Source organism: Cryptomeria japonica, chromosome 2 (genome assembly GCF_030272615.1).
Source record: "Cryptomeria japonica chromosome 2, Sugi_1.0, whole genome shotgun sequence".
Lineage (NCBI taxonomy): Eukaryota > Viridiplantae > Streptophyta > Pinopsida > Cupressales > Cupressaceae > Cryptomeria > Cryptomeria japonica.
The window spans coordinates 30,113,540-30,185,628 of record NC_081406.1 but is presented as its reverse complement, the minus strand read 5'-3'; positions in this window follow the sequence as shown (position 1 = coordinate 30,185,628).

The window sequence follows — 72,089 nt, the reverse complement described above, 5'->3', positions numbered from 1 at the left end:
GGCTTTTGCCATGAGAATAAAGAAGAAAAGGGAAATTCGTTCCCCTTGGTGAATACCTCTAGAGTTATAAAATAATCTCAAGGGGGATCCATTGAGAATAAAAAACAATCTAGGGGTCATAATAAGTTGAGAGACCTACTTGATAAATTTGCCACCAAAAGCAAAAGTTGAGAGGACTTGCAGAAGAAAATTCTACTTAACTCAATCACAAGCCTTGAGGAGATCCAATTTAAGCAAACAGACAACTTTCTTACTGACCAAAAGGGAATGGATATTTTCATGCACATTCAAGACAGAATGTATGACTTGATGACCAGGGAAAAACCCATTCTGTTGTATAGAAACTAGAGCAAGAAGGAATGACTTCAGATGGAGAACAAGGATTTTAGAAAATATATTGTAGATGGAGTTACATTAGCTAATCAAAGAAAAGTCCTAAAAAGAGTTAGACATAGCCTTCTTCGGGATGAGAATAGTAAAAGTGAAATTCAATTCTTTCAACAAGATCTTGGATCCGAAGAACTCACGGGCAGCCCAATAACATCCTTGTCAATAATGTCCCAATAAGAGTTTATCTAGTGAGGAGGAGCTATAGTTGCATCTTAATGGTTTTGAGGAACATGCTTCCACATTGGAAGCCAAAGTTTTGAAGAAGGTAGAGAAGAATTTATAAGACAAGAGATTAGAGGAGTTAGTAGATAGATGTGTAGTAGTGTATATCAATCTACGATGGTATAAAATTTTTTTAAAGAGTTTAAAGGATGTAGCGGCGGGCTTGAATCTACTAAAGACATTAAGGGATATACATTATAGAATCACATATTCTATACTTATCTGGTACTGTAAACTTGAAGAAGGATGTTGATGGTAATCGAAGGCTTTAGATTGAGAATTTATACATTTTGTTAAATCTAATTACTGATTAGAAAGATAAGATAATGATATAGTTTGGTCATACAAGATGCTATATTGTGCATCTACAAATGTTTTGGAGCTTCACACCACATTTTGGTTATTTTTAACGTGGGTGCACTATTGTCTCTATCCTCTAGAGTTGACTTGAGTGGTTTTGGTTTGTGCATGGTAGTGTGCAAAGTTGAAAGAAAATATTTAGGATTGTTAGGAAGGTGTGCTGACATGGTGTGATACTTCAAACATATTTTTTCCATTTCAAATTACTTTGAAGAATATGTTTTGGGCCAATCATTTATATTCCACACATTACATATAATTAAGTTGACCTTATTGATGTATTTTATTTGAGTGGATGATATATATAGGAAGATATCTGTTGGAGGAAGAGATATTTTGGAGGACGAGATGTGAAGTGTATGAGCTAAATGATAAGTTTTGTATGGTGTGTCAAGTAAATGTGAAGGTGCACAAGTTCAAATGAGCAGTGATGAAGTCAGTTTTAGATGTTTAGAATAGTGAACTATAATCAACGTATTAAACAATGCACATCTACCCAGCTCAAGAACTTTACTCTTTGTAATCAACTCTATTGTATCTTGACTTGAAAAAATGATCTACATTATTTTTTAAGTCCTTTGTATCTTTTATTAAGGTTGGATGCCTTTTCCTGCAAGTCCACATCAAGAGTAGTGAGCTTCCTTGACCTAGAGCCTAAAACTTTGTAACCATTTTTCAAATAGTGAGATAGTTCTCATCGTGGTTCTTTCCTCATTGGATTTTCCATGTAAAATCTTGGTGTCATTGTATGATTGATATTTTTTCTTTCTATTGTGTACTTCTTCACATATGATAGTTGAAATGACTGGTCATATTTTAATACATGCTAGTTCACCCCCATCTCAATATTCGGAAGTGTTCAACATTCCCTACTCATATATTCAAAGAATCCTCTGGTATTCTTGAATTTGCATCCTCCTGCTTATTTGCATCCTAAAGAGACCTAGCCTCCACATTTTGTCTTGATTGATTTGGATCCTTACCCACCACAAGTTGGTTAAGAACTTAGCATTCTTTTGAATAATTTGATATTTCCTTATGGTTTTTTCTATTCTAAATTTCCTAAAAAATATTTTCCTCATAATCCTTACCAAATATCTCTTTAGAATCTAAAGATGCATTCTTTTCTTTACTTTTATCTTCCTACCCGTTACTATTCTTAGTCTCACACCATTCTCGAAGATCTTGGAAGGAGACTCTAAAATATCAATCCCCTTTTTTCTATAATTTTGTGTTCTCCTACATCTCTCACTTAGATGTCCATAATGATTTCTATTATAAAACGAAGCCCCTAACATTCTTATAAGCTATGGGCTGGACCCATCTTCTGTATCTTGATTTAAGGGTTGTATGAATAGGAAAAACAATATCCATAGAAATGTTCATGCACATTCTAGCAAAAACGTACCTAGACTTCTCTTGTGTATCCTTGTCAACAACCAACAAATGTCCAAACGAAATTTCTATACTTCAAACTTTTGTAGTCCCAATTCTCCATAGTTAACCTTGACAACCTAATCCAGTTAGGGACAATAGATCCTAGATCTAAAGAAGGGTCGGAACTCGGTTTCCACTTGCATATAAACATACAATTTCTATAGATCTTATCAAAATTCCAAGAGCCACCTATTAGAATCTTAATGAGATCCTAGAACCTTAATTATATTTCAGCATTATCATTATATTAGAATACTTATTTTGATATTTAAACATAAAATAAAACAATATGATTGATGTAGTGGCTTCAATCTCTTATGTTATAGATTACTATAGTATTATGATGACAAAAGTAATAAATCCAAGCATAGTTTATATGTCTACCATAATAGAAACATGTTGAGTACCGTCAATAATTAATCTTACTTTTTTATTAAATAAAAAATACATAGCAAATATATTGATTAAATATATTTTTTATTTTGATTGATAATTACAATTATAAGGGCTATGAATGTTCTATAATATCTAGTTCAAAAATTGTAAAAACAAATAGTACTTAGAGGTAAAACTAAAAGAATTATAATTCTTCTTTTCCTAAAATATTTGAACTTAAAAGTTAAAACACAAACCAAAATATCTTGGAAAGATAAAGATTATTGAAGGAATATTAATATCCATCCTATAAAAATAGGAAATCATAGATCTCTCCATTGTAAAATTTTGCAGCAAATCTTGCAAAATAGAGAAAAGATCTAGCTAGAAAATAAAAACAAAACTTGGAGAGAAAATCAGAACAAATAACTCGTCAACCATTGTATTGATTATAATAAGCCAAAGCATTATTTTATACAAAGAATAAACCTTAACATAGATCATGCAGAAATTATTGGAGTGGCTGGAATAGGCAGAGTGAGTTAAACTCTAGTTCTCCATTGTTAGCTTAAATACAAAACATTGAACGTCTATTTGATTGCGGTGCAAACTTGTGATCTCACCGTAAAATATGGAGCAAACAGAAGTTATGCGCTAACATCCATGACTTATTATGAACATGATTACTTTTGTTGCTCTACCTTTTATTTGGTTTAGCCATCTTTTGCTTACCTTCAAACTAGATAGGTGGCAATTATTAAGATTATTGCAAAAGAATATGAATGTGCCATGTGACTAGGAAATGTTCTAGAAAAATATGATTTCGCTAATGAGATCATTATTATATTATAGAATATTGTTTCTTTAACATACTTTTTTTTATATTCACTATCGTGGAATCTGGAGGTGTCCTCGCTGAAGCGAGACTAACCCCCAATGTGGACGACCCGCTCACAAGGTAGCAACACACACAGAGTTAACACAACTAGGGACTCAAACTCAAGACCATAGAGAGCATACCCACACCTTAAGTTGCGATCCATGATCGAACGAACTAGAGCCAAAGCCCTTTCTTTAACATACCTCCATTGACATTGAACGTATTAATGTCATTCACGAAATCACGATCCAAAAAGAGAGCTACTTCAAGATTGGAAATTTGGAATACTTAATTTAGCTTGCACTTATGAGCAACTTCCTACATTTTCGTCAAACCAAATAACAATCACAAAACTCAAAAAAAAAAAAACAAACCGAATTTGCATGGCTGACCTCAAGATAAAACTCAAAGTTGACCTTCTCTCCTCCGTATCATCAATTTCACTATAATTTCCCCAAAGAAATTAACGCGGACACGCAGGCATGCATACAGTTTTAGTCTTCACGGCGAGGGTTTCTTTCTACACTATAACCCACCTCTTTCTTGCAATGAATAAATCCTCATAAATTTAATAAATCTGGAATAAAATTAAGCAAGATGAGAAAGTCAAGTAAATGTAGATCATGGAGCTCTACAGCTTTCCTGATTATTTCATGTCTACCACAAGGAAGGATATCATTAAAAAAATTATATAAATTATATGTAAAATTATATAAATTATATGTAAAAATTTGTGAGAAGCTTAAAGAATATATTTATAGTTCTATTGTTCACTACAAAAATGTGTTAAAACTGAAATTAAAATCAAAATTATTCTTAATGTCAATAAATAACCACAAATGTTATTTGTAATGAGGATACATGGAAGGCCTTCATATAATTAAAAAAACTAGACATATTTATTGCAAGGCATTTGAATCTATTCTTAATTATAGTGCTTGTCATTTTATAACTTGTATCAAGATTGAAAAATACAGTGTGCTAAATGCTTCAAATTTGGACAACACATAACATGTTAACAAATCTATACTAAATTATTGAATAAAATTTAATATATTTCAACAAAGGATTTAATTGTTTTCACCACTAATATCTTGTGGCTATAAAGTTGGGGAACAATTACGATTTTATTTTTTTGATTTTGATTGTCATTGTTTGGAATATTATGAATTATACTAAGCTCAAATGTAATGCAAAGGACATGATTACCTGACTAAATGACAAAAGACAAGAGAATAACAAAGGGGGGTGAGATAATGATGGTTGATATGGTACTATGGTTAAGTGCAAATATATCTCTATAGATTTTATGTTTGTTCACTTTGGGAATGAGTAGGATGACACCATGACAAAGACCCACCATAATTAATACAACATCAAGGGAAGTGAAGAAGTAAGGTGCTCACACCTTTATACTCCATATTCAAGGTATTTAGTTTCCACCACAAGATGCTCATAAATATCTAAAAGAACTTTAGAAATGCACATTTCACATTATTGCATCACCAATATATTGTAGTATCAAACTTTAAAATAAATAAAGGTTTGCTAAAATAATAATACAATACCAATGATTATCCATTTCCCCATAGCTATAAATGGTTACCACATGCCAAAAAAACAAGTCATATAAATGCCTCTCTCCTTTTCTTTGACATGTTTGTAATCCAAATATTATTTCTCCATTTGATGAAATTTATTTATGCAGCCTTCTTTGGGTTTTAGAAACAAAGATAAACAATTCTTACACCCAACACATGCTCTTTATTTTTGCACCTTGCAAATTCTTCATGCCATGGAGATAGTTATCATTTTAATCACTAGAGATGTTTAGATGTCTTAGAGATTTATGAGATAAATTAAGCTGAACAAAGAGATAAGTCTCTTCTACAACATCTACTCAAACCCTATATCCAAGAATTGGCTATGTAACTAAATTCAAAATAATGGCCAATCACTAAAACTTGAGTGTTGTCCACAACCCATAGACATCATTCACTGCACAATGCTCAAAGGGAAACAAACCACACAATAAATCCAATAGTCTGACACACCTTACTAACAAGCACATGATTATCAATGGTTATGATACCATATGACAATGCAAAAGAGAAAAGCTTGATATTCAATAGATTCAAACTAGATTATCATTACATTGTTGCATACTAGCATATAAAGCCATTTATTTTCCCATAACTACCCTAAGAGAAAATATTCCCATCAACTAACTTTTAACAACTAACTATTTATTTAATTTATAGACTATCCTAAATTGTCAACTCATGTGATGCTCCAAGACTTGTGCATGTAAACTTTAATTTGCATATAAGAGGAGAAAAAAGGTGTTTGGGTGTTGTATAAGGGTTGAGATAGAATTAGTTTGCACATTTAGGTGAAGTTTCCATTCATCCTTGACTTCAAAGGGGGAGAGAGTTACTATTGGATATTTTAGTGATGATTTTGTGGTTTCACAAGTGTTTCCATCAATGAAAAAGATGGAGATTGTTGGGAATATGGTTATGTGTTGTCATCGATGTCAAAATTATTGTCCTTGATGTCAACCAAGGTCTAGAGGTTGGTTTGAAAGTATGTGATCATTATAAGTGTTAGTCTCCATGTTGTTTTGCAAAGATACCCACATTCTTTTTGATGGTCATCCTTATTGGTTGAACCTTGGCAAATAGGAAGCTTGTGTTAGGATTGTCGAGTTCCATTTTCACCCAATGTCACGACATCAAAGGAAGAGCCTATGTTTATCGGGGGAGAAAAATAATCCCACTTCAACCTCATTTCCTTTTTCCTCCTGATGCCCGACATTCTCTTGTACACCGATGTCACCAATGTCGGAGTAGTAGAAGATTCAAATCTTTCATTTGCCATGGTTCGAGCTCATCTTACTATCGTGCAAAGCTCATTTTCCAAGAAATAAATCAAGAAAATATTTGCAAGTACCATTATTAATGACAAATTAAATGATCGAAGGCACGTAAAGGTGGTGGCGTAAGCCGTTAATTTTGATATTATCATCTTTTTGTATGAAATTTAATGCACCACCCTTATGAGCTGGTCAAAATAACACATGCCATCATAAGATTTCCTTTCCCAAATGGTTCTCCCTCATTATGGTCAGCTACCACTTGATAATCTAGACCTAAATTGGCTAGCAACTGAGCAAGGGAGTATTATCCTAGAATTGAGGTCTCTTGCATGGAAACAACAAACTGATTTCACTAGATATGGAAGGGCTATCATTCCATGAGAAAAGATTGCAAAACAAGCTAGAAATCATGAACAACATCTGGAAAAATAGATTGTTGCAAGAAGAGGTCCTCATAATTAGTTCCTCAAACATGGTGCTTAAGGGAAAAGGTCCTATGATACAACCAAATGTAGAGAACATGCTCGATGATATTCTCTTCGACCTAACCGACCTTGCTTGGGAGCTCATAGAAGATGAAGAAATTTTTTCAGAAATTCTCTAGGTGCTTATCAAAGAGGAAATGAAGGTAGAAATGATCGACAATCAAAATGTTGGTCACAATCCAGTGTTTGAGGAAGAAGTATAAATTTTATAACCATCTGTAGTTCTAATGATGAACCTTCTGGTAATTTATTCTCTTGTGTGGGCATAGAGTCATATTGTTATATTTTTTAGAGGAACAAAATCTATCAACCACCAAATTTTTGGCGACTCTATTGTGGAAGATAGAAAAATGGGACATTGCCTTTCCTTAAGACCTTTAAGAGTGTCTCCCTCAAAGGAAGACTAGCAACTTTGATTATCTGAAAGGACCTTGGAATAATGATTCAAGGATAAACCCAAACCGTGAATCAATCCAAAAGAGGATCTATATCAACAATTGAGGATATAATTGTCGAAGATGATCAAGAACTTCAATCCCTTTGGAATGCTTTCAAAGAGAGTATTTATGAAGATGAGAAGAAAAATATAGACCCATCCGAAGATCACAAATATGGTTTGTTGTTGAGGAATGTGCATCACATATATTGTCAACTCAATATTATCAAGCTAGGAGCGCGTCGGTTACATGTTGCAGTAGAAAGAGTACAAGAGAAATTAAAGAGTCAAGGGTTGATATCTTATAATTTTTCCATTCTATGAGAATGGGACATTCCAACATCAGTGAAAAAGATGACCTCTTGGGATCAAAATCAGCAACAACAAAGAAACCTTCATTATAAGAAATGCATATTGAGTGAACCATTTGAAAAAGAGATCTAGCCTAAAGAACACAAGCCTTCTTTTATCCCAATTTGGACTTTGAAAGGCTTAGACAATGACTTTCAATATGGAATGGTGGGCAAAGACAGTTGTATTACTGAAGTAGATGCAGGAAAATTTTCTCCTAATTTGGGAGATATTAAAAAAAGGTATGAATTCATCCTTGCTAGAACAATCTATGAATTTAGAGGATAAGGTTTACTTGATTTCCCCTCCACCCTTCTACAAGAAACTCCCTATGCTATATTTTATGACTCCATGGCTCAATGGATAAGGCACTAGTCTTTATTCAAATTTCTGGATTCTTTTCATCCCTAGGTCCTCCTCCCTAATTAGAGCTAATTGTTAGCCTCCATGTTGTTTTGCAAAGATACCTGCTTTTTTTTATTGCGGTCATCCTTATCGGTCCCTTCTTATTGGTTAAAACCTTATCAGTCAAACCTTGGCATATCGAAAGCCTGTGTTAGGATTGTCGAGTTCCATTTTCACCCAATGTCATGACATCAAAGGAAGAGCCTATGTTTATTAGAGGAGGGCAAGAAGCCGACTTCAACCTCATTTTCTTTTTCTTCTCGATGCCTGACATTCTCTTGTACATTGATGTCAAAGCATTGGAAGATTCAAATATTTATTCACCACGGTTCTAGTTAAGCTTACTATCGTGCAATTCGCACTTTCCAAGAAACAAATCAAGAAAATATTTTCACGTACCATTATTAATGACAGATTGAATGGTTGAAGGCATGTAAAGGAGGTGGCGTGAGCCATGAATTTTGATATTATCTTCTTTTTGTAGGAAATTTAATGCACCACCCTTAAGAGCTTGTCAGAATAATGCATGCCATCATAAGCTTTCCTTTCCTAGATGGTTCTCCCTCATCATGGTCAACTACCATTTCATAATCCAGACCTAAATTGGCCAGCATCCGAGAAAGGAAATATTATCCTAGAATTGCGGTCTCTTGCTTCAAAACAACAAATTGACTTCATCAGAGATAAAAGGGATATCATTCTAATAGAAAAGATTGCAAAAAAAGCCAAAAATCATGAACAACATTTGGAAGAAGAAATTTTTACAAAAATAGGCCTTGATAATTTGTTTCTCAAACATGGTGCTTAAGGAAAAAGGTCCTATGATATAGGTAGATGTATAGCACATGCAAGATGATATCCTCTTCGACTTGGCTGACATTTCTTGAGAGCTCATAGAAGATGAAGATGAATTTTTAGAAGTTCTCTGGGTGCTTATCGAAGAGGAAACGAAAGTGAAAATGATTGATAGTCAAAATGTTGGTCAAAATCTGGTGCCTGAGGAAGAAGAAGTATAAAGTTGATAACCATCCTTAGTGCTAATGATGAAACCTTCTAGTTTTATTTTATGTTTATGTAGAATCATTTTTAGAAACGGTCATTTTCAAGACCATTGCTCTAAAAGAAACCGTTCCTGAAAAATGGAAAAAGGGGTTTTTAGGTATAAATAGATTGAATATAGAAAGAAAAGGGTGGGGGGGGGGGGGTTTAAAAAGACAAATTTTGTTGTTTTCTAAGACAAATATGATGTTGTTTATGTTTTGGTTTTACTGAATAGTTTATCTAATACATATGACTTTGTGCTACTTTGGATAAGTTGCATTTTTCTTATGTGAATGCTCCCTATTCAGTTCCCGTATTTTTAAATACTTAATATTTGTTCTTCCTCTATTGTTCATTATCCTATAATGTTTATCTTTGAATGATATTATGCAACATGAACTTAGTTAGTGTATGACTAGACAAGTACTTTGTCATTTTTATTTTATCTTTTGTTCTACAAGGTTATAGGTTAGGAATCTTCCCTTTCTACTTTTTGGTTAAAAGCATACCTTGAGAAACATCAAATCATATCATAAGAGGGAGTTATACCTCTAAAATTTAGAGAAAAGTTACAAAAATATTCTCAACTTATCCAACAGTTGATTGATAATTTATTCTCTTATGTGGCCATAGAGGCATATTGTTATGTTTTTGAAGGGAACAAAATCTATCAACCAATAATAAGTATGATTGTCATTGCACCAAAAGATTGACCTATTAATGATTGATACAACTAGTAGATTTATAGGATCCACAGAGGTGGTTAACCCATGTCACAAACCCAAGTGGTACGTTGCATAGCACAAGGAGACCAAGGGTACACACCTTGTAACAATTCCCCCCAGTGTAAGTGAGGGGGTTTGAACTTATAATCTAGGATCTAAACCAATTGTTAGAAGTATGATTGTTGTTACACCAAAAGATCGAATTATTAATGCCTGATATAACCACTAGACTTATAAAATCCAGAGGAGGTGGTTAAACCATGTCACAAACTCAAGCACTGCATTGTACAACACAGGGAGACCAGGGGTGTACACCTTGCGAAAGTGATCATTGGTGTGATATCAGGTGACTACTCATGGGTTCATATTGATGTATGGATATTAGTAGGGATTAGTGTAGATGATATACATGGTTGTCTTATGACTATTCCAAAGCATTGAAGATGTATTTGGATGTCCATAGTAGATTTTGGTTAAGTGTGACTGTTCTAGTGAACAATCTATCAAATAAAGTTCAACTTTATATTTCGCATTGTGCTACATCGATTCATCTTTGATTATGGTTTTAATATAATTTTGGTGGATGAAAAAGTGTTATATCAAAGGTTTTAGCTCTCAATTGATCTACAACTAATTTGTTGTTAGTCTAATTTTTCTCTTGTAGTGACAGTTTTATATTTGAAAGAATGCTTTGTATTCCTCAACTTTCTAGTTGTTTTAAGGTTGTAATTCTCTAATGTTCTATCATTGGTTCAAGTGATGCCATTTTGTGAATTTTCACGTTTTGTGGAGGTTTACACCACATTTTGGGTATGTTTAACTTGGTTGCACTATTGGTTCTATCCTCTAGAGCCTACTTGAGTACTTTTGGTTCATGTGGTAGCATGTGGAGTTGAAGGCAAATATTTATGATTGTTAGGAAGGTGTACCAACATGGTATAATCCTCCACACATCTTGTTTTCCTCCTACATTTCTAAGGGCCACCTATTAGAATCTGAATGAGCTCCTATAACCTTAATTATATTTCAATATTATCATTATATTAGAATACTTGTTTTAATATTTAAGTAGAAAAAGATAAACAATATGATGTTGTATTGACTTCAATCTCTTATTTTATAGATTACAACAGTATTATGACTACAAAAGTAATAAATCCAAGTGTAGTTTATAATGCTAGCATATTGAACATGTGTTGACTACACACAAAAATTATTCTTGTTTTTTATTAAATAAAAAAAACATAGCAAATATATTGATTATATAATTTTTTTGTTTTGATTAATAATTGTAAATATAAGGGTTATGCACATTGAAGATGGTAAAAAGCAACAAGGTGAATTTAGGTGGTTAGTATGCAAACAAAGCACTAAAACATATTAAAAATATGGAACATAAATCAAACCACATGAAAACATAAAGACAATGCTTATACCTTGCAAACTTATACCTTCTCCCTCGAATAGAGCTTCATGAAGTGAAGGCACCCCTTGATGATGCTCCACTAGATATGATCTTTTGAGTGATTTGGATGTAGTTGGTATTGCTATTTACTAAGTTGTCATTAGTTTTATGCCCAAAGTCATCCTATATACACTAGTCGGTTAATACTACTGAATAGTCCAGTCGATAAATACCAAGGCTACTAGTGTCGGTTACTGAAGAGAGACAAGTCACCGAGATGATATACACCGAGCTATGAACTGAGATGAATACAGAATGTCTACCGAGTAAGGTTCATATGTCTACCGAGCAACAAAGAAGGAATACCGAGTTAATCTGAACTGAGTGGAAACGTGTTACCAAATTCAATGAACCTGGACACACATGTGAAACGTGTTACAAGATTCGAGAAAGATGAAACCGTTATTACATTGGAAATTGCATTTAAAGATTTTGTATGATTTTGAGGAAGTATATCCAATGCAATAATTTCTATGTTTATTCATTCAATAAAACATGTTTGTATGATCGAAGCATGAACAGATCACCGTCTCAGAGATCTATATAAACAAAACGATTTGAGTATTTGAAATATGACATGAAAATCAAGAGAGAAGATATAAAGTGAAGATTGATAGAGATATTCAGAGGTTACCGAGAAGATTTCAAAGAACAGTTTAAGGGACAGAGTATACATAAGTGGTTACTGAGTTTATTTATCAATTACCGAGGAATGCTATGAGCAAGGTAATTTTATATTGAGCGCATAGAGTCTGCTATAACATTTCAGATGTGAAGTTGAAGATATTTTGTAAAGATTTTTATTCAATTATTAAGTTGTGTTAGAAACCTTTAACAGGGTAAAAGACTCTAATAAAGTCTATAAATTGTAAAGCCTTTAACCAGGTACAACATTTTGTAGAAGTGTTTGTAAAATCCTTTAGCAAGGTAGATCTAAAGATCTTTATACTCCTAACAGGGTAAGCTATCAAAAATAACTAAACATGTAGCTCTAATCAAGCAATCTTGATTACTACAGTAGTGAAGTTGTGGGTGCCATCCCCACCACATTTTTTCTCTCTAACCAAGAGTTTCTGCGTGACCAAAAATTTTTGTGTTATGGAGTGAAATGTTGATGGATGTTATTTCTATGATTGTGTTTCAGTATTATATATTTATGAGATCAGCAATACTTAGTTTGTGTTTATCAGTAAAATTATTTTTCAAGAAAAGTTTTGAGGTACTTATTCACCCCTCCCCTCTTAATACATTAGCTTTCCAAGTCAGACCTAACAGTTGGCTCTCCAATATTGTGCATAAATGGATGTGATGGATTAAGGATTGAAGGATGAAGTGGCTAACTATGTATGAGTGCTAATTTTGGCATGGTAAGGATGCAAGGATGGTTTCTTGGGCACAAAATAGCAGTATGGATTTACTAAAATTGGAGATGAGATATGAGAGGATGGAGTCCTCAATTTATAGGAAGAGAGGAGGAGAAATGGAGGGCTAGGATTGACCCAAGATGGAGGGTCAGGATTCCTTGTAAGCCCGCACAAGGCCCAAGAGGAGGTGTGGAGACCAAGAGATATGCCTTAAAGGCATCTCTTTTCTCCACGCTCCTCAAGGTTCATTAGGAAGAATTCTCAATGTGCCTTGGGAAGAACAAGGCATAGGATATTCCTTGAGGGATAGAAATGAAGAATTAAAAAATTCTTCAAAAGGGATGCTCATGGGGATTGGACGAATAAAGAGGAATCAAAAATTCCTTGGAGGATGGGATGCTTAGAGGAATGTGAGATTTTGAAAATCTCACATTCACCTAGGAAAATAGAATTTAAGGAGAGTGGTTGGATGGAAGGGACAAGGAGTTGACTTTGTGGCTAATCATGATGATTAGCCACTAGCAACACATTAGGAGAGGGATTAGAAGAAAGATTAGGTGGGATTAGGGTAGATAAGATTTGTAGGAGAATTGGAATAGGAGAGAGAATGAGTGGGGGCAATTAAAAATTAGAAGAATAATGCTAAGTGAGTTTAGGGAGTTTCTAGAAGAATTTATTAGGTCAATGATCGATTAGGAAAAAGGTGATTTGTAGTAATCACTTAGGTTAACTAATTAATTGAAATTAATTAGTTAAGAGGAGGAATTTGAGGAGATTTAATATTGAGGATTTTTAGAGGAATAAAAGGGGATTTATTTATTAAATAAATTGATCAACAGACTATAGTGACAATATTAACTATAATTAATTAATATTGAGAAGGAATTAAAATTGTCATAATTAATAAATTAATTATGTCAGGAACATAAAATAATTAAAATAATTATTTTTAAGTGTCTACATTTTGCCCCTGTTTTATGCAGCAGTAAATTTGGTGGTGGGTAAATGATAGAAGAAAAAGAAATAGATGCCCCAATGTAAAGCATGGGAGGTGTATGCCCCCTCAAGAATTTTGTAGAAAGAAAAATTGACAAAAAATTCTCGAAATAAAGAAGAAAGAATTTGAGTGGAGGAGATAAGTGAAAGAGAAGGAGGGAGCAGATGTAGAAAAACTAGAATAGAATATAGAAGAAGAGAGACCAAGGGGGGAATGGGCCCTCGAGGGGGCCCATATAAGCCACAAAGGGCCCAATGAGTAGCCTAGAAGAGAGAAGGAGAGATGGATCGCATTCCCACATGTGATCATCACATGGAAAGGATTCGATGGTATGACAAACCCATCATCTATGGACCACAGGTATGTAGGACTATCCCCCCTTTTGATTTTTTAGGCTAAGGGTAGAATTAGGGTTTAGATTAGGGCCAAGATTTGGTGAGGTGCACATGTCGATAACCCTTTCAGCATGTGCACCTATGGGGTAGCGTGAGCGCTAGCAAATAGCACAACATCTCATAGGGAATAGGTAGGTAGAACTAGATTTGGGGGAGGGGGAGGTGGTGTCTAGTGTGGATGCTCGTGCATCTGCATAGGCACTCAAGGTGTTAAGCAGGTGCTCGCGTTGTTGCACGAGCGTTCATGTTCAAGGAGGTTGTAGGTAGGGGGAAGGAAGGGCTAGGGTATCTACTAGTGAGTGTGCCTGGAGAATGGCATGTGCACCATGGCTTTGGCACGAGCGTAGAGTAAATCAGTGCGTTTGCTCAAGAGGGGAGAGATTAGAGGTAGGCTTAGAATTTTTGGGAAAAGTTGATGGTATGGCTAGACCCGGAGGGTAGAATAGGACTTGAGGACTCGGAAATAATGAATTGATTTTTGCTGGATGCAGGCTAAGTTGGGGTCATTGACCTCAAGGGACAATTGGCCCGCTACCATGAGTTTATATCGAGAGTTACAACATGATGAGTTGGAGGTGTTAGCTACTTTAGGGTTGCATTATGTGGGTGGGTGGCCAAGGATACATTCTCATACTGTGATGATGACAACATTAGTTGAGAGGTGGGATAGTAGGTATAACACCTTCTATCTTCCTACTGGCGAGGCAACAGTGACTCTTTTGGATGTATGGATGATCTTGAAGATCCCCATTCACGGTGTGATCCTAGAGTATCATTTGGATGTAGCAGATTTTTACCTTCGGGAGGCTTGCGAGTATGAGACCCCACCGATGCTAAACAGGAGTATGATGCACTTGGGTAGGGAAATTGGTATTCGGCGTATTCCTTGTGTGGTACTAGTAATTTGTGGATTCTTGAGCGGACGGATTATACCTAATCTAGGAGGGCATGGATTTCTTGTTGTATAGAGAAAGTGCCTTTATTTCATGGTTCATGATGGTGTACAGTATGCCTGGGGAGCCACAATTTTGGCTTAGTTATATCATGATATGCATCTGGTGGTGTATAGGGAGTATGCTTCTCCATATCTAGGCTTGGGAGCATATTGCGGTTACTCGGCCACTAGGTGTATAGGACAGACAGGACCATGAGCCATATGTGGATAGGTACAGGGGTCTGCTACATTATACTCAGATAGGGTCCATATGGTTTTGGCACTAGATTCTTGATGAGCTTATGCAGTTCACATGGTGGCCATTTTTGGGGTGTGAGAGATGGAGGGGGGATTGGTAGCTACACTGAGCTGGGGTGGAGATATGGATATTCGGTAGATCAATGTACATTATGGAGTATTATGCACCCTACAGAGTGGTGAGACAGCTTGGGCAGGTTCAGGACATAGTGGGGGATATCCCATTATATCCTCGAATTACATGGGAGGTGAGATTTTGGGGCCTGACAATGAGTTCATTGGAGGGCAGGACCAGTTTTCAGACAGTGTCTCATTTGGTCTGGGATGAGCAGATGGGGGCAGGTGAGGATTGAGGGAAGACAAGGGGATACAGGAGTTGGTGGGAGGGGCACTTGCCAGTACATCTTACCATTCCTGTGGTTTCGGAGGATGATGAGCTACAACCGACCATAGATTAGGTAGTCAGCGGGGAGGATGGTGAGCCAGGTTAGAGAGTTGTGGTTGGTGCAGGGCGTGGTGCTAGTGAACAATAGAGGAGGGTTAGGGTTGTATGGTTGAGGGATCCAAAGGAGGGAGAGGGAGAGGGAGAGGGAGTACCAGCAAGAGAGGCCGTAGAGGCAGTGGCTGGCGGGGGAGAGGATGTTGTACCTATCAATGTTCCTGAGGCACAGGTGAAGGGGAGGGTATGAGTATCGCAGGCTAACCTAGATAGAGTGTAGGAGGAGAGGGATATGACCCTAGCAAGGCTCCATTCGCTTGAGGATGAGATATAGATAAAGAGAGCTAGGAGGGAGAGTTTGGAGGTAGAGGTGGAGTGACTATAGTGGGAGATAGCAAATTTGATGGAGAACCTCCATACAATGAGGACATAGGTGGATTCCCTGAGGCAGGAGAGGGAGGAGTCTGAGCAGATGCTAGAGGAGGCACGGATAGGGATGGCTATGCAAGCCCTTTAAGATGTTATCTGTCAGTAGGATGATGAGCTAGAGGGGCTACGGGCAAGAGTGCAAAGGGTAGAAGCAAATGTGATACGACTACGGGGGGAGAGGGATGTAGCCCGTTAGATATTGGTTCCTACAGGGCTTGGGCAGATGCACTCTGATATGATGCAGTAATGAGATAGGGTGAAGAGGGCAGTTCAGGAGGTAGGGTACTACAGGGGACTATATCACAGAGCAGTACCTACGGCATAGCGAGCAACTTCATACACTAAGAGTGTGTGATCTTATAGGACATAGAGTCAGCGGCCAACATAGAGCCAACAAACACATGGATTGGTGGGTTTTAGGCCACCAAGAGGAGGGAGAGTAGGAGGATCAGGTGGAGGAGGTATAGAGGAGGGGGTGGAGAGATAGGAGGGGAGAGCTAGCTCCATTTTGGCTTGTGTATCATATTTTGACCCTTCAGGGTGATCATTGTAGCATTATAGACATATTCATCTCTTTTGAGCTTATATAAATATGATTTGTGGTGATGGATGATGTGTGTACTTTATTATGATGGATTCTATTTATTTTCTTGTGATGTTATGTATGGATGGTAATTATGGATATGTTGTGCTGACCTATTTGTGATGCAGTGTGGATGCTTATACATGTATGCCTATGATATGATGCTGACATGTTTATGGATGTAGGATGAGTGATCATGCTTTTTGATGTGTATATATGTTGTATATGTAAATGTAAATGATTTATGATGAATGAATAATTAGCGTAGATGCAATCTATATGAGAAATGAATTTAATGTCATTTATACATATATTGCAATGTAAGTCACAAATGGTATGCAAATGATGTGATCTAAATGAATGAGTGATGAAATGTAATGTACGTGAATTAATTTGATGTCCTCTATTATAAATGGACAAATTATGTATTCAATTAAATCTAAGTGCAACCTTATGTGTTAAATGTTTGTGACAAAAAGACAATCTAAATGAATATTGTAATGAGATGAATAAGTAATGCAACCTAAATAAAATCTATATGAATAATGCCACCTATATGGCTAAAGTGAATGAATAATGCAAAGACAAAATATGCCGATAGTAATACAATGATCTGAGATGAAAAATAGAAGAATATGGGGGGGGGTTAATTGAGGAATCTATGGATTATTAGATTGGTACTTTATGGAATGATGGTAAGAGTTGTGCACAAAAATTGTGGAGAGCCAACCTAGTTTGATATTGCACTGGGTAACTGCACCACTGATTATAGGAATCAGGATGCCATGAGAAACCCAAGGCATGGACTGACTCACAGTCAAATGGGAATTCCTTACACACAACAATGCAAGTGTTGAGAAACACTAATACAAAGTTGTGGGTATGTGCAAGGAAACCCTCAAACACACCGATACCTCTTGTACATGAGAGGGTAAGTGTTGATAAACACTAGTACCAGGTCACCGATTTATACAAGAGAGATCCAAAACATGCCATGCTATGAAAATATGCCCTAGTATGCACCTATTGTAAACATACCTGGATATGGAAAATCCGGGCAATCGTCGATAGGTGCACTCGTAAGGCAAAAGATGCAAGTCTAAATGAAAAATCCAAGAAATCAAACAAGTCATTCATTCATGACCAATTGACTCCTCTTGCGAAGAATAGGATTAGGGTGGAGGATTAAGTTACCAAGCAAGGGAAGGATTCATCCCTAGGGAAAAGGAGAGAGCAGGTGGACTTTTGGATTAGGCAAGTGATCATATGGCTTTGGAGATTAACTTGTGGACTTAGGACTGTTCTCAAGACTTCGTGAAGCTCACACAGAGGCATAGAAGCTCAGTTTTGATGGGACATTCCTTATTCATGATTTAGGTGAAGACTCATCATGCATGATTTATTTAGAGATGGAATGGAAAGGATGTCGCGATGGGCAGATTGGATGGGGAGGGTGATGGAGCATTGACTTGATAAACAATGGATCCAGTTTATTTACCTTGGCACTTGCATGGAGGTTTTCACCAAGGTACTTGTCCATAGTGCCACAAAGTTATTTTCACTAATGGACGAATTGATTTATTTACTTATCTATTTTTTTTAAAAAAAATTTGGGTGTCACAGGGTGCCTGTTTGCCTGGTTTTCACTAGAGTGAATGGTTTTTTCAAGATCTTTTTCTCATTTTTATGTATTTTTCATGATTTTTTATTTTTTATTTTATTTTTTGACAATTAATGACTTTCCCAGGATTAGGAATATAATATTTTTTAGGTGCATGATATTCATTGGATCATCCAGAGGATCTCCTTTAGAAGTAGCCAGCTGATAGGCCCCTGATCCATATTTTTTATGTGATTACATATGCTCCAAGCCAATTAGGCTTGAACTTGCCTTTCTTTTCTCTTTCTTGAAGGTTTTTCTGATTCTCCATGAGGATAAGGTCACCAATTTCAAATTCCTGGGTTCTGACTTTCTTGTGGTAACTCATGCATAGATGATTCTGATATACCTGGAGATGGTTCAAGGCCTTGAGGTGCCTTTCATCTAACAATTCTAGCTCTTATAGGTGGGCAATTTTGTATTCTTCATCTGGTAGGATATTTTGTAGTGATACTCTTAAAGAGGGGATCTCGATCTAAAGGGGGAGGATGGTTTCAAAGCCAAAGACAAGGGAATATGGGGTGGCACTTGTGGGTGTGCGGATGGAAGTACAGTAGGCCCACAAGGTAGGATGGAGTTGGAGGTGCCAATCATGGCCAGCTTCATTGATTGTGTTTTTGAGGATTTTGATTAAGGTTTTATTAGAAGCCTCAGCTTGACCATTACCTTCAGGGTAATATGGGGTGGAGAAGCGATGTTGGATGTCAAATTTCTAGCAGAGTTCTTTGACATCCTAGTTTTTAAATTTTCTGCCATTATCTGTAATGATACATTTTGGAATGCCATATCGACAGATCAAGTAGTTGAGGATGAATTTGGATATCTGCTTACCAATGGTAAAAGTAAGAGGGATAGCCTCTACCCACATAGTGAAATAATCGGTGGCAGTGATTATAAATTTATGTTCGTTGGAGGAAGAAGGGTGGATTTTACCAATGAGATCAAGCCCCCACTATGAGAAGGGCAAGGGTGTAATGAACGACTGCAATTATTGTGATGGCGCATGGATCTTGTCGCCATGTTGCTAGCAAGGGATACATTTATTCACATAGTTATATGCATATACTTCAATTTTATGCAAATAATATCCTATTCTTAAAATCTTTTTAGGCAAAGTGAGCCCACTTGAGTGTGCCCCACAGATGCCTTCATGTACTTCACGTAATGCCCATTCTGCCTCTTGTTTATCTAAACACCTTAGGAGGGAACCATCAAAATGCCTTCTGAATAGGGTGTCTCCAAGGATGGTGTAATGAGCACATCGGTGAATGAAGGTTGTTGTTGGGTTTTTGCAAGGTGTGGGGGAATGGTGTTGTCTTTTAGGAAAGTAAAGGTTTCTTGGTACCAGGGGGACTCGAGACCAATGAGTATACACACCATTTCGGACTCTGGTAGATCGTATGCTGAAATGAATAGTTGCTCAACCAAGAACTCACACTTCTGACTATGTGTTGGCATCTGAAGGAGGGAGCCAATGGTGGCCATTGCATCTATGGCCCTATTGTTTGTTTGTGGGACTTGATCCAACTTGATCATTGTGAAGTACTTCTTAAGATCTTCAACCATGCTACTATAGGGGAGAAGTTTGTCATCTCTTTTTTGGTATTCGTCATTGACTTGTTTTATGACAAGTTGGGAATCACCATAGACTTGTAATTCCTTTATCTTTCACTGGATAGCCAAGCATAATCCTGTAATGAGTACCTCATATTGTGCGATGTTGTTGGTGTGAGAGTTGAGAAATACAACACCACAGGAGCCCAAATGATCTCTACAAGCTGAATAAACCTATTACAAGGAGAAGAAAGGAAGCAATAACAAAAAAACAAATACACAGAAAATATGCTCAAAAAGATGAGAGCCCAATATTCACAAAATGTGTAATGTGATAATCTATCAATACAAGGACAAGGTCACCAATTTCAAATTCCTGGGTTTTGACTTTCTTGTGGTAACTCATGTGTAGATGATTCTGATATACCTGGAGATGGTTCAAGGCCTTGAGGTGCCTTTTAGCTAACAATTCTAGCTCTTGTAGGCGGGCAATTTTGTATTCTTCATCTAGTAGGATATTTTGTATTTATACTCTTAAAGAGGGGATCTAGATCTAAAGGGGGAGGATGGCTTCAGAGCCAAAGACAAGGGAATAGGGAGTGGCGCTTGTGGGTGTGCGGATGGAAGTGTGGTAGGCCCACAAGGCAGGATGGAGTTGGACGTGCCAATCATGGCCAATGTCATTGATTGTCTTTTTGAGGATTTTGATTAGGGTTTTATTAGAAGCCTCAGCTTGACCATTACCTGTGGGGTAATATGGGGTGGAGAAGCGATGTTGGATGTCAAATTTCTAGCAGAGTTCTTTGACATCCTGGTTTTTAAATTTTCTGCCATTATCTATAATGATAAATTTTGGAATGCCATATCGACAGATCAAGTAGTTGAGGATGAATTTAGATATCTGCTTACCAGTGGTAAAAGTAAGAGGGATAGCCTCTTTCCACATAGTGAAATACTCAGTGGCAGTGATTATAAATTTATGTTCGTTGGAGGAAGAAGGGTGGATTTTACCAATGAGATCAAGCCCCCACTGTGAGAAGGGCCAGGGTGTAATGAACAACTGCAATTCTTGTGATGGTGCATGGATCTTCTCACAATGTTGCTAGCAAGGGATACATTTATTCACATAGTTATATGTATATACTTCCATTTTAGGCCAATAATATCTTGTTCTTAAAATCTTTGTAACCAAAGTGAGCCCACTTGAGTGTGCCCCATAGATGCCTTCGTGTACTTCACATAATGCCCATTCCACCTCTTGTTTGTCTAAACACCCTAGGAGGGAACCATCAAAATGCCTTCTGAATAGGGTGTCTCCAAGGATGGTGTAATGAGCACATCGGTGAATGAAGGTTTGTTGTTGGGATTTTGCAAGGTGTGGGGGAATGGTGTTGTCTTTTAGGAAAGTAAAGGTTTCTTGGTAGTAGGGAGACTCGAGACCAACAAGTATACACACCATTTCAGACTCTGGTAGATCGTATGCCGAAATGAATAGTTGCTCGACCAAGAACTCACACTTCTGACTATGTGCTAGCATTTGAAGGAGGGAGCCAATGGTGGCCATTGCATCTGCAACCCTATTATTTGTTTGCGGGACTTGATCCAACTTGATCATTGTGAAGTGTTTCTTATGATCTTCAACCATGTTACTATAGGGGAGAAGTTTGTTATCTTTTGTTTGGTATTCATCATTGACTTGTTTTATGACAAGTTGGGAATCGCCATAGACTTGTAATTCCCTTATCTTTCACTGGATAGCCAAGCATAATCCTGTAATGAGTGCCTCATATTTTGTGAGGTTGTTGGTGTGAGAGTTGAGAAATACAACACCACAGGAACCCAAATGATCTTTGCAAGTTGAATAAACCTATTACAAGGAGAAGCAAGGAAGCAATAACAGAAAAACAAATACACATAAAATATGCTCAAAAACACAAGAGCTCAATATTCACAAAATGTGTAATGTGCTAATATATCAATACAATGAAAAGAATTAACCTCTAATAGGTCAAGAAACCCTAAAAAGGAAAACCTAGGCTTGCACATAATAATAAATAAAAGAATTAATTATTATGCACCTAAAGTTTGCTTAAGTGTAAAAGAGATAAAGGGAACTTAAATAATTAAACAAATGTTGTTTAATTAATTAAGTAAAGACCTAATTACTCTAACACCCCCCCTTAAGCTAGACTTAGGGAGAAGCTAAAACCTAAAATAACTACTAAAAGCAGGAAAAATGGGTCTCGACAACAAGGCTTGATCAGCTACCCAAATACAACCAAATCTCTATGAATCAGAAAAATGTAGAAAACCACGTGGGAAAAAAACTCTATCCAAACAGAGATGGAAAAGTAAGTGAAGGACTAAAAAAGCCTCCAAACAAGAATGTTTCCAAAAAGATAGGAACAAGAGAAGACCAGAAGAATCACTGAAGCATGAAGAACCTACAAACACTGTCAAAGAATTATTGCTGATCAAAAGAACCTCTACTGAAATAGAACATGACTAGGTAGAGAAGACTATAATCTATATGACTACCCTCAAATGACACTACTCGAATTAGATGGCAAACAAAGGCAAACAATTGAACTCAAAGATACAGATGGCATGAGAAACCAAAACTTGAAGCACTGATCAATCGAGCCACGAAAGCATTAGAACCAATAGGAAAAACCTCCCCATAATGTTGAAAAGGGAGAGGGACAGGTACACTAAAGAGAACGACCAACAATAACTTCACAACGAAGAACCAAGAACATCGAAGGTGCAGAGAAAGTACATAGTGTCATGGAAGGAACACTCACTTGACACACATCATGAGGTGAATGTCATGGAAGGAACACTCACTGAACAAAGGTAGATGGCAAACAAAAGGCAATCATCAACCCCCCCATGGCACTTTATAATGTAGTGCATGTATAATAAGGAACAAGATGTGCAAGATCCCAAGTAAACAATGTATGATGGAACTTTATCTTAATGTGTTTGTATAAATGAAATCCTACAATGATAATAAGACTAGAAATGGAAAGAAGAACCAAAACTGAGACATCCTACTCAGAGAAGAGATCCTAGGATATGAAACAACCAAGATATTTACTAGAGTACTAAAAAAGAAAAAAACTGAATAAAATATTCCTGGAGAAGAATGTGGAAAGAAAACCCATATGGCTGGAAATTAAATAGAACAAGCTTTCCAATGATATAAATTTTTAGAAAAACAGATTTTGGATGCTCATTCTATGGCCCCAGAAGTGCAAAAAAGAGACCCCACATTGACTAGAAAAAAGTACAATCAAACAACAAAATTGGAAAAAAAATCTAAAACCACGAGGTCCAGTTGGGAAGCAAGTTTTTGATGCATATTCGTTTTCAAAAAGCCAACTCCATTTGCCCAAGTTATGACAAAAACACCAACCCCCCTAAAAGAGGCAAGGGCCGGTGGCACAGTAATGGCTGGGTGGTGGTTTCTCACAGGCACGACGAAGGGCGGCAGCAGGGAGAGCACCGACAGCAGCAGTGAGGCCGCTAGCGGGGCTGTTGTGGCGACTAGCGGCGGGGCTGCTATGGCAGCCGGAGAGCAGGAACTGATGGGGGCGGCATGGGCCGATAGGGGTAGCAGGGACTAGTGGCTGGCAGGGGGCCCACACGGACAACAAAGACCTACGGCAGCCAAGTGGGCCCACTGTACCCTTTGTACCGTGGAGAAAACCCCCAAAAAAACTTTGATTTTTGATGTGTAAAAAAACGTTTGCTATTAGATTTTTTTTTTTGGAATTCTTTTTTCAAACAAAAAATCATTCGACTTGCATACCATAAAAATGCATTTTTTTTTTTCAAAATTTTTTATTTTTCTCAAACTGTGTGCAAGGGTCATACGACCTGGTGCTAGAGAAAAAATACTCCCAAAGGCTCAAAAGCCAAAAATGGTCAAGTTTTATATGACCATAGGGGTTTTTGGGCCTTCTGAGCATGATTGTGATGTTCGTTTAGGCCCAAATTGCTTATAAAAAAGGCCTATCTCTAGGTGCATAAAAAAACTTTTGAAAAAACCCAAATTTGCTTCCAATGCAAAAATCTCAAAACAAGAACAGATAGATGCAGATCTGAAGCTCTGATACCATGTGAGAGTTGAGAAATACAACACCCCATGAGCCCAAATGATCTCTACAAGCTGAATAAATTTGTTACAAGGAGAAGTAAGGAAGCAATAACAAAAAAACAAATACACAAAATATATGCTCAAAAAGATGAGAGCTCAATATTCACAAAATGTGTAATGTGATAATCTATCAATACAATGAAATTAATTAATCTCTATGAGGTCAAGAAACTGTAAAAAGGAAAACCTAGGCTTGCACATAATAATTAATAAAAGAATTAATTATTATGCACCTAAAGTTAGCATAAGTGTAAAAGAGATAAAGTGAACTTAGATAATTAAACAAATGTTGTTTAATTAATCAAGACCCAATTACTCTAATAGTTGGTACATGCAAAAGCTATCTTGTATGAGTTTTGGATGCAATATCCTTGAGGTGTGATCAGTAGTATTCCTGCCCCCGATCCATTTTGTGTGCAAGAGCCATCAAAGTATAACTACGATGTGGAGGATGTGGTGACAGGCATAATTATTTCATCTGGTAGTTTTGTAAGAATAGGATGGTCACTTGGAAGTGGAGCGTCAGTGAGCTAGTCTGCAATGACTTGTCCCTTGATTGTTTTTCTGTCTACATATTCAATGTCAAACTTGCTTAACAACATGACCCATTTAGCGGTTTTGTCAGTGAGGGGAAGCTTTTGAAAAGAGATATTTAAGTGGGTCAATCTTAGCAATTAGTTTTGTTTTGTTGTTCAACATATAGTGTCGGAGTTTCTATGTACTAAATACCAATGCCAGGCATGCTCTTTCAATGGGGGTATAATTGAGTTCATACCCCACTAGTGTCCGACTGATGTAATATATGGCATGTTCCTTCCCTTGATCATCTGTTTGTGCCAATAATGCCCCCAATGCCACTATGGTAGCACATATGTATAAAATAAGAGGTTTTCTAGGAGTAGGAGGCAGAAGCACTAGAGGTGACACCATATATTCTTTGAGTTTTTCAAAGGCCTTTTTACACAAGCAATCCCATTTGAATTTTGTGTCTTTGCGCAATAGGTGTGTAAATGGATGGCATTTATCTGCAAATTGTGAAATAAAACATCTAACAGATTGGAGTTTTCCCTGGAGGTTGCCTAGTTGTCTGAGAGTCTTTGGTGGAGGCATTTCCATGATGGCTTTTACCATTGCAGGATCAACCTTGATGCCTTTGTGAGAAACAATGAAACCTAGTAGTTTTCTTGATGTGACACCAAAAATACACTTCTTAGGGTTGAGGTGTAGTTTGTATTTTTCCAATCTTTCAAAAATTTGCTTTAAGATAGGGATGTGCTCATGTCTTGTCTTTGATTTGCCTAGTAGATCGTCCACATAGTCCTCCATAATTTTATGCAAGAGGTCATGAAAAACTGTTGTCATGGCACATTGATATGTGGCTCCAACATTTTTGAGGCCAAAAGGCATGACCCGGTAACAGAAAGTCCCCCATGGTGTTGTGAATGCAGTTTTATATTGATCTTCATTTGCAATCTTGATTTGATTATATCCAAAAAATCCATCCATAAGTGATAGCATCTCATGCCCTGTTGTAAGGTCCACAATCATATCTATGTTGGGGAGTGGGAAATCATCTTTACAACAAGCCTTGTTTAGATCTTGGAAATTAGTAGAGATGCAGATGCCCCCAGCGAGTTTGCCAAAAGGTACAATGTTGGATATCCATTCAACGTAGTCTATTGGTTTGATGAATTCTGCATCCAACATTTTTTGGAGTTCTGCCTTAACCAGGAGTGCAATATGTGGATGCATTTTGGGCAACTTCTATTTTACAAGTTTTGCATCTGGCTGGATAGCAAGATTATGAACCACCAAGTCAGGATCTAGACTTGGCATATCAGCATAGGACCATGTGAAATTGACTTTTTCCTCTATGAGGGAGTGGATGAAGTCTTGTTTCTCTTGCTCTGTGAGAGACTTGGCAATGAGCACATTTTTTGGAATGTCTTTGGTGCCCATATTGATACTGTTTGTTTCTTTTATTAACAAATTTGACCTGTCTTGTGGAAGATAACCAATGGTAGGGAGGTCAATTCACTCATCCTTAAGTGCCTTTTCCAGGTTTTTACTTTCGGATATGCCCTTTGTTTTTTATTTTTTCTCATCCAAAGGTGCCTAGAAGAGGTTTTCACCTAGGGAATCATGTTTTTTCTTTTTATTATCTTTTTTATGGCTAAGGGCATTGACTTGACTACCAAAGTATCCTTTTTCATGTAGTTGAATACCGTGTATCCTATTGCAATCTTCCAAATTTCGCATAGTCAGGAGAGTAATGAGAGCATTATTATTGGCACAGATGTCTAAAGTGGGTTTGTTTCATTGGCCCCAGTCTATGAGTTTAGGATGGACAATATGTAGCTCATTTGAAATGGGAGGGGTTATGGGGGTGATGGCATTGACATGAGTGTCAAAGAAGATGTTGTCTTCATATTCATAAGGCATTTCATGGAACTCTTCTTTGTCAAAGTTTTCAATATCCAAAGACAAACTTGAAGGGGTACCAGCAATAGTAATCTTAGGTGCCGAAGTGTACCCCAAGCCTCTATTGTACTTGTAGGAGATAGGATTTATGTGTGCTTTTCTTCCTTTCTCCTCTTGTCCCAATCCATGTCCTTTGTAACCCATTTTTTCAACTATAGTTGATGCTTTTGGATACATTTTTTTAGGTATTTTGTTGGGTCTTCATCTTCTTCCTGGTATAACCATGAAGAGACATCTGTGTCAAGGATTTCCTCATCAAGTGGGCCCCATTGCTGGAAGGTGGTATCTTTCAATTGTATAACCAATTTTTGATCTTTTTTGAGTTCTTTTGGTTTGCCAAATGACTTAGGAGATAAGGGGGGGTTGCCTATTAATAAGACATCTTCCAATTTATATTCTCCATAGCCATTATCTACGATCTTGATTTGTGGGTCTACTTGGGATGAGGTGGAGGCAACATTTGATGTGTCAGATGGAGGAGTTGGAGAGGGTCTATTTAGTGGGAAATGATATGGATGTTTCCCCTCTAAGAGCTTGCAATATTGAAAAGGTTGTGAATCACCTTTAATAGTGATCTCTCTTCCACTGAAGGGGAATTTGATGCATTGGTGATAAGTGGAGGGTACGGCTTGCAAGGAGTGAATCCATGGCCGACCGAGAAGGATGTTGTAGAGGAGATCAAGGTCTAGTACTTGGCAAGGGATTTCAATTGTGATAGGGCCCACTTGAAGAGGTAAGGTGATCACGCCTTTTGAAACTCTTTTTGCATCATCAGATGCTTTTATTGTGATCCTTCTTGATGTATCTACCAGGTCCTCAGAAAGTCCCAATTGTTTTATTAACTTGTATGTATACAAATTGAGTTTGGATCCACCGTCTATCAGGATACGTTTGGCCTTGTGCTTCTAGATAAGGGCTTCGATATGCAAAGGTTTATTATGGTATTCATCTGTATGAGCACCATTGGAAGTGAACACAAGGTGTTGTTGGGCGGCAAGGTTTCCAATGAGAGCTTGAAATTGGGTAGCATTGATATTATTGAGAACACGAGACTCAAGGAGGGCTTGTTCCAAAATTCGTTTATGGATAGGGGAAGTCTTGAGAAGTTCTAGGACGAAGATCTATGTGGGGGTCTTTCCAAGTTGGTCAAGGAAGTCATATCAGTGGGTGGAAGACATGGGGGAGGGTTTGGTGGGGGAGGAGCTCCTTGCACAGTGACTCTGCCTCAGCGCGTAGTTACATTGCAGTCATTTTAAGAGTAGGAGGCAGAAGGTGTAGCGCTTTGAATGACTATCCTAGTAGGGTTAGGTCTATTTTTGGGAGGGGGAGGGTTAACTCCTTGGATAGTTATGACATTGACATGATTGTCTATGGGCTCAATGCAACCTACTAAAGAGTCAAAGTCAGTTATGTGATTAGTGTAGTCATAGTTCATTGCATTAGATGATGAGCCTTTTCCTTTATCATGTTTCGGGAAGGGTTCTTGGTACATTTTGAGTTTGTCATTGTTATTACTAGGTTTTGCATTTGCTACTTCAATTTCACCCCTATCAATGAGATCTTGTATGTAGGTTTTAAGCTTCATCCATTTTTGTGTATCATGTCCCTTGATACAGTGATACAATATTCATTCTCATTATACCACCTAGTTTTGGGTTGATTGGGATCAGACAGGCGCGTAATTGAGAAAACCACTGCGCTTGCTTGAATAAGATTTTGAAACACTACTTCAATGGGCTCAGCAAGAGGAGTGAAGTCTCTTGGAGTCCTATTGTTGGATCGGGGTGGTCGCCCCTAGATTGAGACATTGTTATGAGGCTTTTGGGATTGATTTTGATTATTTTGATTGTTTAACTGCCGATTGGTGGGGGTGGTTTTTAGAGGAGCGGCCATGTTCTGGACCCGTTTTGCATTAGTTACACCATCATTGACTACGTTCTTGTTCTTGGACTAGAATTGTGGTTTATCATTATGATAAGAGAAAGATTTTTGACTTGATCTCTGGTAGTGCTTTAAGGTTCCTTCCTCTAACAAGACATGTTCAAGGGCTAGGCCCTCATTAGTCAATTTTTGGAAAGATTTAATACATTGAGATCTTAGAGGCCTTGATAGTTCAGGCACCAGATTCATTTGAAATAAATCTATTTGGTGTTGTTCTGGTGTGTCCCATTAGAATTTCTTAATGAGGTGTCGCCATCTTTGCAAGAAGTTAGCGAAAGTCTCTTTGGCCCTTTGCTTTGTGTTACATAGGTCCATCATGGAAACATCATTATCCATGTTGTAGGCATAGTGAGCCATAAACTTCTATACCAAGTCTGGGAAGGAGATAATGGATCCTCACAATAAGGACGAGAACCATGCCAGGGCATCTCCTGTGAGACTCTTAGGGAAGATTCTTCAAAGGTATAGGTCACTATAGGAGACTTCTTGACATAGTATGTGAAATTCTCGGACATGGTCATCGGGGTCCCCTTTGCCCTCATACTTGGTGAACTTAGGGATCTCAAACCCTGGGGGTAAGGTGCAACTAATATAGACGGGTCATAAGGACAAGGACAAAATTCCTCAAAGGTGTAAGTTTTCCTTTTGTTAGTCCCTTCTTTCATGTCCTTGAGGAATTTTTTCATGTCCTGAATTTCTTTAATGAGGTCTTGTTGTGGATTTTAGAAATGATGGATTATGTTTGCCCCTAGAATCAGATGAGTCATGGAAGGTGCACCACCACTAATGTATTGATATAATGAGGAAGCGGGGATGTGAGATGTGATGACTAAATCACAGGTACTTGAGTGACAGTCGGTTGTGACCCACAAACTGTTGTGATGGGATTAAGAGTGGCTCGAATGAAGCTAGCAACATTGTTGACAAGAATGGAGGTTTGTGGAATAGGAGTATATGGTTGAGAAGAAGATGCTATAGAGGCATGTTGGAGAATAGATGAGATCATATTTGATAGTGGTATAGATGGTAAGGAGGAAGAAGCTGGAATGGAGACCATAGGGGGAGGTGTCATGGTTTCTATTGATTGGGGTTGAATGATTGGCAAGGCCGCAATTGATTGAATTTGAATAATAGGTGTGATGGTATGAGTGGGAGAAAGGTATCCTTGTGGTTGTTGACCAAGGGTGGATTTATCAAAATCAGGTGGGAGTTGAGCTCCATTTTCAAGGAGGGTTTTTAGAAGTGTAGTAGGATTGTGTTGGATAAATTTCTCTGACATCTCTTGACTATAGGAGTCTGCTAGGAAAGTTTGCGATTCCGGAGAGAGTTCATCTTGGTCAACCATATTAGGATTTTGTGTTTGATTTTGGATGCTAGGTTGCACACTTTTTGTAGGATCTTGTGTAGGATCTTCATACAGGACACTAATGTCCAACATACCATATTATTGTTCGACCATCTTTTTCTTTTGAGATCGAATTGTGACCATACAAGAATAACCTTAGAAAAGATTGAAGGGGGGAATTTTTAATGAGAGGACCTAGCAAGGCTCTTGGATTTTATGATTTGAATTTGATGAAAATGGATTTTTTTGATTGATAGGGTCTTTGGATTGGGACCCATATTTTATTAGGATTGCACCTTAGTCCTTGGATGAGCATCTTATTTGGGAAATGTTGATGAACCCCCAAGCGAGGTAATGACCAAGTTGGGTAGAATTTAGACCTTGGAATGATGATCAAAAAGCCTTTCTTCCACTAAGGGTTGACTAATGACCCTAAGTAAAACAAAGACATGAGATAAGAGTCTTGATTGACTCAAAGGATAAGGCAAAGGTACTTGGAGAGAATTCTTCTTCAAGCACAAAGCCAAGTGATTAAGGATGAGGTCTAAATGAAACTTCACAAGGCATGCAACCTTAATGTGAGGTTAAATTGGATTTGATATGGATTTTGAGAATTGATTTGATAATTGGAGGTGATTGATTTTGTGATTGATTGATGTGCTAAGTCCTTAGGAAAAAATTGAGGATGATTGATTGAAGAGGGATGATAGTGATGATTAGAAGAAATTTGGTGACTAGGGTATCCTTGGCATGAACATGACTCAATCAATGACTGGTTCGGATGGCAAGTTGTATGAAGGGACACAACCACCCTGATTTTGATGATAGTTGGTGTTAAAAGACAAACCTGAACCTCGATGGAGGGCACAGACTCTTAATTCATCACTAGCGTCGAACTCATTGCTATGACCATGGACGTATTCGTGGTAATGATGCAAGAAGTTCCTATGTTTAAGCAAGAGTTTGCGGTTTGTGTACCAAAATTTCTGACGTCTAATGAGTTGTGCTTGTGTGAGCTTCTTCTTCTTGATAGGTTCGTGGATTGACTTCTTAGGATGCTTATACAACTTAGGTTTACGAAACATGAGATGGACGAATTTTTGATGCAATTAGGACTTTGTGTGGATGGTGACTAGGATGTGACTTGGGTATGACTATGTTTGGAATTGTGACTAGGATCTTGACTTGGATGATTGTTTATTTTTAGACAAGTGTTCTTTGCAAAGTGTTTGAGGATATTGATGTGTTTTTAGTCTACTCTTGGCAAGTAAGTATCAAGCATAGCAAACACAATAATCAAATGAATTTTAGCTCAAAGACACTCATGCTCATGTACAACATTCTTAAGGTTGGCAAGGACAATAGACATTGGATTCCAATTGGTTTTCCAGTTATGCTTACCCAGAGTGGACACTTAGATGCTTGAACCCACTAGCTCCCCTCCGCGACACTCACTTCTCCAGGGCAGCCAAGCATCAATTCCCATGAAAACTCCTCATGGTGAACTTTGTGTCTCTACTAAGGGCCATAAAAATATGGGCGGCTTTGGAGGTTCGACCTCCTACACCAATGACTAGAAGGTTTTTGGCCACTATGCACAAGGTGTTTAATATGTTTTCTCGTTAAGAGCTACCCTTCACAATTGCGCAAGTGCAATTGAGGCCTATAGCCCAACGAAGCACCAAGAACTTAGTAGTCACACAAGTGTGATTGAGATCTCTAGGTTCCTACTAAGCACCCAATGTGAGAGTGAACTCTCATATAGCCCCAACTATTGACCCTTTCATCATCAATGGCCTATTTATTGTAGTGAGTTGGGAACCCCAGATCTGGGTGTACTCACTTGGGTCATTCCCCTCTCACCATCTCAAAGAGCAAGTTGGGAGGGTAGGCCTGCTAAGGGTAAACATGCAACAAATAGGAAAATCTTGGAGGGTATGGATTTCTGATCATCTAGCTAGATGAGAGCATACTCTCCTACCTTTACAATTTTCACAAACACAAAAGACAATGGTTTATTTACCCCCAAATTAGATCTAGGTGCCTAGTTAAGAAAAAAGACACAATGTTTGGTTGGAACTCCTAGGCAACCTGAAAAGCAATTAGATTAGTAGTTTTTGTGTTTCTTAGGTCTTGGACAATCGGAGAAGCTGCAACACCCATAAAAAAAAAATTAGTAGCTTTTGGCCTGCAGAAACAACGCACGCCCTGAAATGTAGTCAATCATGCTGAAGCACCTACGCAAACACTAAAACATCTGTGTATGCGATGCAGTGGGCCAAAATCTAAATAAATAAAAGGAAATGAACACAAACAAAACTGATGATTTATACTTGTTTGTCGCGTTGTTTGGGATCAGTCGCACTCAAGTGCCTATGCACTCATTGAAATGCCTACGCTCACATTGAAATGCTTGCGCTCGCGCTAAAACACAGAAACTTGCAATAAAAGTTAGCGATTAGATTTCAAAATTCAAATTTTTAATTTTTTTTTATAGAGGGTAGGATCCTGAAAATAGTCGTGCTAATATAGTTTCTCTTGTGCTGAAATGTAGGAGTACGTGCAGAAACACGAGCGCCTGTGCTGAAGAGACCAAATAGTTAGCAGATTTCAAAATGGAAGCAAGAAATTAATTTAAAAATAAGGTGCTCGCGCTGGTGTGCCTACGCTCGCGCTGATGCGCCTACGCACACACTGAAAAGTTTTTTCTGTCATGCTGTTCCAATACCTATGACTTGCACACTCACAAAATCTCACAAAAATGTTAGATTTAGGGACATGGGTCCCACTGGGCATGCCAGAATGAAGATGGTAAAAACCAACAAGGTGAATTCAGGTAGTTAGTATGCAAACAAAGCACTAAAACATATTGAAAACATGGAACATAAATAAAACCACATGAAAACATAAAGACAATGCTTATACCTTGCAAACTTATACCTTCTCCCTCGGATTGAGCTTCGTGAAGTGAAGGTGCCCCTTGATGATGCTCCACTTGATATGCTCCTTTGAGTGATTTGAATTTATTTAGCTCTCCAATATTGTGCACAAATGGATGTGATGGATTAAGGACTGAAGGATGAAGTGGCTAAGTATGGATGAGTGCTAATTTTGGTATGGTAAGGATGCAAGGATGCTTTCTTGGGCACAAACTAGCAGCATGGATTTACTAAACTTGGAGATGAGACCTGAGGGGATAGAGTCATCAATTTATAGGAAGAGAGGAGGAGAAATGGAGGGCTAGGATTGACCCAAGATGGAGGGTCAGGATTATTTGTGAGCCCACACAAGGCCCAAGAGGAGGTGTGGAGACCAAGAGATATGCCTTAAAGACATTTCTTGTCTCCACACTCCTCAAGGTTCATTGGGAAGACTTCCCAATGTGCCTTGGGAAGAACAAGGGATAGGATATTCCTTGAGGGATGGAAATGAAGAATTAAAACTTCTTCAAAAGTGATGATCATGGGGATTGGAGGAATAAAGAGGAACTAAAAATTCCTTGGAGGATGGGATGCTTAGAGGAATGTGAGATTTTGAAAATCTCACATTCACTTAGGAAAAGAGCATTTAAGGTGAGTGGTTGGATGGAAGGGACAAGGAATTGAATTTGTGGCTAATCATGATGATTAGACACTAGCAACTCATTAGGAGAGGGATTAGAAGAAACATTAGGTGGTATTAGGGTAGATTGGAGGCAATATCATAGAAAGTCATTCTTCCATACACTTTGTACACTATGGCGGAATACCATTAATCTATTAATATACAAAAAATTTAGAATTAAGATTGTTCTTCCATTAATATAAATCTTGAATTAGGAATACATACATAAAATCTATATGTTAAAGATATGAAATATTTAAAATTTGTACCATTCAATTGAAAATGAAAAGTGTGGCATTGAGATATCAACCACATAATAAGGTAGATATTAATGCCCAATTTTTTATCATCGGAAGTATGGAATATAGTGACTTTGAAATTAATTATATACAATAGTAAAACTAAAATATACTTTACTCTTATTATGCAAATTTGATATTTACAAATTAAAAAATTGCAAGTCAACAATAATAAAATAGTACAGTGCATATGAGGAAATAAAATTATGTAGACATAAATGAGGGAAAAAACATGGAGTTTTTGGACCTATTTTTGATTGTTTGAAGAGTTTGCATTTGATAAAGTTCAACAACATATAGGTTTTTCTATATTATTTAAAAAAAAACACATCATTATAAAAGAAAATGAAGAAAGCTGAGTATATACTATTTTTATAGACAACAAAATCCACCTATTTTTGAATGATTGAACAACTATTAGTTATCTTAATATCTAACATTCTAGAATATTTATTCCTAAGACAAAAGAATATCATGGCCAATTAAAAGTACCATTGAATACATTCAATTATATGAAAAGAATAATGAATAAGTCATACAAAATTTGGTATTGGGTTCACCATTGTTAAACTTCAATTTTTCTAGCATTAATAAATAAATATAACTTTAGCAAATCGATCAAAAAAAAATATCACTTTAGAAAAACCCATATCTAAAATGTCATTCACGTAAAATTTATAAACATAAAACAAAGTTTCTTAGGAAAGAAAGTAGCCAAATCTTCCTCAGTCATAAGTAGTCAAAATCGAGTGAGACGATAAAACAAATATAGCTTTAAAAATATATGAAGTGAACTTAAATGGTGTAAAAGGTGTTGAATATATGCATTGATAGAGTACTTTCAACCCATCAAAACTGAACGACCCATTAGTTTTTAATTGTGTTGCAACAAACATAATAAACTTTGGACCATTGATTTCAATCAATAGGTCGCCTATCTCAAATAAGTAAGGTTTTCAGCGTTAAAATATTATTAATTGTTCACAATTATTTATAAAGGATTATGTTTGTAATATGAATTCTAAAAAATAATAATCATTAAATTGATTTAGAGTTATTAAATAACCATGAAAAGTAATTTTTTTACTTGCAATATATTTCTTTCATTTTTGCAAGATAATAAAAAACCTTGCTTTGGTCATGATGCTTTTAAGTAATTTATGAATTTTAGTTTATTTTACAACTTAATAATATTTGTCAAAATGATAAAAATTTTAAAAAAATTATAAATCATGTTGCCACAATATAATATGCCGGAATTATGAATTATTTTTGAATAATTCTAAACATTCAATAATAAATAATTAGAATTGTTATTTAAATTTTATTTTTAATTAATAATTTAATATTATTTATAGTTAATTTTTTAATCATTATTAATTGTTAAAAAGTCTATAAAATAATTTAAATTAATTCTTACTACAATTAAAATCTATACAATTTCTAATTTTAATTTTTTCTTTGAATTCTCATTAAAATTTTACATTTTTCATCTTTGTTTTTAAATTTTTACTGAAATTACTAAGTCTACACTCTATATTTTAGATTTAATTTGGGCTCTTTGCTTACTAAAACATATTAATTTCGCATTTTCATATTTGTATTTTGTGTATTTTAAGTCTTAAATTTATTGTATATGAGGAAAAAAATGTATCTAACATTAGAAAAAAAATTGAGTATTTTTAAATGTGGTGGGTATTTAAAAACAAACCATTTCCAAATATAGCTTTAAAAAACATTTCCAAAAAAATTAAAAACAAAAAACAAAGTTTGCTTAGGAAAGAAAGTAGCCAAATCTTCCTTAGACATAGGTAGTCAAAATCGAGTGAGATGATAAACCAAATATAGCTTTAAAAATTTATGAAGTGAACTTAAATAGGGTAAAGGGGGATGACCTCATCCTCAGTATTAAACTATTTACAATTCACATTTTGCTTGGTTTTTGTTTCATTACATTAAGTATATGTTGTTGGTTGATTAATGCTCAAAATTGCAAAGCATTCTACGAACACGAGGCAGTTGGAAAAGGGTTTTTTGGAGAACATAGTTTGAAGGAAAATTAAACCATGAAGGAGTTTTGTGGAAATGATGATGACTAAAGGCACTAAATGTACGCATTGATAGATTACTTTCAACCCATCAAATCGAACAAGCCGTTAGTTTTCAATCGTCTTGCAACAAACATAATAAAATTTGGACCATTGATTTCAATCAATAGGTCGTCCGTCCATCTCAAATAAGTAAGCCTTTCAGCATAAAAAAGTTATTAATTGTTCATAACTATTTTTAAAGGATTATGTTTGTAATATGAATTTTAAAAAATTGTAATCATTAAATTGATTTATAGTAAATAATAACCATTAAAAATAATTTTTAACTTGCAATATATTTCTTTAATTTTTGCAAGATAATAAAAGACCTTGTTTAGGTCATGATGTTTTTTAGTAATTTATGAATTTGAGTTTATTTTACAACTTTATAATATTTGTCAAAATGATCAAAATGTTTAAAAAAATATAAATCATGCTGCCATAATCTAACATGTCAAAATTATGAATTATTCTATAATAATTCTAAACAATCAATAATAAATAATTAGAATTATTATTTAAATTTAATATTTAAATAATAATTTAATATTATTTACAGTTAATTTTTTTAATCATTATTGATTGTTAAAAAAACTTTAAAATAATTGAAATTAATTCTTACTACAATTAAAATTTATACAATTTTTCAATTATAATTTTTTTTTCTTGAATTCTCATTGAAATTTTACATTTTCCTCATTAAATTTTTTTTTTTATAGAAATTAATAAGTCTACACTCTATATTTCATATTTAAATTGGGTTCTTCTCTTACTAATATATATTAAATTTTACATTTTGATATTTGTATTTTATGTATTTTAAGTCTTAAATTTATTGTATACGAGGAAAAAAATCTCTTTAACATTAGAAAAAAAAATTGAGTATTTTTAAATGTGGTGGGTATTTAAAGACAAACCATTTCCAAGAAGAAAGACATGGAATTACTATAATTTTATTTTGAAAAACTTGATGTATGGGTATTTCTCCATGTCATATAGTCTTTATTACATTTGTATTTTTCCTTATATTAGTTATTTTAAAGTTTTATTTAATACTGTTAATTAACAAAAAGAAAATTCTATATCAAAATTATAAATACACATAAATTATATAGATTAATAGGGAGGGATGTAACTTCTAACCAGTCGAAAAATGACCATAAGACTCCCCAAGGATCAACACCTGGGCTAACTAGACCAATACTCTTACCTAGAGAAGATGTTTAGCTACCCAAAAATGACTATTATAAATGTGTTGTAGCATATTCGAATTTGGATCCACAAATTTGAGGAAGTATTCCCTTAGGAATTTTGTGATGCTCACACCCCTAGGAGAGAAAGGGGTAAGCATAATCGAGATTTATGCCATAGAGTAAGTAAAATGAAGTTAGATACTTTTCCCTTAGCCCAATGATTGAAGAAGACGCCATCAAATTTGCTATCCTACACTTAGCAGTTGCACATGATTGGTAACATCATATTATCATCACTCAAATTCATCAAGATATAACCACCTATAATTAATTCACCAGAAGACTTAATGAAAGATTTGAAAAAAACCACCTTGAGAGTTATTTTAAAGAATTGACCCAATTAAGACAACAAGAGTCTATAGAATATTGTGGCATAATTTCAAAGGATTTCAGTCATGGTTTTTGGGATTACCAAAAAAAGATAAACTTACCTATTCATAGAGGGACTATCAGAATCCATTTGTGGCCTTGTAAGTTCCCTTGATCCTACAACTCTTCAAGATGCAATCCAAAAGGACCTACCACTTGAAACCACAAAAATAAGGGATAAAAATTACTCCAAAATATTCCTTGAAACCCATAAACCCAAACACCTTACAAAGGAAATTTGGCAATAGAAAGAACCAACCTCTTAAACATAACCCACTTGGGAAGAAAGGGCGAGTTGTCACAAAAAGGGTATATATTTCTATTATAGAGAAAAATGGGATCTAGGACACAAGTGTACCAAAACATGCCAAGTATGCAACTTAAAGGCATTATTTGATGAAGTATGTCAAGAAGAAAGGAAAAACCCTAGCAAAAGAAGTTTCAATGATGAAGACTATGGAACCTTAGTTGCAATATGATAAGTGTCTAAGTGCCTCCCCTTTTGAATTTGTAGTGTTCTAAAGGGGCAAAAAGGTGTCTGTTCTAGTGGACAGTGGGCCAACCCACAATTTTATTGATGAAATATTGGTTACAAGAATGGATTTGGAAGAAGAAGATTTTGAGGGCTTTAAGGAGGTCATGGAAAATGTATTCATAACCTCATAGACACAAAGAATTACACATAATGGATTCGTTGAAAAGGCTTTAGAAAAATTCAAGAAAACACAATTGGTAGGTGCAAAGCCAAATTCTAAAACCTCTTCTAGCATTGCCTATGCCAAAATGGAAGCTTTGAAAATAGGGTATGAGAATCCATCAAAGTGTAGACAAACATGATAGTATTCTTGGAGAAAAATGTGGTCTCATAGCTTGTAATGATTGCAAGATATGCACAAAAAATAATTTGTTGAAAAAGCTCTACAAACTTTAAAGAAAATGCAATTGCCAAGTGTAAATTATCTAGATTCAAGAACCTTTGCCAACACCCTCGTTACCTGTGATATAGTGGGATCTCTTGAAAAGGGTATGGGAATCCATCAAAGCATAATGAAGGTGGATTTTTGTTAAGTTTCAACATATAACATGGATCTTATCTTGGTTAAGAATTTTTGCTACCAAGTTTCATTTGCCACATTACTTTGTTATAATATGCACATATTCTTATTAGTACTTAAGAAATTCAACACATTCTTTTATTAGTAATCCATTTTGTGCATATCTTGCAATCATTTCCATTTGTTGGATCACATATGATAGGTTTCAATCTACCAAAATAGAAGGCCAATTATTGGCATTACCCAGTCCTCTTGCTAATCCAAGCGATGCTCTGGTGTGTTGAACACTTGCAGAGGTGCCATTTTCTCTTATCTTGCCTCACTTGGACTTCATTAAATTTTATTTATTTATTTATTTTATTAAGACATCAAGAGTCATGTCCAAAAATCTCACCATGCTAGGTAAATTAGGTGACATAGGTTCGTTGTTTCATCCTCTATTTGAATCAAGACTTGACTATCTTTCATCCAATTGCTAATCAATTTAAGAGGGGCATATTCCCAACATGTCCTTTACATCCTAATAATATAAAGATCATCATTGTTGGGTTGGTCTGCTTTATTTATTAGTAGGTGACTACCATATAGTCTTTGATATTCACTTTGAGAACATACATTAAGATTAGACAATATATTCAAATGACAGCTACTATGCAATGATTAAATTCAAAAATAACAATGCAAAGTTATGAGGGAAAACATTTGTTATTAATCTAGACTATCTATGAGTGGAGAATTTACCATTTGGGTCAAATAAGAGTACATCCAATTTATCCAAAACAAAAGGTACACCTCGAATTAAGAAATCAAATACAAAATATTAAAGAGGATTTATAGATCACAATATCCAAACAAAAGATATGAGACAATGTGAAGGGATTGGGATCAATTTATTATATCACTGGGTTCTCGTTAGTTTATGCTCAGTTGAACTCTTAAAGGTGGTTTGGAATTTTTGTCATCTTGTAACTTATTGGCTTGGAAAATCCCTTCTTCTCAATAGAAAAAGAAGAGACACAAAGAATCATGTTCTTGCCATTAGCATGGTTAATTTAGAGTAGATACAAGTAGAGATTAAGATAGAGGTGAGAGGAAGGGGCTATATAGACAGATTGAGTGAGGTAGAGGGAGAGATAAAAAAGAGGGATACGATCAAGTTCAAAGAGGATTCAACCCAGCAAGTGTAAATCCTATTGATGTCTTAGATTGTGTATTACTCTTTGTACTGTAGTCTTGTATTGTAGATTTTTATTTAAATAACTTTTAATATAATATCATCAAATAGTTTTTAAATGACCATTGATTTTCATAGCTATATAAATCCAAATATGCTAATAAAAATAAAGAGATGGCCATCAAATATTTGAACATTCCATTTCTACATAAAATGCATGATATAAAACATAAATTGCTAATAACACTTTAAGCATCTATATTAAAGAAGGCCAATTAATTAAAAATTTTGGATATTTTAAGGTTAAAAATATACAAATCTTTGAACTTAATTATACTTGACGAAATATTATTTTGTGAACACTACTTGTCCAATTTAAATATTTAATGTAATCTAAGTAATTTAGACATTTATTATGTTCATTTATTTGAAGGATAAGATTAAGGTTGTCCAATTATAAACCTCTAATTTTAAATATTATTTATCTTAAGAATGTTATCCAATCTCTAGATTATAACCTCCCAACTTTAACTAATAATAAAATGCTATTTTTTAAAATTATCCAATGAAGACAAATTTTATTATAATTTTAAATATTGAAATATATAATAAATTAAATAAATTATCAACAATTTTTAAATGCTAGATTTTCAAAAGACAATAAATTAAAAAATCAAAATATATAATAAAATAAACACCATTTATTGAATTGTACGCTTTCATCAATTTCATGTATAATTTTTTTATAATCAATAGAATTTATGTACTTTTATTTTATTATTCTTTTAAATTATTAAATTTAGATTAACAATTTGCATGTATTTATATATGCATTGTTATTATTATATATGTTTAGTGAGAGAAAGATAAAAGACAAATTTTTATTATCAAATGTGGGCCCCTTCCAAAGTAAATATAATGAAAAGTTGTGTTTTTCATGAAAGGTAACGGTCTTAGCACATTTATTTGCCTTTCATTTATATGCAGTGGGTAAAATCGAGATTACTTCCTATTGTCTCTTTACTTTTGTATTCTATTTGGTTTGAATAATTGTATGAATACATTGAAGTTGATGGAAGTAATAAATTCTTAAATAAATGGTGTACCTATGCATTAAAAGAGTTTTTTAACTTAGAAAAATCATATTTTACACCCACACAAGTCAATGATAATAAAGAAAAATAAGAATTTTGTGATTATTTAAAATAAAAATTAAATGTAAATTATATAATTTTTGTTAGTAAATTTTAGTTCTATATAATCATTGGTTAAATTAATTGAAGAGAAAAATTTAATGAATTGCAATAGTATCTAGCCTTGACAGGACTGATAAGAGATGTAATAATATTTCTATTTTTATCATGCAATGGAGAAATAATATTTTATTGTCCCTTCTTGATAAAAATAATTTTTATGTTATGCTTGTCTTATCAATTATGAGAATTTTATATAGCCCCATCAATGTTTTGCTTGCTAAATTTGTGATTATAATAATCATAAAAAGTTGGTCATGGGAATTTTAATAGAATTGGAAAGTAAATATGTTTAGAACTGCAAACACATACTTCAAAGTTCAACAAGATATCAATTACTGTGATAGTGGATGATCATATTTTCGAATGTATCAGAGAAGGATTTCCTACCAATAGACTTACTTTGGATATATTGGTGTAACATGGGCATCAATGACAATGCAAAAGAATTAATTAAGTTGATCCTACTATTTTTGGCCCATTATTATGAAAAGATCATGTTAGGTTGCACACATACTTCAAAGTTAAACGAGATACCAATTACGGTGATAGTGGATAATCATAGTCTCGAATGTATCATAGAAGGGTTGCCTACCAATAGAGTTATTTACATAGATTTTAGAAACACGATATATTATTGCCTACCAATAGAGTTATTCACATAAATTTTAGAAACACGATATATTATTGCCTACCAATAGAGTTATTTACATATATTTTAGAAACATGATATATTATAAAAATATTTGTATATCTTATTGTAATCATTCAGAGTAGATTGTGCCCTCCAATATCTTATCCAAAATATATTTTCCTATCGACGTAACCCTTGAACCTTCTTTAGATGCAAGCACTAATTAAGATTATTACAAAGGAATTTTGATATGCATGTGAGTAAATAACATTCTAGAAAAATGTAGAATATTTTAGATTGTGATTTCATTAACGAAGTTATTATTATTATATTACTATTATTATATAATAGTGTTTCTTTAGCGTACTCCCACTGACATTGAACGTATTAAAGTCATTCACGAAATCACAATCCAAAAAGGGCGCTACAGATTGGAAATTCGGAAGTAGTTAATTAGCTTGCACTTCTGAGCAACTTCGTACATTTTCGTCAAACCTAATAGTAATCTCAAAACTCAAATAAAAAAGAATTTGCATGGCTGACCACCAACATTTAAAAATTAAAAACTCAGAAGTTGACCTTCTGTCCTCTTATTCTATTATCATCAACTTCACTATAATTTCCCCATGGAAATTAACGTGAACTCGAAGGCATGCATAAAATTTTAGTCTTCACCTCAACGGTTTCCTTCTACTCTATAAACCCACCTCTGCTTGTAACTTGCAATGAATAAGTCCTCATAAATTAAATAAATCTGGGAAAATATTAAGCAGGATGAGAAGGTCAAGAAAATGTAGAACATGGAACGGCGATTTCGTTTAATTTTTAAGTATCTTCTCCGCGTAACAGGAGCTCTACAGCTTTCGTGATTATTTCATGTCTACCATAAGGAAGTTTATCATATCTTGCAAAACACGCTTCCTTGGGTTCAAGGAAATGATAAATACAGTGCACCATTGAACGCAAAGATCATAATCTCCAATTTCAGGCCCTCTATTCTCAGTTACATCATTTTGATTTGCTCTTAATTTGAACTAGTTTTTCATTATTTGATATGTGAAAAAACATGTTTGTTTTTTTTCCCTCTAATAAATAATTATATGAAAATATAATTTTCAATATGTTACTATCTCAAATATGAGAAGGGGGGTTGTCAATCCCTTCTCAAATATGTGAAAGTGATATTTCATGATTAGTAAGTCTAAAATCTTTTACATCAATTTATTTTTAGAATAGTAGTTATGTTTTTCTTATATCTTATTTGATTTCATGTTTTGGGTATTATTCATGAAATTAAAATTAATTTTAGATGAGTGTGAAAAAAAAATATTATTATAAACTGTGTAAAAATTGTTATAAACTTAAAGAATAATTTTATAGTTCTATTGCTTACTACAAAAATGTGTTAAAAATGAAATTAAAATTGAAATTATGCTTAATGTTAATAAGTAATTACAAATGCTAATGTGAATGAGGATATGTTGAAGGCATTGATATAGTTAAGAAATTAAGACATCTTTATTGCAAGCCATGTGAATCTATTCTTAATTATAGTGATTGTCATTTTATAACTTGCATCAAGAATGGAAAATATAATGTGTTAAGTATTCTAGTTTTTAATGCATAAGTAATACTGGTGCTTCAAATTTGGGCAATGCATAACATCTTAACAAAATTATTGAAAAAAAATAATCTATATCAATAAAGAATTTTTTTGTCTCACCGATAGTATCTCATAGCTATACGATTGGGAAACAATTATCATTTGAATCTGTGATAGAAAATGAGAAATATGGTTGTATGCAAATAAAAGGTACAATAAATGTCACATATCAATATCTACTTTTAAAATAACTAACTATTAAAAAGTCATATTGACCTATATTTTGAGGCATCACCAACTCAAGTATAACAAAGAATATTGTGCTTCTCTTAAAAATATCATCTATATTAATAATTAATTAGCTGAAAGGTCCCTTTAAAGATAATTCTTCTCAATGTGAAGCACTTATCTGATAAATGTGATCTATGTAAAAGGGACCTATGCCAGTCAATATTAAGCTAGACAAGAAAAAATATTTTTAATATAAGAAATGTGATCCCAGACTAGTATGTGTATTAATCTATGATCAATTCTTTCTCACATACATTATCAAATGTGTGAGTGGGTTTGGCTTTCTATCTACAAGGAAAAGGCACATAGTCTTTGTCTCTATAATTACTTTTGTTAGTGTACAATATTCTATCTATATTATTCTTAAGTATTTCTTCTAACTTTTTTATCTTCATTATTTTTGTTAGTATAGAGCATTTTACCTCTATTATTATCGTTGATAATATTTCTTATATAGATATTATCTTCTATGGATATGTAACGCTAGATATGTGATATTGTATGAACTAACATGTCTATCTTCTAGGTAGCACTTTCGATTCTAGTTTGTAGTGCTCTTTGCTATATATTTATTTATCTATTATCAATTTAATCAAAATCTATTAGGCTAACCTATTTCAGCTATTACTTGTTGTAATGTAGGAAAATATGATTCATGAGTCTATGCATACAAACAAGGAATCTATTCCATGCCTACCAGATTACATTAGAATGAGAATGATCAACTAGGCTCAAGATGGCATAAGCACAAAGTGGATTTATTGATCCAAGTCATTGTTTTGGGAGTATGACTATAGAAATTCTAAATAAAGAATGCAAGAAGTAGGTCCAAATAAGTTAAAATGATAATTTTCAATATGCATAGTAAGGAAGTAAACTATCAGACCATTTCTAGAAGAAGATCCAACAAAGAAGACTATAACTAACCTACAATCTAAATTTCAGGCAAACATGGAGGGAGCAAGGTGCCTAGTTCGACCTGCTCCTAGGGCTAAGATGCCTTGCTCAACCCACTCCTGACATTTTTAGCTTCGAGAAATTACAGATTGTAGAACTCCACTTGCTTGTTCTATACATATTTATGTGGGTCTCTCACTTATTCTTGTACACAAAAATAGGTAAAATATTGGGTAGAAAGGGGTTTGCCTAAGTCAAACCCCATTTTTGGGATTAACCATGAAATTGAATTAAAAAGGAAAGTATGTTGATATGTAGTAGACAAATAGATCATCTGAGAGTTGAAATGTCTTGTACCTTTTCCATGCTATGCTCTTTGAATATAATCACAAATGTTGGTGCAACAACATGACTTCACAAAACCTAAAAGGAAAATCATGAACACATGCTTCCGTGAAGGTTGTTGAAGCTTGCCACAATGCTAGAAGAATGCCTTGGATGCTTGAATTATTTAATGCTTTCATGATTGATGTAGGAGGTCTCTTCAATTAGATAGATCTCAATATGAGGGAGGATAACTTGCTTTTATATCTCTTCCTAGCATTTTGCGGTGTGAAACTCAGAGTAGGATAGCATAAGAAAATATTTCTCGCTTGACCAAGATGACTACTAAGTGATTTGAATTTGGCGCTAAATTAGCAGGAGTGGGGTGCCCAAGGTGCCATACTCCCAGGATTGGGGCACCATGCTCTCTCCAACTTAGGCCCAAATTGGAACTTGTGGTTTGGAATGCCAAGCAGAAGCTAGGATTAGTTATAAATTGAGTTGTGATTTCAGGGGAAATACAAAAGGCCACACATGTTAAAATAGGGCTTAAATAGGTGAAAAAGGAGGAGATAAAATAATTAAAGGGCACACCTATGATATAAGGTCCCATGTAAGATTTTGGTGAGATTTAATTAAAAGAGGACTCATAATATTAATTAAAATATTAATTTAAATTAGTAAAAGGTCCTATAATGCACAGAGGAATGAGAAATATTAAAATGAGTGCTAGGAGAGTGTAAAACTAGACACCTTAATTAAAGGTATACAATTTAAAATGCTACATTTAGCTTCCACTTTAGTTGAGTATGATCTTACATTCATACTCATGTTAAACTAGAAGTGAAGAGATAGAGAATCTAATAGAAAAGAAAATTAGGGATAGGATAACATTGAGGGATGATCAAGCCCCCAAGAATAGGTACTATCAATCCATAGAAGTAACCTTCAAATACATTGAACAATGCATGTTAGCACTAAAACACAATATTCCAAGTCAACTAGTTGAAGAGACGTCGATTATCAAAATATCTCAACCACTAATATCTTTCCTAGAATGTTATTGCAAGAGAACAAGTGGTCACATGGAAAGAGAAAGAGAATACATCAAAGATAAGACAAGACACCATGATCTATCCAAATAGAAAGGTGTGTTATGCTATTGGATCATGGAGGAGAGAAAAAGGAATCATGGATTCTATGGGCTAGAAAGGTACATTATGCTAGATGATCCACGTGAAGAGTGGAGAAAGAGTCAAAATCAAGTTGTATTAACCTAGTCAACTCATCTTGAAAATCTAGACAAAGGGGAGGTCAAATGGTTTGGCAAGTTGTGTTATTCTTGTCAACCAATCCCAAGAATAACCAAGGAAAGAATTGTATCTAAATAAATATGATAAAAATAGTGTGAAGGGGAGTCATTTGGCCCTAGCAAGTTGTGTTATCCTAGAAGACTCAACCTCAAAAAAATTGAATAAAGATAACCAAACAAAGCATAATGTTCATTAGGAAATCTAGCAATATTTGAAATAAGAAGGCCATATACATGCCCCCCTTAAGATGGAAAGATAAAACTATGTTAACATATTAAGAAAAAACAAAAACAAGGATAAACTTCTACAACACTAAGGAGATATCCCTTAAGAAACAATGTACATAAAATCCAAGCTAAAGAGGACAACTCTTATGTGACAGGGAAGTGATAGTTGGAAAAATATATCTTGCAACAAGTGTAAAGGGATCCTTTTGAGGGATGCACAAGAGGAGAGGAGGAAGAGATCTTTTCTCAAAGATATCTACCTCCTAGAGGAGATCTTGAACAAAACTAACAACATTGATGAAAAATAAGAGGAGGAGAATAATAATTCACAATCTCCCTATTTCTAGGTAAAGGGATTCTTGATGACACCCTTTCGGATGCTAAGTGAGGGATTTATTTATGCGAGACATAAACTTTCAAGTGACAAGGAGGTTGTAATCAAGGATGTACACCTCTTAGACAAATAGAAAATCTCTAAACAAAACAAACAATTTGATGCAAGAAATAATGTCACATGACAAACAAATACCACTCAACCAAAGAAAAGTGGATCATTAGAAAGGATAGTAGATTGGAACGCTACCCTTGCCCCCTAGGCATGGAGAAAAGGATTAGAAAAACTATTATGTTTCTCACAAAGTATGATTGAACCTAACATTTTACCACCATGAATGATAATGAACCCACAAGGAATAAGCTAGCAATGTCACATAATGTGGAGCAAATAATGGGGACTGATATGTTATTTAAAATAAGTAGGATCTAGGTACCACTTATTGCTACTTGTTATGTAAATGATATCATAATCAATGAGTTAAATTTTATAGCGAAAAGATTGACATTCATTAGTAGAGAGGTCATGATATTGATGATACATGCAAAAAGGATGGTTTTCAACATCTTGTCTATGTTTCTTCTTTGGTTTGGGTTGGGTGATCAACTTGGCACAAAGAAGGTTGGAAAATATGCTATCTTGTTTGAAGTGAGGTATAGAATACATAGATGTTTTAGATAGTGGGGGAGGGGATGTTAACAAAGGAGGATGTTGGAAGCCTAAACCTTCCACAGGCAAGTGTGGTGTAGGTTTCTCATAAGTCTCAATGTTTTGTTGCACATATCCTAAATAATATCCATTGTATCCATAATGTTTGTCTAGATCAAGCTTAGGAATTGAAATATTAGTAGGAGAAGGGTCATTGATTAGTTGTATTGTATTGAAATTAAAAGAGGCCCAATCAACATCCATGCATGCGATTGAATAAGAAGTATGAGTCTCAAATTCAAGGACTTTGTTTTCACTATGAAAGAACGGTGTGAAGTCTAATGATCCACAATCATCATTTTCAAGAGGAGATGGTGTAGTTATTTATATTGGGGAAAGAATTGAAGAAATTGAAGGAGATTGAGATTGCTTTGTAGTTTATCATCAACTTTTATAGAATACAATACATTGTTGTAGATAATTTGACTTTGTGATGAAGAGTAGAAGAGACAACTTGCACAACATGAGGCTAAGGTTTACCTAGAAAAAGTTTGTATGTGAGAGTATTGGGCATGACATGGACACACATGGGTAGAATTTCATCTCTTATTTTAATAGGAAATGTGATTGTACCTAATGACGTTTTACCAATATCATCAAAGCCACAAATAGGAATAGAATTAGGTTTAGTAAGAGAAGTATCCACATTTATTTTATGCAACATGTCAATACTACACACATTAAGGGCTAAACCATTATCAACTAGAGTACGTCTTATAGAATTACTGTTGATCAGGACTACAATCATTAGGGGATCACATTGGTTTTGAACTTATAAAGAGGGTAAGTCATGTTGGTGGAACTTAATTTTTACATTTGGTTCAAAAATGGTTGCTATCTTATTTGACTTAGTAGGATGGAGTGTAACAATCTTTTGCAAGGTTTCTTAGTCTTGAATCATTGCATAGTATGTAGGTGAAGTTTTATTTTTGTCCCAAAGGGAGATCTTAGCTAAGGTATCATGAATTTTATCAACAACATATCATACTCTTTACCAACATGTTGTGAAGGGTGAGGGGAGAAAGGACCATTGTCATATATATGTGCTACTGTGTGATAAATGTGTTGTTGAGCACCTTTTACAGTAATCACCGGTTTGTTTTTGGGTTGAGGGGTATCTTGACAAAGGTGGACAACTACTTTAGGCTTCTCATTCCCCAAAACATGAATGGAATTGACTTGATTAAGATCTTTATTCTCTAAGGTTTTATTTGTAGAAGGAAGGGCATTAAGGATATCATCCGCTTCTTGCAAAGTATGTTCATGAGTAGGGTAAACTTTAGGAGAGGGACAAACATAACTCATTAATGCCTCATCTCTAGAGGGGAAGTTATTGAAATGAATTAAACGTCAAGTGTTATTAAAGAAATTGTCAATCATATCACCCTCTTCTACCATAATATCATCCTACTTCACCAAGGTACTCTTATGGGGTAGGTAAATATTAAGGGAATAATCAGCATCATTCTCCAATGGTTCATCCAAAAAGGGAGATCATTGAAAGTTGTGTTAAAAATATCTTCTTGCATAATTGAAAGAAGGACAATTTAATTTATATTAAATTGAGGGAAATGATAATAAGGGATAGAGAATTAGGGAATTTTTTTAATTTATTTATTTACCATACACCCGTTGAGATTTTATGTATGAAATCACAATTAAAAAAAATGACGTAGTCCAAGATTGGAAATTTGAAGTAGTTAGTTAGCAGCTTCGTACATTCTAGTCAAACTCAATCACAATCTCCAAAGTCAAATCATTTTTTTGCATAACTGATTATTTTCGTTGACAAAGAAAGAACTGAGACGCTGACCTTTTCTGCCCCGTATTTTATTATCGTTAACTTCACCGCAATTTCACCATGGAAATCAATTTGGGCACGCATACAGTTTAGTCTTCACGTTAAGGATTTCTGTCTACACTATAAACCCACCTCTGCTTGTAACTTGCAATGAATAAGTCCTCATAAATTTAATAAATTTGGAAAAATATAAAGCAGGGTGGAAAAATAGATCAAGAAACGGCAATTTCGCCTAATGTTGAAATGTCTTCTCCGCGTAACTCGTATTACCAAATTTCCTGATTATTTCATGTTTATTACAAGGAAGGAGGCCATATCTTGCAAAACACTCTTCTGGGATTCAATGAAAAGATAAATAGGCGGGACCATTCAAGATAATGATCATAATCTCCAATTTGAAGCACTCTATTCTGAGTTTCGTCATTATCATTTGCTCTTCAAATTGCATAGGCTAACCAGACGGCCATCATGAAGAGAACAACTCTGAGTGTCCAGGGAATGTACAGTGATTCCGATGCAGGAAACATAAGGAGATCGCTGGAGGCACGACATGGAGTTGTGAATGTCACTGTTAACGTTCAACAGAGAACAGTCATCGTAGAGCATGATTCACAATCTGGATCTGACTTTGGTATATATTATCTCATATTACACCAATAATTTCTTTGTTATTGAGGTTTTCATAATATGGTTTTCATTTGCATGTGAATGGTATGAAGTAGAAAAGTTTATCCATGAAGAATTTCTAACCATATTTTGTTGATGTTGTTGATGATTTGTCTTTGAACAAGTGTTGCAGTAATGTCTATTTTAAATGCAGTGAATTTCATTGGTACTATGTAGAATCTTTGAATCCCACTCTTTTAAAAATTTAGTTCTTATCATTACCTTTTAAAGCTTTTTGTTTTAAAGCTATGCCTTATTTCCTTTCTAGTTAAAAGCATGCATGGTTGTTATCCATTATATATTATTAGAAGGTAGTTGCACCTTGTAAAATAAGGAGAGAGCATATATGAAGTATCATAGATGTATCTAACTCAATTGGTGGTTACATTACTCATTTGTATGGGAAAAATAATATACAATTAAATGACAAATTTGTAAACTAACAAAAGGGACCCCCCATAAATAGTCTCAACAAAAACAACAACACCCAAAATGCTAATGATAGTGCCACATTTTTCATAATGTCATATATGATATTGATCATTGTTGGTAAAATGGCCTTACATAAGAAAATTATAGTAAGGAAGGTCAATCTATTCGTAGCCATTCTTGACAATTGAGAGGATGTCCTCATTGATGATGACATAGAGGAAATATTGTTGCACAACAAGATGAGGCACCTAATGAGGATAGACCTAATAATTCAAATTGCAGTGTCACTTAGAACTTATTTATTGTCTCTCAAATCTCTCCATCCTCAAGAGATGTTTGGTTGATTGACTCGAGTGCTAGCAAACATATGACTAGAAATAAAGAGTTATTTGATAGTCTGATTACTCAAACTACAAGTGATCTAATTTAGAAAGATCATGATAAGGAATATGTTGGAGAAGGAATTGGTTCTATAACTATCCCTCTTGCCACAAGAAGTCGTTCTCTCACCAATGTACTCTATGTTTCAGGTTTGACAACCAATCTCTTGTCTGCCTGCTAGCTTTTGAATCATAGGCTTAAAATTAAGTTTCGGGTTAAAGATGGTGTCTAATCCTCTCTCATCTCCCAAGATGATATTGTTATTGCTAGAGGTTTCAAGAAGGGTTAGATGTTTCCTCCTCTAAAGTTTCTCATTGTGCCTCTATGGTTGAATCCAATTCTCTGGCATTATAGATATGGACATTTATCTACCTACTCCCTACATCCACTCAGTTCTAAGGAGATGGTAAGAGTTATTCCTCATATTCCCTTTCTTTCCCTATGTGTTCTGATTTTTTTGTAGGGAAACAACATTAGGATCCATTCAAGCCTAGTACATATCATGCCAGTGAGCATCTTATAGTTGCACATACTGATCTATGTAGACCATTGTCTACCTCTTTTCAAGGTTGCAAATGCTTCTAGTTATTTGTGGTTGACTTCTCTCACAAATCTTGGATGTATTTTTTAATTATGAGGAAGAGTGAAACTTTTTCCTATTTTTAGGCTTTCCATCGTCAAGTTGTATCAGAGTCGATCAAGCCTCTTTCTTGACTTTTCTCCAATTGAGGGGGGGAATTCACTTCTAAGGAATTTGTGGAGTTCTAGAAGTATCATGGCATTAAACATCACTTGAATTATTCCTACATAAATAGAATAGTATTGTTGTGTGACACAATAAAACTATCATTGAGATGAACTGATGCATACTTGTTATAGCCAAGTTTGAGGATTGGTTTTGGGAAAAAATAAGTCTAGACAATTGTGTATCTTATCAATAGAGCTCCTACCAAGCTCTTAAAAGAGAAGATAGAAAAAGAGGTATTGAGCTCTTAAAAACCACCAATTTCTCATCTTTGAGTCTTTAGTTGTACTACCTATATGTATGTCCTAGCTAACAAAAGGAAGAAGCTTGATTCCAAGATACTCCTATGCATCTTTTTGGGGTATAGTTTGACTTCAAAAGATTATCATCTCATAGATCTTGAGACACATAATATTTATGAGAGTTGAGATGTGGTTTGTGATGAGTCGTATTTTGGCTCCTTGCTATATAAGGAAAATTCATCCTCTTCCCATATACTTCTCTCATAGTCAGATGATCTAATTGAGGACTCTTCATCACAACAAGATGAAGGTGAGATGCATGGAGAATTTTTTGTTGATCTTGGTACTTTAGAGAATTATTCTTCCAAACAGGAGTATCGTCCACACTCGAAACAATTTCAAAGCACCATCTAGGATTCTCACCTAATTTTTCTTCTAGACCTCTCAGCAAGAGTAAAAATATGAACTTGGGTTAAAAATAAGGTGAATCTAGCATTTATGAGTTCGGTTGTGAATAATATTGAACATGATACAACTCATGAGGTCCTTAGTTAGCCACATTAGAAGAAAGCCATGGATACTAAGTATGAATCTCTAATGAATAATCAAATATGGGATCCTATCGATCTACTAGGCAGAAAAAAACCCATAGGCTACAAATGGGTTTTCAAAATAAAATACAAGGAAGATGGGTCAATCAAAAATTACAAAGCATGTCTTGTTGAAAAGAGATATGCTCAATGGGAGAGTATTTATTATGAGGAGACCTTTTTACCCACTACAAAGCTTGAAACTATATTATTTGTGTGTGCATTAGCTGCACAACAAAAATAGAGGCTTCATCGAATAGATGTCAAGAATTTTTTCATGAATCATGATCTCAAAGAAGAAGATTACATGGTCCAAACCAAAGGATTCATCAATGAACATAATCCTGACATGGAATGTCATATGATCAATTCACTTTATGGACACCAAAGTTGATGGTCACCTTTTGTAGTTGTTGGCAAGAGACACTGCATAGGGTGTCAGATGTTGTCATTGATGGCAACTCTAGTTAGAGATTCTACCCGTAGTTCATAATTTTCCTATACCGTAAGTTACTTTGAATATTTGGCTGACTCCGACAAAATAGAGTAGAGCATCCAACAAAGTGTAGTGTTTTGGTTGGCATTTCATTTCTATTGAATATTTTGTGTTGCAGAGATAGAGGAAGATAGTTAAATGTCTAGAGTACCTTATTCCATAATCTTAGCCTCCAATGATGATTGTCGTGTGAGTTAGAAGATCCGGTGTATAGGTGTTTGGGTTGAACAATGTGGTATGGCCATCTTCGATAATTGATCATTGTGTGGGATTGATGGAGTAATTTTGGTGATTGTTTTTGTGATTGAGGATGTATAGCTGACATTTGAGAAACCTCTGGAAAAAAAATTTTGGTCCACATATGCATTGGATTTTGGAGTGAGCCAACTATGTATGCACGTTTCATTATTTGTATAGTGTTCTTGAAGATGACATGTAGAAGACCTAATTTCATGTTGCGGATACATAAGACAGATGGATATGATCATTTTATATATCGATGGGTGTGTGGAAAGTGTTTATGATCAATTGTGTGCAATTTCACATGCACAAGTGAAGGATTTGTTCTTCGGAGTATTGCAAAACAATGGAACAGAGAAGTGTAAAAGAGAAGTGTGAGATTAAGTGTTTTGTGCTTAACCAAAACTATACTTTCGCATTTGTAGATGTTTTTTTTCAGTTCAAACATTCCATTTATCTTTTGTAAAAGATATTGTAAGAGAGTGAGTCTTCCTTGGGTTGTATCCCTTGATATATTGAGCAGTGAGCTATAGGCGGTGTCCTTGAATGCATGTACATTCCCAATGTAATATTTCTATACTTCTGCAGAGTATACTTATATTGTGGGTTCATCCCCACTATGTTTTTTACCTTAAATAGGTTTCCATGTATAAAAATCTTGGTGGTTTATGGTGTTGTGGATGTTTACTTTTTGGGTTTGCATCTCTCTTTTGTTGATTTTCATTAAGTGATTGAAGGATTATTTTAGTAAGGTTAAAAATTTCAGAACACTGACTCACCCCCCCTCTTAGTGTTCCTTGATTCCAACAATAGCGTGGTTTCTTTTGTAGCCCCTCTGATCCTAATCTGTATATAAAGAAGGTTGGTTCAAAAAGTACCATTCTTGTATTGTATGTAGATGATCTTGTGATCACAAGAAATTCACACAATCTCATTGATATCTTCAAGCATGATCTAAATAAATCCTTTTCCATGACAAATATTAGGCCACTTTACAATTGACTTGGCTTGGAGATATGCCAATAGGAGCATCGTATTTTTATCTCCTAGTTGAAATATGCCAAGACGCTCTTGGAAAGGTTTGGCATGTATGGTTTTATACCTATGCTAACACCTATAGAGAAAGGGTTGCAACTATCTTTCTTGAAGGATTCACCTCAAGTTGATGCAACTCTCTATAGGAGGCTTGTTAGGAGTCTCGTCTTCTTGACATATACCAAACCAAATTTATTCTTTGATGTTAGCTATCTATCTAGGTTAATGTAGGAGCCATAGAGATGTCATTTTATTGTAGCTAAAAATCTCTGAGGACTCTTAGACTCTTGAGTATAGTCTGGAATATTAAAAGAATGATTATTTTTATTGCATGGATATGCTAACTCAAAATATGTTGGATCTATAGATGATCAAAAATCCTTTAGGCTATATTTGTAATCTTAGATCTAGTACTATTTTCTAGATAAGTAAGAAGCAGACCATTGTTTCTCTATCAAGTGCTAAAGTTGAATATTATGTCACATGAGGACCTTTGTGTAAGGTGATTTGGTTACATCACATTCTAGAAGATATCGGTATTTTTTAAGACTAGCCATCGGTTTTTTTTTGTGATAACCAAGGGGTATTGAACCTTGTCAAGAATCTAGTTTTTCCTGAGTGCACCAAGCACATAGAGATCAAATTTCATTATATTCGAGAGAAATTAATGCAATGCCACATTCACCTCTAGTATTATTCTACCAATTCTCAAATTGTTGATATTCTTACCAAGTCCTTCGATAAGGTGAAATTTGAATTGTTTTAGGGTTTCATTTGTAGGACTTGTATATTAAGGGAAGTATGTTAACATATTAATACATTAGCATATGAAACTAACATTTCATTCTATTATGTAACTATTATATTTTATTACCCATCTCTTCACCATTTCTCAATGGTATGTGGTATATGTATATTTTGATGTTCTGAATGAATAAGATATCAAATTCTTTTTCTTCTGCATCTTTCATTTTCATAAACTTCTAAGAAATTTTGCTACAACTCTTTGACTTGTTAACTCATCACCATTTGCTCTAATCTTATTGTAAATATTTGTTACTTGATATGAGAATTGATCTATATATTCTAAATCTTTCATTTGAGGATTTTTGAAATCCCCTATAAGTGATTGTAGCTTGGCTACTTTTACATTGGTTGTACCTTGATAGGAAGTCCTAACTCTTTCCTATGCTCTTTTAGATGAACTTTATCCTTAAATTCTAATAAATATTATATCATATGGACCTTGTTTAATGAATTACAAAGCTCTTGCATCCTTTCTCCTGTTATCTTTGGGTTCATCCTTTTGATTTGTATTTAAAGATGCTTCATTCTATGGTTCCACAAACCATTGTCTATTATTTCCAACAAATCTTGTGAATGAAATAGTATTTCTATTTCTATTGCCTAAATATCATCATTCTTGCCTATAAAAATCAAAATACATTTAATTATTTAAAAATATTTATTTGATTTTTATAATTTATAGTATTATTATTTATTAAATAGCTGAATTACTGCACATATAGATACTATGATAAAAAAATGTAAATCTTTTCAACACACCTTTAATATAAAAATCTTAAATTATTTTTTATTAAGGGTAAACAGGTTTTGAGGGGACCCGAAACCGCACAGGTTTTGAAGGGATATAGAACCCGGGAACTAGAACCCATAGTACAATGCTACTAAAAGGATAGAACATCATCAAACTAGCAGGCAAACCACAAACTGGATAGAAAATCATCCCTAAAACATTAAAAAAGGGTTTTACAAAGGCTCCCTTAACCTACAGTTGTTTCCATGGGTGTTTCCAAGCACCCATCACCTTCAACAACACCAGATTACAATAGATAAACATATACTCACAATTTGGACTTATGGGGTTTTGAAAGGCTCCCCTAACCTTCATAATGGGTTTTGAATTGGCCCCCAAAACTAGCAAACAAGGATTTTCCCAAGCTTCCTTAACCTGTAACATAGTGTTTAGCTTTCCATTAGAAAAACTAACCCTTAACCAAAAACCATAACTGGCTAGATTGGGCCCTTTAAAATTGCTAGCATCCAGCTTGCCTATGAGAATAACAAGACTCCCACAACCGACACACCCAAGAAAAATAAAATCCTAAAAACACACATGGGGGTTTCGAAAGGCACCCGCAAGGCCACCATAGCCAGCAGCATAAACACCCAAAATAACAGAAAGCTCCCAGGCAACACAAGCAACATCCAACTCCACCTCAATAGGAGATAGGTCTCCTCTATCAATATCCATCTCCACCTCCATAGAAGATAGGACCACCTCAAAAGGAAAAGCCAGAAAGACCCCAAGATGAATTTGTTCAAACATAATAAACCACGCCATGGAAGGCCATGGAAGCACAGTAGAAAGGCACATAACAACCTTCCTCAAGTAGGGATCTCAACAAGATCACACCATCAAGGCCTGAAATCTTGCAAAAAAAGGGTTTTAAAGGGGCACCCTTAACCTTTAGAAGGCACAAAAAAATAGGGGCTAACATAGAGCATTCGAAACCACAAAGATTGACCCCATGGGGTTTTAACAGGCTCCCCAAACCCACATCTTTGGGTTTTAACATGGACCCCAAAACCAGAAGAGAGAAAGACCACAGAGATTTTCGAAGGAAAGCAACCACCCATAGCAACCCTCTGCATCTACTCACAGGAAAAACTGCAACGCACAACTTTGCCTCTATAGGAGTTGGTATCACCTCAATAGATACCTTAACAAAAGACCCATGAGAGAAAAAAAAGGTGGAGAATACGAGTGTCAACAAACCCCCAAAAAACCATAGATCTCACTTCAGAAAAACCTCTTGTATCTCAGACGAAACCCTTACAACGAGAAAAGGGAAAATCCGAACATCCATCAACACAAAGATGGGAAACAGACCTTGGAAGCCATCCGCTAAGAGGACCCAGCAAAAAGATCCCAACCCTAACCACAACATCCAACACCTCTGCATCGGCAAATGATTAGAGAACCCAATCCCACCAAAGAAGGGGAACACACCAGTGGTAATGCCTCCCAACAAAGCCAATGGGGAAGAAGAACAGTCCATGCAAAACTCTGCCGCTAGAGAAACCCCCACCATCCAGGTCTTCAGCTCCATCTTCGTCACTGCTCTCGCCTGAAACCCTACCTATAGCTCCTCGACCGCACCGCAGAACTCCAAATTGAATTTTATTACTTCTTTTAATCTTTTATTGATATATAAAAATTAATATAATATAAATTTCTTAAATACAATTATATTTTTATCAATATATATGAAAAGACAAATATAAATCTTAATTTTGTGATATTGATCTTTATGAATAATACATTATTTTAAAACATAAATATTATCATAATTATTATAATAATTTTCTGAATAAATATGAATTAAAGAATAATTTAATTTATATATTCCATTAAGGAAATGAGAATAATTGATAAGAAATTGTAGGAAAATTATTTTTATTATTTACAATACACCCGTTGACATTAAATGTATGAAATCAGCATACAAAGAGGAACTAGTCCAAGATTGGAAATTTGGAAGTATTTAGTTAGCAGCTTCGAACATTTTCACCGAACTCAATCACAATCACCAAACTCAAATAAATAAATAAATAAATTTGCATCGCTGACTATTTCTATTGAAAAAGAAAGAACTGAGACGCTGGCATTCTCTAGTCCATATTTGAATATCGTCAATTTCACTGTAATTTCCCCATGCAAATAAATATGGACAAATTTCAATCTTCACGTTAAGGGTTTCTTTCTACACTATAAACCCACCTCTGCTTGTAACTTGCAATGAATAAGTCCTCATAAATTAAATAAACCAGGAAAAATATAGATCAAGGAACGGCAATTTCGCCTAATGTTGAAATGTCTTCTCCGCGTAACACGGATTTCTAAATTTCCTGATTATTTCATGTTTTTTAACAAGGAAGGAGACCATATCTTGCAAAACACTCTTCCTGGCATTCATTGAAAAGATAAATAGGCGCCACCATTCAAGACAATGATCACAATCTTCAATTTGGGGCAGTCGATTCTGAGTTTCATCATCTTGATTTGCTCTTCAAATTGCATAGGATAAGCAGACGCCATCATGAAGAGAACAACTCTGAGTAGTGTTGAGGGAATATACAAAGATTCCGATGCACAAAAGATAAAGAGAGCGCTGGAGGCACGACATGGAGTTACGGATGTCACTGTTAATATTCAACAGAGAAAAGTCATCGTCGAGCATGATTCACAATCTGACTTTGGTATATATTATCTCATATTAAACCAGTAATTGTTTTCTTATTTAGGCTTTCATATTACTATTTTCCTTTCAATGTTTGTTCCATAAAGAATTTCTAACCATATTTGCTTGATGTTGTTGATGATATAGCAGTCATGTATATTGTAAAATTGATATTGGTTAATAACATAATTCCCTGCATTTAGGTTTTCATAATACTATTTTCCTTGACATGTTGTTCCATAAGGAATTTCTAACCATATCTGCTTGATGTTGTTGATGATATGCGTGCAGTTCAAGAGCTGGCAAACCTTCGTTTCACTGCTCAACATGTACAGACAACAGATTTACCACCATTTACAGTTTCAAATTAGCCGGATTTGCAAGTTTTCTCTCATTTTAGGCATCTTGTATTCTTTCAGATTGATATCTTCGATAAGAGACATATCATGACTTTAGTTTTCTTGGTTTTCATTGTGTGATTCTTATAAATAGTCTGTTCTCTATATCTGGGACAGACTGACTTCATAATATTCGATGTAGATTTATTGCAATTTATTGCCTGTTTAAACTGTTTTTTCATTATTTTATACGTAAAAACATGTTTCTTTTTTATCAATGTATGAAAATATTTTTATAGTAAAAGTATTATTTCATGATTAGTAAGTTTTAAAATCTTTTACATCAATTTATGTTTAGAATAGTAGTTATGTCTTAGACATCTTATTTGATTTGGTTTGATTTTTAAGTATTATTTATGGAATTAAAATTAATTTTTGATGAGAATGTTGAAAAAAGTATAATATAAATTAAGTGCAAAAATCTGCAATAGAATTAAATTTATAGCTGTATTGCTCACTACAAAAATGTGTTAAAAGTGAAATTAATACTGATACTATATCTAATGGTAATAAATAATCACAAATATTAATGGGATTGAAGATATATTGAAGGGATTGATATAATTAAGATATGTAGACATCTTTATGGGAAGCCATGTGAATCTATTTTTAATTATCATGCTTGTCTTTTTATAACCTGCATCAAGATTGACAAATATAGTTTGCTAATATTTTTAATTTTTATGCATAAAATTTGAGTAAAGCATAGCATATTATGAAATGTACACTAAATTATTGAAAAACCATATATTTCAATAAACGAGTGATTGTTTCATGACTAATATCTTGTGGCCGTATGATTGGAAAATAATTATTATGTGATTCTAAAATGGAGAACAAGAAATATAGTCCAAAAAAATCAAAGGCACAATAGATGTCATATATCAAGATCTACTTTTAAAATAACTAAGTATCAAAAAGTCATATTGATCTAGATACTTTGGCACCACCCACTCAAGTCTAGAATAAAGAGCATTGTGTTTCTCTTAAAAACATGTTCTATCTTAGTAATTAATCAACTTCGAAGTCCCTTTCAAGTCAATTCTTTGCAATGTAAAACACTTGAACGATATTTGTGATTTGTGTACAAGGGACTTCGGTTAGTAAATATTAATCTAGCAAAAACATATATTCAAAGAGTGAATTCTACTATGACATCAAAAATAAATCTTTTCGCTATTATATCACATCCACTCAAATGCTAGATACATATTCAATTTTTATATGCAATTATTATTATACTACTTCTAATATACTTCTAGTTTAATCTGGATCTACTCTAATCTAATAAAATTTATAATAAGAGAAAAAGAATTGTGATGGTTTAGAGAAAGAAAAAAAACAAAATGAACAAACAATAATACGCTAAGTTTTAGCCCTAATTCTAAATTGCTAAAATAAATTCAATATATACAATAATAAATTGCTAAAATAATACAATAATACACTAAGAACTGAGACGCTGACCGTCTCTGCTCCGTATTTTACTATCGTCAATTTCACTGTAATTTCCCCACGGAAATCAATGTGGACACGACGGCATGCACACACTTTAGTCTTCATGTAAGGATTTCTGTTTACACTATAAACCCGCCTCTGCTTGTAGCTTGTAACTTGTAATGAATAGGTCCTCAAATTAAATAAATCTTGAAAAATATTAAGCAAGGTGCAAGTCAAGTAAATATAGATGAAGAAACGGCAATTTCGCCTAGTTTTGAAATGTCTTCTCCGCGTAACATTAGCTCTACAGCTTTCCTGATTATTTCGTGTTTACTACAAGGAAGGAGATCGGAGATCGTATCGTGCAAAACACTCTTCTAGCAAATGGAGGAAAAGGCCACCATGGAAGTCACAAACACGGACATATTTACCACCATTGACAGTTTCAAATTAGCTGGATTTGCAAGTTTTCTTTCAATTTAGGCATCTTGTATTCTTTCAGATTGATTTCTTAGGCATCATGGCCTTAGTTTTCTTAGTTTTCATTGTTTCATTCTTATAAATCACCTCTTCTCTACATTTGGGACAGACTTCCATCATAATATCCGGTGTTCATTTATTGTAATGTATTAGCAGTTTCAACATTTTTTTCATTAAATGATATTTAAAAACATGATTTTTAAATCTCAAAGCTTGATCAAGAATGAGCTCTGCTAGGGTTTAAGGTCGCGTATTGCTTTTTTCAGATTGCATTTATTGCGGGACTTTTGAGTTTATTATGGTTCCGACCAACTTTAGCCCAGCAATTGATGTTAGTGCTAGAGTTGCTGCAACGGATCCTCATGGTGCCTCAGAACAAGCGTCCTCGCAAATTTGTTCTGAAACTGTTTCACGAGGTATGTCCTCGCCTGATGTTGTGCTTCCTATTCAAGATTTTGATAATGCCTATGAGTGGCTTGCACTTTGATAGGTTATTTTATGGGTAGGATTCCTCCTCAAATCATGCTTCGTGGTTGGGTCGCCAAAGCCTGGTCTCCTCATGGAGTCTGGCTTGATGGCGTCCAAAGCCTCACCAAGGGCTTCTTTTTGTTTCATTTTTTGAACCCTTCCCATGTTGAGGCTATCCTCTCTCATGGGCCATGGATCGTTTGGTCCTCCCTTTTGGTTTTCCAATGTCGGTCTTGAGACTCTTCCTATCTCAGATGACAAAAAGTTGCGAGTCTTGATCTGGGTTGAGTTCCCTGATCTTCCTTTGCCTTATTGGCCTTTAATGCAAACTATTGCTCAGTCTGTTGGCAAAGTTATTTGTCTTCAACTAGACCATTTTCTTAATCCTTGCCCTCAGAAGAGGGTCTGTGTTGAGGTCGACCTTACCTGCAACCTGAAAGAAACTATTGATATTCAAGTGGGTGGCAATACCTTCAACTAGAAGGTGCTTTATTTGAACCTTCCCAACACTTGCTATCGGTGCCAGTCGATGGAACACAAAATCAGGGATTGTCCCTTGGTTATACCAAAAATAAAACCCCCTGTTCAGGAGACCAGCTCTCGACCTATGGAGGGAGCTAAGAAGGATGAATAGACCACTGTGGTTCGCAAAGGCAAAACTTTGTGGCTTCGGCCCAAAATCCACCTATCGGATCAAGTTGCGGAGCCTCCTACACAAACACCGTCTATCTAGGTGGTCTCTACATCGTCCGCTTCGGTTTCAAACCCTAGCCAGTAGAGGAAGGATTCTTCTGAGGGTGTCACTCAACCCCCTTGGGTTCACACTCCTCAGGTTGCACCTACGATTTCTGCTCCACAATCTCTGCGACACACTTGTATCCCTTTTGGGCGTGCAGAGATTGCAGATGGTGGTTCATAAAAAAGATGTGTTATTTTCGGTGAGGACTCTCTTCTTGGACTTAGTTCAGATTGCGTAATAGCTTCTCCTCTCTTGGGGATGAGGATGACATGCAAGATTTTTCATGAATTACATCTCATGGAATGTTCGAAGTCACACAAACCGCACCAGAAAGTATTCTGTTATAGATGTACATTAACGTGTTTTAGGCCTAGATGTTCTATGCCCTCTGGAAGTTAAAATTGTTGGTTTCATGCTTACTGCTACATGTCGTATTATTTGGCCGGATAGCTTTGTTTTTTCTTCTTAGCATGAAGCTGGTCGAGGTGCAGTTGCTAATCTCATTTCACTGATGGTATGATGAAATAGTAATGATTAAATCAACTACTGAGAGTGGGGGGTGAATCGATAGAGAGAAAACTAATAATAACTTTCACCAATCTTAGAATCAACCTCTCAAAGTAAACTTAGAACTGACAAGTTAAACCACTGAACTATAAATGCAATATCACTATCAAGTTTAACAGGTTGACTGTTATAGCAGATTAACAGTAAACAATGTGAAACTCACAAACATCCAAATACTTTAATGACAAAAGTAAAACTTCATCTCATATTGTTGTCGGTTAACATAACATATCAAAGTGGATTAAGAAGTTAAGAAATTTAACCATAGTAAACATAATCACAAAAACATTCACCACTTGACACAATGTTTTTGACGTGGAAACCCAAATGGGAAAAACCATGGTGAGATGAGAATCACAAGTTAACTACCTGAACTCTTCCGAAGTTTGCTTGTTAGGAGCCAAGGCTATTAAAGCTTTTACAAAATTCATGTAAAGAACATATCCTATTAGGGACCACCCAGTTAAGGGATTGACTATAATGCCCTATTAAAAGCAATACCTTGTGAGGAGTAGTCTCGGTAGAGGATTTGAAATCCAAGCTAATGGACCACCTAGTTAGAGGATTTGAATAACACTAAGCTTATTAGAGCTTACCCGGTTAGGGGATTTTACTGCTATAATTGTTAGAAAACAACAGGAGTTTGTTGATCTCTTTGAATAGAACTACACTTGCTTGTTTAGATCCTTTTCATGCTCCTATCTTCCTTTACACAAACTGTAGATACATCATCCAGTTCGGCAACCACACACTCAACTAGAAATTTTCCAACTCTGAAACAAAATAACTCATCGACCTTATAAACAAATCACTAGGTTGGTAACACAAAAAAAAAACCTAATTCTCTCATACAGATTACAAACAAGTCGGTTCAAGTACGACCTTTGGATTACATAACAATCTCTGCACATCATTGAAGATAGCTTCATCCACTCCTTGATCACCACTTCATCAAACTTAGTAACTCATCACGTGGTTTGCATTACATGCAATATACTTTCTCATTCCCAAGATAAAAACCGTTATCTCAATGCACCAAAAAAACTTTGAAACTCTTCTCATACAACATGCATACGTGTCATAATCATTACCACCCATCATCAGATCATAAATAAACATAACAAACTTCATTAAAATTAATCGGTTAGGGTTTATCAAATCAACAAATAGGGTTTACCGGTTCAACTCTCCATTACTTAGCAATACCAGTTCAGTCCACAAACTCACCTACCAGTTACAGTTCCCTTCACTAGCTCTTCCTACCGATTACAAAACAATATTATAACAACATCATTACTAGTTATAATTGACATCAATGACAACATAACATTTCATTAATACAATGCTCATGCAAATGCCAACAATCTCCCCCTTTGGCATTGATGGAAATATAAATATCAATACCATTGATTGCTATGATTGTGAATAGGAATCTTGGTTTACATTTTACCATGTACTCTCCTTGTCTTCATTTAGTAGCTGGCTGTAGATCTTCTATCTGTCAATAATACGATTCTTCTCCCCATAATCACATAGTTCTTCTCCCCCTTTGACAACAATGCCAAAGTGAAAGTAAAACATGCAATGTCAAACTTCACTACTAAGCATCAACAACCTGCAACTTGATGCTCCCCCTATGGAATAACTCCACTACATCAATCCTATTGTAAAATTCTGCAAGTAGCTCTGGGACTGATGTACTCTACATCATGCTCAAATGACCTCATGAAGGGGTACAACCCGTAGCTAGCTTCTAAGATACTCAAAAGTAGTCTTAGGCATAGGTTTAGTAAAGATATGTGCAAGCTTCTCCTTGGTAGAAACATGCTCCAATAACACATCTTTACTCTGCAATTTTTCTCTCAAGAAATGATACTTCAATTCAATATGCTTGGTTCATGCGTGCAAAATAGGGTTCTTGGAAATATTTATGGCACTGGTATTGTCACATAAGATCTTTACAAGTTTTGAAAATTTCATCTTGAAACCTTCCAGAATGTGCCTCATCAAGATAGCCTCGGTATGATTCATATAAGCTGCAACATACTTAGCTTCAACAGTAGACTATGATATACAACTCTGCTTCTTGCTACTTCACGAAATAAGTCTTCCTCCAAGAAAGAATGCTCCACCACTTGTGCTTTTCCTATCATCAACATTACCTACCCAGTCTGCATCTGTATACACCTTCAAGTCAAAGTTACCTGCATATGGATACCATAATCCATAGTCAATAGTGCCTTTCAAATATTTGAAAATCCTCTTGGTTTCTATCAAATGTGTTTCCTTAGGATTCTTCTGAAATATAGCAACTAGACCAACTGCATGAGCTATATCTGGTCTACTGCACGAACAACATAGTGCAATTTCCTAGTCATTGACCTGTACTCCTTTTCTTGAACAGATGTGGCTTCATCTTCCTTAGACAATTTACATCCTATAACCATTGGTGTCCCAACTGGTTTATAGTCACTCATACCAAATGTCTTTAATACCTTTTTCACCTATTTAGTCTGTATGATGAAAATACCACTCTTCATTTGTTGAATTTGTAAACATATGAAATTTTTTATCTCTCCGAGTAGAGACATTTGAAACTCACTTTTCATTTCATTTGCAAAGTCATTGCTTGTGTCATCATTACCTCCAAATATGATATCATCTACAAACACTTCACTAACCAATATCTTATCTCCTTCAGATTTGAGATATATGTTACTATCTTCATTGGTTCTCTGAAAACCTATCTTCATTAGGTGTGAATGAAGCCTTTCATACCATGCTCTCAATGCTTTCTTTAATCCATATAATTTCTTGTGCAACTTACATACCATGTATTTTTCATCAGTCAAAGCATAACCATTTGGCTACTCAATGTGTACTTCTTCTTCCAGTATTCCATTAAAAAATGTTGACTTCACATCCATCTAATATACTTTGAATCCCTCATGTACTGTGAATGCAAGTAAAGTCCTGACACCTTCCAGTCTAGCAACTGGTGCATAAGTCTTGCCATAATCTTCTCCTTCTTCCTATGCATAACCTTTGCAAACCAATCTAGCTTTGTTTCGGACTACTATACCATCTTCATTCAACTTGTTCCTGAATACCCACTTAGTACCTATCATATTTTTATTCACCAGTCTGGGTACTAGGGTCCATGTATTGTTCATCTCAATTTGATCAAGGTCCTCATCCATAGCTTTGATCCAATGATAATCTCCAAATGCTTCCTTAGCAATTCTAGGCTGAATAGTGGAGATCATGCAAGAATTCTCTCTAATTCTTCTTCTGGTTAACACTCCATCATCCTTATCTCCAATAATTTGGTCAAGATTGTGATTGAGTCTCACATACCTCAAAATAACATGATCACTATCTTCAGATTCTTCTACTTCATTATCATCTTCTTCTTCTAAATCTACCTATTCCAGTTGAACTGGTACAACAACATTCTCTTTAGCAGATTCAGGTTTTACAAGTTCTAGTTCCAAAAACAAAATGCAAGGATCTTCATCCTTTTTCTCCATATTAGTTTCCCCTGACACTTCGATATGCTCATCCACTCAAACATCAACACTCTCAATGATTCTCTGTGTCTGGTTGTTTTAACATTTGTAGGCCTTACTCTTGGTGGAGTAAACAGGAAATATACCTTCATCACTTTTAGCCTCAAACTTACTAACATAGTCACCTCTCTTAATAAAACATTTGCTGCCAAATATCTTAAAATAACTAACATTAGGTGATCTACCATACCAGTATTCATAAGGAGTTTTAAACTTACCTATTTTTACCAAAATTTGATTCATAGTGTAGACAGTTGTGCTGACAACTTCTCTCTAGAAAGTTTTCGCTACACCTCCTTGTATCAACATCGTTCTAGCTGCTTCAACAACTGACTGGTTTCTCCTCTCTACAATACCATTATGTTGTGGTGTCCTTGGTGCAGAAAGTTGTTGTTTGATAGCATTTTCTTCACAATATCTAGTAAATTACTCAAAAGTAAATTCACCGCCTTGATCATTCCTCAGACACTTTATCTTCTTACCACTTCCCTTTTCAGATAAGGCCCTGAATGCTTTAAACTTACTAAATGTTTCTATTTTATCCTTCAAGAATATGACCCACATCATTCTTGAGCAATCACCAGTGAAGATCATAAAATATCTATCACCTTGAATACTTTTGGTCCTTATTGGTCCATAGAGGTCTATATGAACCAAATCTAACAGATGTTCCACTAAAAAAGTTTTGTTCTTAAAATTTGAGGATGTCATCTTTCCCAACTGACATTCCTTACATAGAGCATTAACCGGTTTGTCCAACTAAGGAAAACCGCTCACTGTCTTGGACTTACTCACTTTAACAATATTATCAAAATTTATATGACAAAATATCCTATGCCAAAGCCAACTATCATCTACTTTATCAGTTAAACAGTTGTTGACTTTAGGATTCAGGTGAAACAGGTTACCTTTAGTCTTCTTTCCAGTTGCAATTAGTTCACCTTTTCTCCCATAGATGTTGCACATATCATTCTTAAACTCCAATGGATATCCTCTGTCATTGAGTTGAGCAACACTCAAAAGATTGTACTTTAATCCTTCAACCTAGTAGACATCATTTGCACTGCTCTTTCCATTAAGAGAAATAGTTCCCTTACCTTTAACCATGTAGGGTGAGTCGTTACCAAATCTCACAACTCTGCCATCAAATTCCTTCAAAGAAATAAATTTTCTCCGATCATCGGTCATGTGATGTGAACAACCACTATCAATGATCCAATCATTAGAATTATCCATGTGAGAAACTAAATCTTTCTGATAAGATGTCTCCTCTTTAATGGCTACAAACACAATGTCTTCATTAGCATCACCCTCAAATTCCTCACTAGTGATACCACCATCAACTGCAATAAGACAATCTCTTTTTCCTTTTCCTTTGTACTTCTTGAACTTCTCTTGCTTATGCTCATTACCACCATTAGGACTGTTAGATGCAATGTGTCCAATCTTGTTGCATGCAAAACATTTCAAAGGTAATTTACCTCTATATTTATCGGTACTTCTAGGCAACTTAATGGCCAACAATTATTCAAGATCAACCAAAGTATCTTCATCATCAACTTCTCTACTGGATTTGGACTCATAACTATGACTGACGTCTCTACTTTTCCTCATAGATGGGTTAGAAAAAGAATCTCTAAATGCAACCTCAGATTTCTGAACACTACCATCATAACCATTTAATTCAAAAGCAGTAAGCTTACTAATGATGGAGTCAAGGGTTACCTTAGTTTTGTCAATTAACTTTAACTCCTGAATGGCTACAACTTGGATAGCATAGACCAGTAGTAGGGTTCTCAACACCTTACTAGTCACTGTGGAATCTTCCACTTTACCACCAGCACTCTTGATCTCACCAACTATCTCTTTTATCCTTTGACCACACTGTTGGATATTCTCACCTTCAACCATCTGCATGTCATCAAACTTTCTTCTTAGACTCTCTTCCTTGGAAATCTTAACATGTTCATCATCGCTATAAATCTCTTCAATTTTCTTCCATACCTCATATACAGTCTCCAGACCATGAACATCTACATACTCTACATCAAAAAAAGAAATTATAATATCCTATAGTGCTTGATTAGTTTCTTGTTGCTCTTTCTTCTGATCATCAGTTATAATCCCACTAGGTGTAACATATTGAGTACCAACATGTTCCCAGTATTGACTTCCTAGACTCTTAATATAGACTTTCATTCTATCACTCCATATTCTGTAGTCCTCTTTATTAAACTTCAGACCTTCCTTCTTCATCATGTTCTACAAGATCTTTACCTCAAGCTATTAGGCTTAGACCTTAGAGGACTTGAGAAGATCTTATACCAATTGATGGTATGATGAAAGAATAAGGATCCGGTCAACTACTGAGAGGTGGGGGGGGTGAATCAGTAGATAGAAAACTGATAATAACTTTCACCAATATTAGAATCAACCTCTCAATGTAAACTTAGAACTGACAAGTTAAACCACTGAACTATAAATGCAATATCACTGTCAAGTTTAACCGGTTGACTATTATAGAAGTTTAACAGTAAACAACTTCAAACTCATAAATATCCAAATACTTTACTAACAATAGTAAAAATTCATCTCATATTGTTGTCGGTCAACATAATATATTGAAGTGGATTAAGCAGTTAAGCAATTTAACCATAGTAAACATGACCACAAAAACATTCACCACTTGACACAATTTTTTTGACGTAGAAACCCAAATGGGAAAAACCACGATGAGATGAGACTCACAAGTTAACTATCTGAACAAATCTGAAGTTTTCCTTGTTAGGAGCCAAGCCTGTTAAAGATTTTACAAAAAGTTCTGTTAAGATGTTTTATTGGTCCTTGAGGAAGCTAGAAGGAATAGGTTTGTTTCGAAAGAGCTGAATACTATAATGATTGCAATTATTCCTAAAAAAGAGGTTACTAAGACATTTGCTGATTTTCGCCCTATTGCTTTATGTAATACTTTGTACAAGATTTATACTAAGACTATTTCTTTAAGGTTGGCTAAAATTCTGCCTAGGATCGTTTCTTTAGACCAAAGTGGTTTTGTTCCTGGAAGGGAGAGGACAGAGGGAGCTATAGTGGTGCATGAGGTTCTGCATTCTATTTCTACTTAGAGAATCCCGACCATGATCCTCAAATTAGATATGATGAAGGCATATGATAGAGTAGAATGGGGTGCTTTATGTGTTGTTCTACTTAAATTGGGTTTTTCAAGGCATGGGTCAAATGGATTCGTGCTTGTATTTCTTTTGTAAGGTTCTTGGTTCTAATTAATGGCTCCCCTTGTGGTTTTTTCTCCTCCTCTAGGGGTTTGAGGTAGGGGGATCCCCTATCTCCCTTCTTGTTCATTCTCCTAGCTGAAACATTCAGTTGGGCTATTAGAGCCGCTAAGCTGGGAGGGCTTTGGAAGGGAATTAGGGTTCAAAATGTTCCACAAAGCATTTACCATTGTTTGTTTGCAAATGATACCTTGTTATTTGGTCAGGCTTCTTTGGGTGAGGCAAGAGGGATAAAGGGGATAATATAGAATTATGCATCCTTTTCTGGTCAGAAAGTAAATGTTGATAAGTCAAAGATTTTTTTCCTTCATACTTCACAATTGGTTCAAGATAGATTGAAGATTTTTTGGGGATTTGCATCTGGAAATATTCCTTGTTCTTATCTTGGTATACCTTTCTTCATTAAGCAGGATAAAGTTGAGTTTTGGGATAAGATTATTTCAGTTATCTCTAGAAGGATTCTATCCTAGAATCATAGATGATTAACTTTGGCTGGAAAGATTGTTCTTATTAAGTCTATCCTAAATGTTGTTCCTATTTATCTCATGTCTATTTTGCAGTCTCTGAAAGCAGCTATTGTTAGTTTCCAGGATACTCTTAGGTCCTTCCTTTGGAGTAATAATAAAGATGGTAAGAAGAAACTCCCTTTGGTAGCATGGGATAAAGTTTGTTTGCCTAAAGACCTTGGGGGCACATGCATTAGGAGTCTGGAAAGTCAGAATTTAGCCTTATGTGCTAAGCTAGTTTGGAAATTGTATGAGAGACCAATCTCTTTTTGGGCACATAGTATGTTTGCTAAATATTTAAATAATGGACCAAGAGAGTATGTTTTTCAAGTTTCAAAATTATCGTTTGGTTTAGCTATTTGGAATTTTCTATGTAAATGTAGATCAGTGATTTTGCCTCATCTCTCATGGATTGTTCATAATGGTAGGAAGGTTAGGTTTTGGGAGGAAGTTTGGAATGGACATTCCCCTCTGGTGAATATAGGGGATTGGTCTCCTTTAATTTCCACTCTTTCTTCCCTTTGGGGTGTTTTTGTGGCAGATTATTTTGAGATTGAGTATAGTGGAAATCTTAAGGTGGCAAGATGGAAATCAATTGAGTTTTTAGATATTGATCAAAATGTGAAATTGGAATATGAAAATATGTTGGGGGAGAGAGTAATAATTCTTTTTGATGCTGAGGATGAACTTATCTGGACAAGGAATATCTCTGGTAAGTACACAGTTAAGGGTGGCTATAATTCTCTCTTGGTTGCTAAAGATTTATCTACTTGGCTATACAAGCTATTTTGGCATATGGCTTGTCTCCCAAAGGCTGGTTCTTTTGCTTGGTTAGCAGTGCAAGATAGGGTCCTTACAGGTATGAGGTTGGACAAGTTGGTTATTACTACTATATTTCCTTGTGTTTTTTGTAATAAAAATTTAGAATCCTCTGCACATTTGTTTCTTCACTGTGATTTTGCCTATGCTTGCTGGCAATGGTTGTTTGAAAAGCTAAATCTATCCTTTGTTACTAGTAAGGATCTCCTTTCCCACTTCAGATCCTGGCCTCTCCTATTTGCTTCATCTTTTTATGCATGTCTTTGGATTATTTCTCCATCTATTGTGATTTGGAATATTTGGTTAGAGTGTAATAATAAGATTTTCAAACAAAAAAGTTCTCCCTTGGCTGAGGTTTTATCGAGGATTGAATCTTCCATCTCTGAAGTTTCTTTGTCTTTTATTTATAAGAATTTGAAAAATCTTACCTCTTTTTCTCATTGGGATAGTAGGGTAACTCAAGTTTGGAAGATGTTATCAGTTTTACCTACTCATGGATCTATTTTGAATAAGACTAATGCTATAAGTAAGAGAAAATTTTCTAGCTAGAAACCTCCTCCGCAAGGGCACTTTAAATTGAATTTTGATGGAGCTTCTCATGGGAACCCTAGCCTGGCAGGGGTGGGTATAGTAATTTATGGTCATAAGGTAATATTTATTCAGGCTCATTGTCATGTGATTGGTTTCAAGACTAACAACTGTGCAAAATTCTATGCTTTGTCTTTTGGTTTGGATATGGCTATATCTCTGGGAATTAAGGACTTGATAATTGAAGGTGATTCTATGATTATTATTCAAACTACCATGAAAAATAAGTCAAATTGTTGGCAATTACAATATATACTTGATCATATTTTAGAAAAATTAGATTTTTTTGATTCATTCTTGATTTCCCACTATTATAGAGAAGTGAATAAGATTGCAGATTTATTGGCTAACTTAGCCATTGATAGTGATGCTAATATGCGAGAGGTAAGTTTGGAAGAGATCCCTTCCACGGTTTTGGAATATTTGACGTAAAGGAGGCAAGCTTACATGGTAAATGAAGTTTTCTCCTTCATTTTAATAATGACTGGTTATCTTCTGCCGTAACTAGTAAGGATGGATAGTGGTAATGATTAAGGGGTGGCGGTGTGTGTACAGTTTTTATTTGATGCTTGTCATATCACCTTTGCTTCACATTATGGTTAAGTGGTAAGTGTACATTGGAAATGAATACAGTTACCTTTTAATGTAACCAGTAAGGATGGTTAATGATAACGATTAAGGGATTGCGGTGTGTCTGTGGTTTGATTTGATGCTTGTCTTTTCATCTTTGCCTCACACATTTCACATTTTGGATAATATTGAGTCATCTTTGGATAATTACATGTTTGATGTGGGTTCTTTCCCTTATGGTGGGTTAATATGTGACAGCATAGATGATGCTTTGAAAGGTTTGGAAAAACTGTTAGATTTTGTTTCTCCTTAGATTGTGAACAACTCTTGATGTGCTAAATTTTTG